This window comes from Platalea leucorodia (genome assembly GCF_965183815.1).
Source record: "Platalea leucorodia genome assembly, chromosome: 2".
NCBI classification, from domain to species: domain Eukaryota; kingdom Metazoa; phylum Chordata; class Aves; order Pelecaniformes; family Threskiornithidae; genus Platalea; species Platalea leucorodia.
The window spans coordinates 133,124,975-133,192,050 of NC_138824.1; positions in this window are offsets into that span (position 1 = coordinate 133,124,975).

The window sequence follows — 67,076 nt, forward strand, 5'->3', positions numbered from 1 at the left end:
TTGCGTGGCTCCTTGAAGAGCAGCAAGAGCTTTTGGTCCTGGCCCCTTTGGTGTGGGAGGAATCCCTGGATGTTTGCAATTGCTGAGCCGGGCTCCGGCTGTACCGAGTGGCGCACGCAGCTAGTATTGGACTTTGGGAGGCTGTCGCAAGAGAGAGCGCCAGCGTTTGTGGGGCTGTGAATGGGGTTGCCTGGCTCCTTGAAGAGCAGCAAGAGCTTTTGGTCCTGGCCCCTTTGGTGTGGGAGGAATCCCCGGACGTTCGCAATTGCTGAGCCGGGCTCCGGCTGTACCGAGCGGCGCAGGCAGCTAGTATTGGACTTTGGGAGGCTCTTGAAAGAGAGAGCGCCATCGTTTGTGGGGCTGTGAATGGGGTTGCCTGGCTCCTTGAAGAGCAGCAAGAGCTTTTGGTCCTGGCCCCTTTGGTGTGGGAGGAATCCCTGGACGTTCGCAATTGCTGAGCCGGTCTCCGGCTGTACTCGGTGGTGCAGGCAGGTAGTATTGGACTTTGGGAGGCTGTCGCAAGAGAGAGCGCCATCGTTTGTGGGGCTGTGAATGGGGTTGCGTGGCTCCTTGAAGAGCAGCAAGAGCTTTTGGTCCTGGCCCCTTTGGTGTGGGAGGAATCCCTGGACGTTCGCAATTGCTGAGCCGGGCTCCGGCTGTACCGAGCGGCGCAGGCAGCTAGTATTGGACTTTGGGAGGCTGTCGCAAGAGAGAGCGCCATCGTTTGTGGGGCTGTGAATGGGGTTGCCTGGCTCCTTGAAGAGCAGCAAGAGCTTTTGGTCCTGGCACCTTTGGTGTGGGAGGAATCCCTGGACGTTCACAATTGCTGAGCCGGGCTCCGGCTGTACCGAGCGGCGCAGGCAGCTAGTATTGGACTTTGGGAGGCTGTCGCAAGAGAGAGCGCCAGCGTTTGTGGGGCTGTGAATGGGGTTGCGTGGCTCCTTGAAGAGCAGCAAGAGCTTTTGGTCCTGGCCCCTTTGGTGTGGGAGGAATCCCTGGACGTTCGCAATTGCTGAGCCGGGCTCCAGCTGTACCGAGGGGTGCAGGCAGGTAGTATTGGACTTTGGGAGGCTGTCGCAAGAGAGAGCGCCATCGTTTGTGGGGCTGTGAATGGGGTTGCGTGGCTCCTTGAAGAGCAGCAAGAGCTTTTGGTCCTGGCCCCTTTGGTGTGGGAGGAATCCCTGGACGTTCGCAATTGCTGAGCCGGGCTCCGGCTGTACCGAGCGGCGCAGGCAGCTAGTATTGGACTTTGGGAGGCTCTTGAAAGAGAGAGCGCCATCGTTTGTGGGGCTGTGAATGGGGTTGCGTGGCTCCTTGAAGAGCAGCAAGAGCTTTTGGTCCTGGCCCCTTTGGTGTGGGAGGAATCCCTGGACGTTCGCAATTGCTGAGCCGGGCTCCGGCTGTACCGAGCGGCGCAGGCAGCTAGTATTGGACTTTGGGAGGCTGTCGAAAGAGAGAGCGCCATCGTTTGTGGGGCTGTGAATGGGGTTGCGTGGCTCCTTGAAGAGCAGCAAGAGCTTTTGGTCCTGGCCCCTTTGGTGTGGGAGGAATCCCTGGACGTTCGCAATTGCTGAGCCGGGCTCCGGCTGTACCGAGCGGCGCAGGCAGGTAGTATTGGACTTTGGGAGGCTGTCGAAAGAGAGAGCGCCAGCGTTTGTGGGGCTGTGAATGGGGTTGCGTGGCTCCTTGAAGAGCAGCAAGAGCTTTTGGTCCTGGCCCCTTTGGTGTGGGAGGAATCCCCGGACGTTTGCAATTGCTGAGCCGGGCTCCAGCTGTACCGAGTGGCGCAGGCAGCTAGTATTGGACTTTGGGAGGCTGTCGCAAGAGAGAGCGCCAGCGTTTGTGGGGCTGTGAATGGGGTTGCGTGGCTCCTTGAAGAGCAGCAAGAGCTTTTGGTCCTGGCCCCTTTGGTGTGGGAGGAATCCCTGGATGTTCGCAATTGCTGAGCCGGGCTCCGGCTGTACCGAGCGGCGCAGGCAGCTAGTATTGGACTTTGGGAGGCTGTCGCAAGAGAGAGTGCCAGCGTTTGTGGGGCTGTGAATGGGGTTGCCTGGCTCCTTGAAGAGCAGCAAGAGCTTTTGGTCCTGGCCCCTTTGGTGTGGGAGGAATCCCCGGACGTTCGCAATTGCTGAGCCGGGCTCCGGCTGTACCGAGCGGCGCAGGCAGCTAGTATTGGACTTTGGGAGGCTCTTGAAAGAGAGAGCGCCATCGTTTGTGGGGCTGTGAATGGGGTTGCGTGGCTCCTTGAAGAGCAGCAAGAGCTTTTGGTCCTGGCCCCTTTGGTGTGGGAGGAATCCCTGGACGTTCGCAATTGCTGAGCCGGGCTCCGGCTGTACTCGGTGGTGCAGGCAGGTAGTATTGGACTTTGGGAGGCTGTCGCAAGAGAGAGCGCCATCGTTTGTGGGGCTGTGAATGGGGTTGCCTGGCTCCTTGAAGAGCAGCAAGAGCTTTTGGTCCTGGCCCCTTTGGTGTGGGAGGAATCCCTGGACGTTCGCAATTGCTGAGCCGGGCTCCGGCTGTACCGAGCGGCGCAGGCAGCTAGTATTGGACTTTGGGAGGCTGTCGAAAGAGAGAGCGCCAGCGTTTGTGGGGCTGTGAATGGGGTTGCGTGGCTCCTTGAAGAGCAGCAAGAGCTTTTGGTCCTGGCCCCTTTGGTGTGGGAGGAATCCCTGGACGTTCGCAATTGCTGAGCCGGGCTCCGGCTGTACCGAGCGGCGCAGGCAGCTAGTATTGGACTTTGGGAGGCTGTCGCAAGAGAGAGCGCCATCGTTTGTGGGGCTGTGAATGGGGTTGCCTGGCTCCTTGAAGAGCAGCAAGAGCTTTTGGTCCTGGCCCCTTTGGTGTGGGAGGAATCCCTGGACGTTCGCAATTGCTGAGCTGGGCTCCGGCTGTACCGAGCGGCGCAGGCAGCTAGTATTGGACTTTGGGAGGCTCTTGAAAGAGAGAGCGCCATCGTTTGTGGGGCTGTGAATGGGGTTGCGTGGCTCCTTGAAGAGCAGCAAGAGCTTTTGGTCCTGGCCCCTTTGGTGTGGGAGGAATCCCTGGATGTTTGCAATTGCTGAGCCGGGCTCCGGCTGTACCGAGTGGCGCAGGCAGGTAGTATTGGACTTTGGGAGGCTCTTGAAAGAGAGAGCGCCAGCGTTTGTGGGGCTGTGAATGGGGTTGCGTGGCTCCTTGAAGAGCAGCAAGAGCTTTTGGTCCTGGCCCCTTTGGTGTGGGAGGAATCCCTGGACGTTTGCAATTGCTGAGCCGGGCTCCGGCTGTAACGAGCGGCGCAGGCAGCTAGTATTGGACTTTGGGAGGCTCTTGAAAGAGAGAGCGCCATCGTTTGTGGGGCTGTGAATGGGCTTGCCTGGCTCCTTGAAGAGCAGCAAGAGCTTTTGGTCCTGGCCCCTTTGGTGTGGGAGGAATCCCCGGACGTTTGCAATTGCTGAGCCGGGCTCCAGCTGTACCGAGTGGCGCAGGCAGCTAGTATTGGACTTTGGGAGGCTGTCGCAAGAGAGAGTGCCATCGTTTGTGGGGCTGTGAATGGGGTTGCCTGGCTCCTTGAAGAGCAGCAAGAGCTTTTGGTCCTGGCCCCTTTGGTGTGGGAGGAATCCCTGGATGTTCGCAATTGCTGAGCCGGGCTCCGGCTGTACCGAGGGGCGCAGGCAGCTAGTATTGGACTTTGGGAGGCTGTCGCAAGAGAGAGCGCCATCGTTTGTGGGGCTGTGAATGGGGTTGCCTGGCTCCTTGAAGAGCAGCAAGAGCTTTTGGTCCTGGCCCTTTTGGTGTGGGAGGAATCCCCGGACGTTCGCAATTGCTGAGCCGGGCTCCGGCTGTACCGAGCGGCGCAGGCAGCTAGTATTGGACTTTGGGAGGCTCTTGAAAGAGAGAGCGCCATCGTTTGTGGGGCTGTGAATGGGCTTGCCTGGCTCCTTGAAGAGCAGCAAGAGCTTTTGGTCCTGGCCCCTTTGGTGTGGGAGGAATCCCTGGACGTTCGCAATTGCTGAGCCGGTCTCCGGCTGTACTCGGTGGTGCAGGCAGGTAGTATTGGACTTTGGGAGGCTGTCGCAAGAGAGAGCGCCAGCGTTTGTGGGGCTGTGAATGGGGTTGCGTGGCTCCTTGAAGAGCAGCAAGAGCTTTTGGTCCTGGCCCCTTTGGTGTGGGAGGAATCCCTGGACGTTCGCAATTGCTGAGCCGGGCTCCGGCTGTACCGAGCGGCGCAGGCAGCTAGTATTGGAGTTTGGGAGGCTGTCGCAAGAGAGAGCGCCAGCGTTTGTGGGGCTGTGAATGGGGTTGCCTGGCTCCTTGAAGAGCAGCAAGAGCTTTTGGTCCTGGCCCCTTTGGTGTGGGAGGAATCCCTGGACGTTCGCAATTGCTGAGCCGGGCTCCAGCTGTACTGAGCGGCGCAGGCAGCTAGTATTGGACTTTGGGAGCCTGTCGCAAGAGAGAGCGCCATCGTTTGTGGGGCTGTGAATGGGGTTGCGTGGCTCCTTGAAGAGCAGCAAGAGCTTTTGGTCCTGGCCCCTTTGGTGTGGGAGGAATCCCTGGACGTTCGCAATTGCTGAGCCGGGCTCCGGCTGTACCGAGCGGCACAGGCAGCTAGTATTGGACTTTGGGAGGCTCTTGAAAGAGAGAGCGCCAGCGTTTGTGGGGCTGTGAATGGGGTTGCGTGGCTCCTTGAAGAGCAGCAAGAGCTTTTGGTCCTGGCCCCTTTGGTGTGGGAGGAATCCCCGGACGTTTGCAATTGCTGAGCCGGGCTCCGGCTGTACCGAGCGGCGCAGGCAGGTAGTATTGGACTTTGGGAGGCTGTCGAAAGAGAGAGCGCCAGCGTTTGTGGGGCTGTGAATGGGCTTGCCTGGCTCCTTGAAGAGCAGCAAGAGCTTTTGGTCCTGGCCCCTTTGGTGTGGGAGGAATCCCCGGACGTTTGCAATTGCTGAGCCGGGCTCCGGCTGTACCGAGTGGCGCAGGCAGCTAGTATTGGACTTTGGGAGGCTGTCGCAAGAGAGAGTGCCAGCGTTTGTGGGGCTGTGAATGGGGTTGCCTGGCTCCTTGAAGAGCAGCAAGAGCTTTTGGTCCTGGCCCCTTTGGTGTGGGAGGAATCCCTGGATGTTCGCAATTGCTGAGCCGGGCTCCGGCTGTACCGAGCGGCGCAGGCAGCTAGTATTGGACTTTGGGAGGCTCTTGAAAGAGAGAGCGCCATCGTTTGTGGGGCTGTGAATGGGGTTGCCTGGCTCCTTGAAGAGCAGCAAGAGCTTTTGGTCCTGGCCCTTTTGGTGTGGGAGGAATCCCCGGACGTTCGCAATTGCTGAGCCGGGCTCCGGCTGTACCGAGCGGCGCAGGCAGCTAGTATTGGACTTTGGGAGGCTCTTGAAAGAGAGAGCGCCATCGTTTGTGGGGCTGTGAATGGGCTTGCCTGGCTCCTTGAAGAGCAGCAAGAGCTTTTGGTCCTGGCCCCTTTGGTGTGGGAGGAATCCCTGGACGTTCGCAATTGCTGAGCCGGTCTCCGGCTGTACTCGGTGGTGCAGGCAGGTAGTATTGGACTTTGGGAGGCTGTCGCAAGAGAGAGCGCCAGCGTTTGTGGGGCTGTGAATGGGGTTGCGTGGCTCCTTGAAGAGCAGCAAGAGCTTTTGGTCCTGGCCCCTTTGGTGTGGGAGGAATCCCTGGACGTTCGCAATTGCTGAGCCGGGCTCCGGCTGTACCGAGCGGCGCAGGCAGCTAGTATTGGAGTTTGGGAGGCTGTCGCAAGAGAGAGCGCCAGCGTTTGTGGGGCTGTGAATGGGGTTGCCTGGCTCCTTGAAGAGCAGCAAGAGCTTTTGGTCCTGGCCCCTTTGGTGTGGGAGGAATCCCTGGACGTTCGCAATTGCTGAGCCGGGCTCCAGCTGTACTGAGCGGCGCAGGCAGCTAGTATTGGACTTTGGGAGGCTGTCGCAAGAGAGAGCGCCAGCGTTTGTGGGGCTGTGAATGGGGTTGCCTGGCTCCTTGAAGAGCAGCAAGAGCTTTTGGTCCTGGCCCCTTTGGTGTGGGAGGAATCCCTGGACGTTCGCAATTGCTGAGCCGGGCTCCGGCTGTACCGAGCGGCACAGGCAGCTAGTATTGGACTTTGGGAGGCTCTTGAAAGAGAGAGCGCCAGCGTTTGTGGGGCTGTGAATGGGGTTGCGTGGCTCCTTGAAGAGCAGCAAGACCTTTTGGTCCTGGCACCTTTGGTGTGGGAGGAATCCCCGGACATTTGCAATTGCTGAGCCGGGCTCCGGCTGTACCGAGCGGCGCAGGCAGGTAGTATTGGACTTTGGGAGGCTGTCGAAAGAGAGAGCGCCAGCGTTTGTGGGGCTGTGAATGGGCTTGCCTGGCTCCTTGAAGAGCAGCAAGAGCTTTTGGTCCTGGCCCCTTTGGTGTGGGAGGAATCCCCGGACGTTTGCAATTGCTGAGCCGGGCTCCAGCTGTACCGAGTGGCGCAGGCAGCTAGTATTGGACTTTGGGAGGCTGTCGCAAGAGAGAGTGCCAGCGTTTGTGGGGCTGTGAATGGGGTTGCCTGGCTCCTTGAAGAGCAGCAAGAGCTTTTGGTCCTGGCCCCTTTGGTGTGGGAGGAATCCCTGGATGTTCGCAATTGCTGAGCCGGGCTCCGGCTGTACCGAGCGGCGCAGGCAGCTAGTATTGGACTTTGGGAGGCTCTTGAAAGAGAGAGCGCCATCGTTTGTGGGGCTGTGAATGGGGTTGCCTGGCTCCTTGAAGAGCAGCAAGAGCTTTTGGTCCTGGCCCTTTTGGTGTGGGAGGAATCCCCGGACGTTCGCAATTGCTGAGCCGGGCTCCGGCTGTACCGAGCGGCGCAGGCAGCTAGTATTGGACTTTGGGAGGCTCTTGAAAGAGAGAGCGCCATCGTTTGTGGGGCTGTGAATGGGGTTGCCTGGCTCCTTGAAGAGCAGCAAGAGCTTTTGGTCCTGGCCCCTTTGGTGTGGGAGGAATCCCTGGACGTTCGCAATTGCTGAGCCGGTCTCCGGCTGTACTCGGTGGTGCAGGCAGGTAGTATTGGACTTTGGGAGGCTGTCGCAAGAGAGAGCGCCAGCGTTTGTGGGGCTGTGAATGGGGTTGCGTGGCTCCTTGAAGAGCAGCAAGAGCTTTTGGTCCTGGCCCCTTTGGTGTGGGAGGAATCCCTGGACGTTCGCAATTGCTGAGCCGGGCTCCGGCTGTACCGAGCGGCGCAGGCAGCTAGTATTGGAGTTTGGGAGTCTGTCGCAAGAGAGAGCGCCAGCGTTTGTGGTGCTGTGAATGGGGTTGCCTGGCTCCTTGAAGAGCAGCAAGAGCTTTTGGTCCTGGCCCCTTTGGTGTGGGAGGAATCCCTGGACGTTCGCAATTGCTGAGCCGGGCTCCAGCTGTACTGAGCGGCGCAGGCAGCTAGTATTGGACTTTGGGAGCCTGTCGCAAGAGAGAGCGCCATCGTTTGTGGGGCTGTGAATGGGGTTGCGTGGCTCCTTGAAGAGCAGCAAGAGCTTTTGGTCCTGGCCCCTTTGGTGTGGGAGGAATCCCTGGACGTTCGCAATTGCTGAGCCGGGCTCCGGCTGTACCGAGCGGCACAGGCAGCTAGTATTGGACTTTGGGAGGCTCTTGAAAGAGAGAGCGCCAGCGTTTGTGGGGCTGTGAATGGGGTTGCGTGGCTCCTTGAAGAGCAGCAAGAGCTTTTGGTCCTGGCCCCTTTGGTGTGGGAGGAATCCCCGGACATTTGCAATTGCTGAGCCGGGCTCCGGCTGTACCGAGCGGCGCAGGCAGGTAGTATTGGACTTTGGGAGGCTGTCGAAAGAGAGAGCGCCAGCGTTTGTGGGGCTGTGAATGGGGTTGCCTGGCTCCTTGAAGAGCAGCAAGAGCTTTTGGTCCTGGCACCTTTGGTGTGGGAGGAATCCCTGGACGTTCACAATTGCTGAGCCGGGCTCCGGCTGTACCGAGCGGCGCAGGCAGCTAGTATTGGACTTTGGGAGGCTGTCGCAAGAGAGAGCGCCAGCGTTTGTGGGGCTGTGAATGGGGTTGCGTGGCTCCTTGAAGAGCAGCAAGAGCTTTTGGTCCTGGCCCCTTTGGTGTGGGAGGAATCCCTGGATGTTCGCAATTGCTGAGCCGGGCTCCGGCTGTACCGAGCGGCGCAGGCAGCTAGTATTGGACTTTGGGAGGCTGTCGCAAGAGAGAGCGCCATCGTTTGTGGGGCTGTGAATGGGGTTGCCTGGCTCCTTGAAGAGCAGCAAGAGCTTTTGGTCCTGGCCCCTTTGGTGTGGGAGGAATCCCCGGACGTTCGCAATTGCTGAGCCGGGCTCCGGCTGTACCGAGCGGCGCAGGCAGGTAGTATTGGACTTTGGGAGGCTCTTGAAAGAGAGAGCGCCATCGTTTGTGGGGCTGTGAATGGGGTTGCGTGGCTCCTTGAAGAGCAGCAAGAGCTTTTGGTCCTGGCCCCTTTGGTGTGGGAGGAATCCCTGGACGTTCGCAATTGCTGAGCCGGGCTCCGGCTGTACCGAGCGGCGCAGGCAGCTAGTATTGGACTTTGGGAGGCTGTCGCAAGAGAGAGCGCCAGCGTTTGTGGGGCTGTGAATGGGGTTGCGTGGCTCCTTGAAGAGCAGCAAGAGCTTTTGGTCCTGGCCCCTTTGGTGTGGGAGGAATCCCTGGACGTTCGCAATTGCTGAGCCGGGCTCCGGCTGTACTCGGTGGTGCAGGCAGGTAGTATTGGACTTTGGGAGGCTGTCGAAAGAGAGAGCGCCATCGTTTGTGGGGCTGTGAATGGGGTTGCGTGGCTCCTTGAAGAGCAGCAAGAGCTTTTGGTCCTGGCCCCTTTGGTGTGGGAGGAATCCCTGGACGTTCGCAATTGCTGAGCCGGGCTCCGGCTGTACCGAGCGGCGCAGGCAGCTAGTATTGGACTTTGGGAGGCTGTCGCAAGAGAGAGCGCCATCGTTTGTGGGGCTGTGAATGGGGTTGCGTGGCTCCTTGAAGAGCAGCAAGAGCTTTTGGTCCTGGCACCTTTGGTGTGGGAGGAATCCCTGGACGTTCGCAATTGCTGAGCCGGGCTCCGGCTGTACCGAGCGGCACAGGCAGCTAGTATTGGACTTTGGGAGGCTGCCGAAAGAGAGAGCGCCAGCGTTTGTGGGGCTGTGAATGGGGTTGCCTGGCTCCTTGAAGAGCAGCAAGAGCTTTTGGTCCTGGCCCCTTTGGTGTGGGAGGAATCCCCGGACGTTTGCAATTGCTGAGCCGGGCTCCGGCTGTACCGAGCGGCGCAGGCAGCTAGTATTGGACTTTGGGAGGCTGTCGAAAGAGAGAGCGCCAGCGTTTGTGGGGCTGTGAATGGGGTTGCGTGGCTCCTTGAAGAGCAGCAAGAGCTTTTGGTCCTGGCCCCTTTGGTGTGGGAGGAATCCCCGGACGTTTGCAATTGCTGAGCCGGGCTCCAGCTGTACCGAGTGGCGCAGGCAGCTAGTATTGGACTTTGGGAGGCTGTCGCAAGAGAGAGCGCCAGCGTTTGTGGGGCTGTGAATGGGGTTGCGTGGCTCCTTGAAGAGCAGCAAGAGCTTTTGGTCCTGGCCCCTTTGGTGTGGGAGGAATCCCCGGACGTTCGCAATTGCTGAGCCGGGCTCCGGCTGTACTGAGCGGCGCAGGCAGCTAGTATTGGACTTTGGGAGCCTGTCGCAAGAGAGAGCGCCATCGTTTGTGGGGCTGTGAATGGGGTTGCGTGGCTCCTTGAAGAGCAGCAAGAGCTTTTGGTCCTGGCCCCTTTGGTGTGGGAGGAATCCCTGGACGTTCGCAATTGCTGAGCCGGGCTCCGGCTGTACTGAGCGGCGCAGGCAGCTAGTATTGGACTTTGGGAGCCTGTCGCAAGAGAGAGCGCCATCGTTTGTGGGGCTGTGAATGGGGTTGCGTGGCTCCTTGAAGAGCAGCAAGAGCTTTTGGTCCTGGCCCCTTTGGTGTGGGAGGAATCCCCGGACATTTGCAATTGCTGAGCCGGGCTCCGGCTGTACCGAGCGGCGCAGGCAGGTAGTATTGGACTTTGGGAGGCTGTCGAAAGAGAGAGCGCCAGCGTTTGTGGGGCTGTGAATGGGGTTGCGTGGCTCCTTGAAGAGCAGCAAGAGCTTTTGGTCCTGGCCCCTTTGGTGTGGGAGGAATCCCTGGACGTTCGCAATTGCTGAGCCGGGCTCCGGCTGTACCGAGCGGCGCAGGCAGCTAGTATTGGAGTTTGGGAGGCTGTCGCAAGAGAGAGCGCCAGCGTTTGTGGGGCTGTGAATGGGGTTGCCTGGCTCCTTGAAGAGCAGCAAGAGCTTTTGGTCCTGGCCCCTTTGGTGTGGGAGGAATCCCTGGACGTTCGCAATTGCTGAGCCGGGCTCCAGCTGTACTGAGCGGCGCAGGCAGCTAGTATTGGACTTTGGGAGCCTGTCGCAAGAGAGAGCGCCATCGTTTGTGGGGCTGTGAATGGGGTTGCGTGGCTCCTTGAAGAGCAGCAAGAGCTTTTGGTCCTGGCCCCTTTGGTGTGGGAGGAATCCCTGGACGTTCGCAATTGCTGAGCCGGGCTCCGGCTGTACCGAGCGGCACAGGCAGCTAGTATTGGACTTTGGGAGGCTCTTGAAAGAGAGAGCGCCAGCGTTTGTGGGGCTGTGAATGGGGTTGCGTGGCTCCTTGAAGAGCAGCAAGAGCTTTTGGTCCTGGCCCCTTTGGTGTGGGAGGAATCCCCGGACATTTGCAATTGCTGAGCCGGGCTCCGGCTGTACCGAGCGGCGCAGGCAGGTAGTATTGGACTTTGGGAGGCTGTCGCAAGAGAGAGCGCCATCGTTTGTGGGGCTGTGAATGGGGTTGCGTGGCTCCTTGAAGAGCAGCAAGAGCTTTTGGTCCTGGCACCTTTGGTGTGGGAGGAATCCCTGGACGTTCACAATTGCTGAGCCGGGCTCCGGCTGTACCGAGCGGCGCAGGCAGCTAGTATTGGACTTTGGGAGGCTGTCGCAAGAGAGAGCGCCAGCGTTTGTGGGGCTGTGAATGGGGTTGCGTGGCTCCTTGAAGAGCAGCAAGAGCTTTTGGTCCTGGCCCCTTTGGTGTGGGAGGAATCCCTGGACGTTCGCAATTGCTGAGCCGGGCTCCGGCTGTACCGAGCGGCGCAGGCAGCTAGTATTGGACTTTGGGAGGCTGTCGCAAGAGAGAGCGCCATCGTTTGTGGGGCTGTGAATGGGGTTGCCTGGCTCCTTGAAGAGCAGCAAGAGCTTTTGGTCCTGGCCCCTTTGGTGTGGGAGGAATCCCCGGACGTTCGCAATTGCTGAGCCGGGCTCCGGCTGTACCGAGCGGCGCAGGCAGGTAGTATTGGACTTTGGGAGGCTGTCGCAAGAGAGAGCGCCAGCGTTTGTGGGGCTGTGAATGGGGTTGCGTGGCTCCTTGAAGAGCAGCAAGAGCTTTTGGTCCTGGCCCCTTTGGTGTGGGAGGAATCCCTGGACGTTCGCAATTGCTGAGCCGGGCTCCGGCTGTACTCGGTGGTGCAGGCAGGTAGTATTGGACTTTGGGAGGCTGTCGAAAGAGAGAGCGCCATCGTTTGTGGGGCTGTGAATGGGGTTGCGTGGCTCCTTGAAGAGCAGCAAGAGCTTTTGGTCCTGGCCCCTTTGGTGTGGGAGGAATCCCTGGACGTTCGCAATTGCTGAGCCGGGCTCCGGCTGTACCGAGCGGCGCAGGCAGCTAGTATTGGACTTTGGGAGGCTGTCGCAAGAGAGAGCGCCATCGTTTGTGGGGCTGTGAATGGGGTTGCGTGGCTCCTTGAAGAGCAGCAAGAGCTTTTGGTCCTGGCCCCTTTGGTGTGGGAGGAATCCCTGGACGTTCGCAATTGCTGAGCCGGGCTCCGGCTGTACCGAGCGGCACAGGCAGCTAGTATTGGACTTTGGGAGGCTGTCGCAAGAGAGAGCGCCAGCGTTTGTGGGGCTGTGAATGGGGTTGCGTGGCTCCTTGAAGAGCAGCAAGAGCTTTTGGTCCTGGCCCCTTTGGTGTGGGAGGAATCCCCGGACGTTTGCAATTGCTGAGCCGGGCTCCGGCTGTACCGAGCGGCGCAGGCAGCTAGTATTGGACTTTGGGAGGCTGTCGAAAGAAAGAGCGCCAGCGTTTGTGGGGCTGTGAATGGGGTTGCGTGGCTCCTTGAAGAGCAGCAAGAGCTTTTGGTCCTGGCCCCTTTGGTGTGGGAGGAATCCCCGGACGTTTGCAATTGCTGAGCCGGGCTCCAGCTGTACCGAGTGGCGCAGGCAGCTAGTATTGGACTTTGGGAGGCTGTCGCAAGAGAGAGCGCCAGCGTTTGTGGGGCTGTGAATGGGGTTGCGTGGCTCCTTGAAGAGCAGCAAGAGCTTTTGGTCCTGGCCCCTTTGGTGTGGGAGGAATCCCCGGACGTTCGCAATTGCTGAGCCGGGCTCCGGCTGTACTGAGCGGCGCAGGCAGCTAGTATTGGACTTTGGGAGCCTGTCGCAAGAGAGAGCGCCATCGTTTGTGGGGCTGTGAATGGGGTTGCGTGGCTCCTTGAAGAGCAGCAAGAGCTTTTGGTCCTGGCCCCTTTGGTGTGGGAGGAATCCCTGGACGTTCGCAATTGCTGAGCCGGGCTCCGGCTGTACTGAGCGGCGCAGGCAGCTAGTATTGGACTTTGGGAGCCTGTCGCAAGAGAGAGCGCCATCGTTTGTGGGGCTGTGAATGGGGTTGCGTGGCTCCTTGAAGAGCAGCAAGAGCTTTTGGTCCTGGCCCCTTTGGTGTGGGAGGAATCCCCGGACATTTGCAATTGCTGAGCCGGGCTCCGGCTGTACCGAGCGGCGCAGGCAGGTAGTATTGGACTTTGGGAGGCTGTCGAAAGAGAGAGCGCCAGCGTTTGTGGGGCTGTGAATGGGGTTGCGTGGCTCCTTGAAGAGCAGCAAGAGCTTTTGGTCCTGGCCCCTTTGGTGTGGGAGGAATCCCTGGACGTTCGCAATTGCTGAGCCGGGCTCCGGCTGTACCGAGCGGCGCAGGCAGCTAGTATTGGAGTTTGGGAGGCTGTCGCAAGAGAGAGCGCCAGCGTTTGTGGGGCTGTGAATGGGGTTGCCTGGCTCCTTGAAGAGCAGCAAGAGCTTTTGGTCCTGGCCCCTTTGGTGTGGGAGGAATCCCTGGACGTTCGCAATTGCTGAGCCGGGCTCCAGCTGTACTGAGCGGCGCAGGCAGCTAGTATTGGACTTTGGGAGCCTGTCGCAAGAGAGAGCGCCATCGTTTGTGGGGCTGTGAATGGGGTTGCGTGGCTCCTTGAAGAGCAGCAAGAGCTTTTGGTCCTGGCCCCTTTGGTGTGGGAGGAATCCCTGGACGTTCGCAATTGCTGAGCCGGGCTCCGGCTGTACCGAGCGGCACAGGCAGCTAGTATTGGACTTTGGGAGGCTCTTGAAAGAGAGAGCGCCAGCGTTTGTGGGGCTGTGAATGGGGTTGCGTGGCTCCTTGAAGAGCAGCAAGAGCTTTTGGTCCTGGCCCCTTTGGTGTGGGAGGAATCCCCGGACATTTGCAATTGCTGAGCCGGGCTCCGGCTGTACCGAGCGGCGCAGGCAGGTAGTATTGGACTTTGGGAGGCTGTCGCAAGAGAGAGCGCCATCGTTTGTGGGGCTGTGAATGGGGTTGCGTGGCTCCTTGAAGAGCAGCAAGAGCTTTTGGTCCTGGCACCTTTGGTGTGGGAGGAATCCCTGGACGTTCACAATTGCTGAGCCGGGCTCCGGCTGTACCGAGCGGCGCAGGCAGCTAGTATTGGACTTTGGGAGGCTCTTGAAAGAGAGAGCGCCATCGTTTGTGGGGCTGTGAATGGGGTTGCGTGGCTCCTTGAAGAGCAGCAAGAGCTTTTGGTCCTGGCCCCTTTGGTGTGGGAGGAATCCCTGGATGTTCGCAATTGCTGAGCCGGGCTCCGGCTGTACCGAGCGGCGCAGGCAGCTAGTATTGGACTTTGGGAGGCTGTCGCAAGAGAGAGCGCCATCGTTTGTGGGGCTGTGAATGGGGTTGCCTGGCTCCTTGAAGAGCAGCAAGAGCTTTTGGTCCTGGCCCCTTTGGTGTGGGAGGAATCCCCGGACGTTCGCAATTGCTGAGCCGGGCTCCGGCTGTACCGAGCGGCGCAGGCAGCTAGTATTGGACTTTGGGAGGCTCTTGAAAGAGAGAGCGCCATCGTTTGTGGGGCTGTGAATGGGGTTGCGTGGCTCCTTGAAGAGCAGCAAGAGCTTTTGGTCCTGGCCCCTTTGGTGTGGGAGGAATCCCTGGACGTTCGCAATTGCTGAGCCGGGCTCCGGCTGTACCGAGCGGCGCAGGCAGCTAGTATTGGACTTTGGGAGGCTGTCGCAAGAGAGAGCGCCATCGTTTGTGGGGCTGTGAATGGGGTTGCGTGGCTCCTTGAAGAGCAGCAAGAGCTTTTGGTCCTGGCCCCTTTGGTGTGGGAGGAATCCCTGGACGTTCGCAATTGCTGAGCCGGGCTCCGGCTGTACTCGGTGGTGCAGGCAGGTAGTATTGGACTTTGGGAGGCTGTCGAAAGAGAGAGCGCCATCGTTTGTGGGGCTGTGAATGGGGTTGCGTGGCTCCTTGAAGAGCAGCAAGAGCTTTTGGTCCTGGCACCTTTGGTGTGGGAGGAATCCCTGGACGTTCGCAATTGCTGAGCCGGGCTCCGGCTGTACCGAGCGGCACAGGCAGGTAGTATTGGACTTTGGGAGGCTGCCGAAAGAGAGAGCGCCAGCGTTTGTGGGGCTGTGAATGGGGTTGCCTGGCTCCTTGAAGAGCAGCAAGAGCTTTTGGTCCTGGCCCCTTTGGTGTGGGAGGAATCCCCGGACGTTTGCAATTGCTGAGCCGGGCTCCGGCTGTACCGAGCGGCGCAGGCAGCTAGTATTGGACTTTGGGAGGCTGTCGAAAGAGAGAGCGCCAGCGTTTGTGGGGCTGTGAATGGGGTTGCCTGGCTCCTTGAAGAGCAGCAAGAGCTTTTGGTCCTGGCCCCTTTGGTGTGGGAGGAATCCCTGGACGTTCGCAATTGCTGAGCCGGGCTCCGGCTGTACCGAGCGGCGCAGGCAGCTAGTATTGGACTTTGGGAGGCTGTCGCAAGAGAGAGCGCCATCGTTTGTGGGGCTGTGAATGGGGTTGCGTGGCTCCTTGAAGAGCAGCAAGAGCTTTTGGTCCTGGCACCTTTGGTGTGGGAGGAATCCCTGGACGTTCGCAATTGCTGAGCCGGGCTCCGGCTGTACCGAGCGGCACAGGCAGGTAGTATTGGACTTTGGGAGGCTCTTGAAAGAGAGAGCGCCAGCGTTTGTGGGGCTGTGAATGGGGTTGCCTGGCTCCTTGAAGAGCAGCAAGAGCTTTTGGTCCTGGCCCCTTTGGTGTGGGAGGAATCCCCGGACGTTTGCAATTGCTGAGCCGGGCTCCGGCTGTACCGAGCGGCGCAGGCAGCTAGTATTGGACTTTGGGAGGCTGTCGAAAGAGAGAGCGCCAGCGTTTGTGGGGCTGTGAATGGGGTTGCGTGGCTCCTTGAAGAGCAGCAAGAGCTTTTGGTCCTGGCCCCTTTGGTGTGGGAGGAATCCCCGGACGTTTGCAATTGCTGAGCCGGGCTCCAGCTGTACCGAGTGGCGCAGGCAGCTAGTATTGGACTTTGGGAGGCTGTCGCAAGAGAGAGCGCCAGCGTTTGTGGGGCTGTGAATGGGGTTGCGTGGCTCCTTGAAGAGCAGCAAGAGCTTTTGGTCCTGGCCCCTTTGGTGTGGGAGGAATCCCCGGACGTTCGCAATTGCTGAGCCGGGCTCCGGCTGTACTGAGCGGCGCAGGCAGCTAGTATTGGACTTTGGGAGCCTGTCGCAAGAGAGAGCGCCATCGTTTGTGGGGCTGTGAATGGGGTTGCGTGGCTCCTTGAAGAGCAGCAAGAGCTTTTGGTCCTGGCCCCTTTGGTGTGGGAGGAATCCCTGGACGTTCGCAATTGCTGAGCCGGGCTCCGGCTGTACTGAGCGGCGCAGGCAGCTAGTATTGGACTTTGGGAGCCTGTCGCAAGAGAGAGCGCCATCGTTTGTGGGGCTGTGAATGGGGTTGCCTGGCTCCTTGAAGAGCAGCAAGAGCTTTTGGTCCTGGCCCCTTTGGTGTGGGAGGAATCCCTGGACGTTCGCAATTGCTGAGCCGGGCTCCGGCTGTACCGAGCGGCACAGGCAGGTAGTATTGGACTTTGGGAGGCTCTTGAAAGAGAGAGCGCCAGCGTTTGTGGGGCTGTGAATGGGGTTGCGTGGCTCCTTGAAGAGCAGCAAGAGCTTTTGGTCCTGGCCCCTTTGGTGTGGGAGGAATCCCCGGACATTTGCAATTGCTGAGCCGGGCTCCGGCTGTACCGAGCGGCGCAGGCAGGTAGTATTGGACTTTGGGAGGCTGTCGAAAGAGAGAGCGCCAGCGTTTGTGGGGCTGTGAATGGGGTTGCGTGGCTCCTTGAAGAGCAGCAAGAGCTTTTGGTCCTGGCCCCTTTGGTGTGGGAGGAATCCCTGGACGTTCGCAATTGCTGAGCCGGGCTCCGGCTGTACCGAGCGGCGCAGGCAGCTAGTATTGGAGTTTGGGAGGCTGTCGCAAGAGAGAGCGCCATCGTTTGTGGGGCTGTGAATGGGGTTGCGTGGCTCCTTGAAGAGCAGCAAGAGCTTTTGGTCCTGGCCCCTTTGGTGTGGGAGGAATCCCTGGACGTTCGCAATTGCTGAGCCGGGCTCCAGCTGTACTGAGCGGCGCAGGCAGCTAGTATTGGACTTTGGGAGCCTGTCGCAAGAGAGAGCGCCATCGTTTGTGGGGCTGTGAATGGGGTTGCGTGGCTCCTTGAAGAGCAGCAAGAGCTTTTGGTCCTGGCCCCTTTGGTGTGGGAGGAATCCCTGGACGTTCGCAATTGCTGAGCCGGGCTCCGGCTGTACCGAGCGGCACAGGCAGCTAGTATTGGACTTTGGGAGGCTCTTGAAAGAGAGAGCGCCAGCGTTTGTGGGGCTGTGAATGGGGTTGCGTGGCTCCTTGAAGAGCAGCAAGAGCTTTTGGTCCTGGCCCCTTTGGTGTGGGAGGAATCCCCGGACATTTGCAATTGCTGAGCCGGGCTCCGGCTGTACCGAGCGGCGCAGGCAGGTAGTATTGGACTTTGGGAGGCTGTCGCAAGAGAGAGCGCCATCGTTTGTGGGGCTGTGAATGGGGTTGCGTGGCTCCTTGAAGAGCAGCAAGAGCTTTTGGTCCTGGCACCTTTGGTGTGGGAGGAATCCCTGGACGTTCACAATTGCTGAGCCGGGCTCCGGCTGTACCGAGCGGCGCAGGCAGCTAGTATTGGACTTTGGGAGGCTGTCGCAAGAGAGAGCGCCAGCGTTTGTGGGGCTGTGAATGGGGTTGCGTGGCTCCTTGAAGAGCAGCAAGAGCTTTTGGTCCTGGCCCCTTTGGTGTGGGAGGAATCCCTGGATGTTCGCAATTGCTGAGCCGGGCTCCGGCTGTACCGAGCGGCGCAGGCAGCTAGTATTGGACTTTGGGAGGCTGTCGCAAGAGAGAGCGCCATCGTTTGTGGGGCTGTGAATGGGGTTGCCTGGCTCCTTGAAGAGCAGCAAGAGCTTTTGGTCCTGGCCCCTTTGGTGTGGGAGGAATCCCCGGACGTTCGCAATTGCTGAGCCGGGCTCCGGCTGTACCGAGCGGCGCAGGCAGCTAGTATTGGACTTTGGGAGGCTCTTGAAAGAGAGAGCGCCATCGTTTGTGGGGCTGTGAATGGGGTTGCGTGGCTCCTTGAAGAGCAGCAAGAGCTTTTGGTCCTGGCCCCTTTGGTGTGGGAGGAATCCCTGGACGTTCGCAATTGCTGAGCCGGGCTCCGGCTGTACCGAGCGGCGCAGGCAGCTGGTATTGGACTTTGGGAGGCTGTCGCAAGAGAGAGCGCCAGCGTTTGTGGGGCTGTGAATGGGGTTGCGTGGCTCCTTGAAGAGCAGCAAGAGCTTTTGGTCCTGGCCCCTTTGGTGTGGGAGGAATCCCTGGACGTTCGCAATTGCTGAGCCGGGCTCCGGCTGTACTCGGTGGTGCAGGCAGGTAGTATTGGACTTTGGGAGGCTGTCGAAAGAGAGAGCGCCATCGTTTGTGGGGCTGTGAATGGGGTTGCGTGGCTCCTTGAAGAGCAGCAAGAGCTTTTGGTCCTGGCACCTTTGGTGTGGGAGGAATCCCTGGACGTTCGCAATTGCTGAGCCGGGCTCCGGCTGTACCGAGCGGCACAGGCAGGTAGTATTGGACTTTGGGAGGCTGCCGAAAGAGAGAGCGCCAGCGTTTGTGGGGCTGTGAATGGGGTTGCCTGGCTCCTTGAAGAGCAGCAAGAGCTTTTGGTCCTGGCCCCTTTGGTGTGGGAGGAATCCCCGGACGTTTGCAATTGCTGAGCCGGGCTCCGGCTGTACCGAGCGGCGCAGGCAGCTAGTATTGGACTTTGGGAGGCTGTCGAAAGAGAGAGCGCCAGCGTTTGTGGGGCTGTGAATGGGGTTGCGTGGCTCCTTGAAGAGCAGCAAGAGCTTTTGGTCCTGGCCCCTTTGGTGTGGGAGGAATCCCCGGACGTTTGCAATTGCTGAGCCGGGCTCCGGCTGTACCGAGCGGCGCAGGCAGGTAGTATTGGACTTTGGGAGGCTGTCGAAAGAGAGAGCGCCAGCGTTTGTGGGGCTGTGAATGGGGTTGCGTGGCTCCTTGAAGAGCAGCAAGAGCTTTTGGTCCTGGCCCCTTTGGTGTGGGAGGAATCCCTGGACGTTCGCAATTGCTGAGCCGGGCTCCGGCTGTACCGAGCGGCGCAGGCAGGTAGTATTGGACTTTGGGAGGCTCTTGAAAGAGAGAGCGCCATCGTTTGTGGGGCTGTGAATGGGGTTGCGTGGCTCCTTGAAGAGCAGCAAGAGCTTTTGGTCCTGGCCCCTTTGGTGTGGGAGGAATCCCTGGACGTTCGCAATTGCTGAGCCGGGCTCCGGCTGTACCGAGCGGCGCAGGCAGCTAGTATTGGACTTTGGGAGGCTGTCGCAAGAGAGAGCGCCAGCGTTTGTGGGGCTGTGAATGGGGTTGCGTGGCTCCTTGAAGAGCAGCAAGAGCTTTTGGTCCTGGCCCCTTTGGTGTGGGAGGAATCCCTGGACGTTCGCAATTGCTGAGCCGGGCTCCGGCTGTACTCGGTGGTGCAGGCAGCTAGTATTGGACTTTGGGAGGCTGTCGAAAGAGAGAGCGCCATCGTTTGTGGGGCTGTGAATGGGGTTGCGTGGCTCCTTGAAGAGCAGCAAGAGCTTTTGGTCCTGGCCCCTTTGGTGTGGGAGGAATCCCTGGACGTTCGCAATTGCTGAGCCGGGCTCCGGCTGTACCGAGCGGCGCAGGCAGCTAGTATTGGACTTTGGGAGGCTGTCGCAAGAGAGAGCGCCATCGTTTGTGGGGCTGTGAATGGGGTTGCGTGGCTCCTTGAAGAGCAGCAAGAGCTTTTGGTCCTGGCACCTTTGGTGTGGGAGGAATCCCTGGACGTTCGCAATTGCTGAGCCGGGCTCCGGCTGTACCGAGCGGCACAGGCAGCTAGTATTGGACTTTGGGAGGCTGCCGAAAGAGAGAGCGCCAGCGTTTGTGGGGCTGTGAATGGGGTTGCCTGGCTCCTTGAAGAGCAGCAAGAGCTTTTGGTCCTGGCCCCTTTGGTGTGGGAGGAATCCCCGGACGTTTGCAATTGCTGAGCCGGGCTCCGGCTGTACCGAGCGGCGCAGGCAGCTAGTATTGGACTTTGGGAGGCTGTCGAAAGAGAGAGCGCCAGTGTTTGTGGGGCTGTGAATGGGGTTGCGTGGCTCCTTGAAGAGCAGCAAGAGCTTTTGGTCCTGGCCCCTTTGGTGTGGGAGGAATCCCCGGACGTTTGCAATTGCTGAGCCGGGCTCCAGCTGTACCGAGTGGCGCAGGCAGCTAGTATTGGACTTTGGGAGGCTGTCGCAAGAGAGAGCGCCAGCGTTTGTGGGGCTGTGAATGGGGTTGCGTGGCTCCTTGAAGAGCAGCAAGAGCTTTTGGTCCTGGCCCCTTTGGTGTGGGAGGAATCCCCGGACGTTCGCAATTGCTGAGCCGGGCTCCGGCTGTACTGAGCGGCGCAGGCAGCTAGTATTGGACTTTGGGAGCCTGTCGCAAGAGAGAGCGCCATCGTTTGTGGGGCTGTGAATGGGGTTGCGTGGCTCCTTGAAGAGCAGCAAGAGCTTTTGGTCCTGGCCCCTTTGGTGTGGGAGGAATCCCTGGACGTTCGCAATTGCTGAGCCGGGCTCCGGCTGTACTGAGCGGCGCAGGCAGCTAGTATTGGACTTTGGGAGCCTGTCGCAAGAGAGAGCGCCATCGTTTGTGGGGCTGTGAATGGGGTTGCGTGGCTCCTTGAAGAGCAGCAAGAGCTTTTGGTCCTGGCCCCTTTGGTGTGGGAGGAATCCCTGGACGTTCGCAATTGCTGAGCCGGGCTCCGGCTGTACCGAGCGGCACAGGCAGCTAGTATTGGACTTTGGGAGGCTCTTGAAAGAGAGAGCGCCAGCGTTTGTGGGGCTGTGAATGGGGTTGCGTGGCTCCTTGAAGAGCAGCAAGAGCTTTTGGTCCTGGCCCCTTTGGTGTGGGAGGAATCCCCGGACATTTGCAATTGCTGAGCCGGGCTCCGGCTGTACCGAGCGGCGCAGGCAGGTAGTATTGGACTTTGGGAGGCTGTCGAAAGAGAGAGCGCCAGCGTTTGTGGGGCTGTGAATGGGGTTGCGTGGCTCCTTGAAGAGCAGCAAGAGCTTTTGGTCCTGGCCCCTTTGGTGTGGGAGGAATCCCTGGACGTTCGCAATTGCTGAGCCGGGCTCCGGCTGTACCGAGCGGCGCAGGCAGCTAGTATTGGAGTTTGGGAGGCTGTCGCAAGAGAGAGCGCCAGCGTTTGTGGGGCTGTGAATGGGGTTGCCTGGCTCCTTGAAGAGCAGCAAGAGCTTTTGGTCCTGGCCCCTTTGGTGTGGGAGGAATCCCTGGACGTTCGCAATTGCTGAGCCGGGCTCCAGCTGTACTGAGCGGCGCAGGCAGCTAGTATTGGACTTTGGGAGCCTGTCGCAAGAGAGAGCGCCATCGTTTGTGGGGCTGTGAATGGGGTTGCGTGGCTCCTTGAAGAGCAGCAAGAGCTTTTGGTCCTGGCCCCTTTGGTGTGGGAGGAATCCCTGGACGTTCGCAATTGCTGAGCCGGGCTCCGGCTGTACCGAGCGGCACAGGCAGCTAGTATTGGACTTTGGGAGGCTCTTGAAAGAGAGAGCGCCAGCGTTTGTGGGGCTGTGAATGGGGTTGCGTGGCTCCTTGAAGAGCAGCAAGAGCTTTTGGTCCTGGCCCCTTTGGTGTGGGAGGAATCCCCGGACATTTGCAATTGCTGAGCCGGGCTCCGGCTGTACCGAGCGGCGCAGGCAGGTAGTATTGGACTTTGGGAGGCTGTCGCAAGAGAGAGCGCCATCGTTTGTGGGGCTGTGAATGGGGTTGCGTGGCTCCTTGAAGAGCAGCAAGAGCTTTTGGTCCTGGCACCTTTGGTGTGGGAGGAATCCCTGGACGTTCACAATTGCTGAGCCGGGCTCCGGCTGTACCGAGCGGCGCAGGCAGCTAGTATTGGACTTTGGGAGGCTGTCGCAAGAGAGAGCGCCAGCGTTTGTGGGGCTGTGAATGGGGTTGCGTGGCTCCTTGAAGAGCAGCAAGAGCTTTTGGTCCTGGCCCCTTTGGTGTGGGAGGAATCCCTGGATGTTCGCAATTGCTGAGCCGGGCTCCGGCTGTACCGAGCGGCGCAGGCAGCTAGTATTGGACTTTGGGAGGCTGTCGCAAGAGAGAGCGCCATCGTTTGTGGGGCTGTGAATGGGGTTGCCTGGCTCCTTGAAGAGCAGCAAGAGCTTTTGGTCCTGGCCCCTTTGGTGTGGGAGGAATCCCCGGACGTTCGCAATTGCTGAGCCGGGCTCCGGCTGTACCGAGCGGCGCAGGCAGCTAGTATTGGACTTTGGGAGGCTCTTGAAAGAGAGAGCGCCATCGTTTGTGGGGCTGTGAATGGGGTTGCGTGGCTCCTTGAAGAGCAGCAAGAGCTTTTGGTCCTGGCCCCTTTGGTGTGGGAGGAATCCCTGGACGTTCGCAATTGCTGAGCCGGGCTCCGGCTGTACCGAGCGGCGCAGGCAGCTAGTATTGGACTTTGGGAGGCTGTCGCAAGAGAGAGCGCCATCGTTTGTGGGGCTGTGAATGGGGTTGCGTGGCTCCTTGAAGAGCAGCAAGAGCTTTTGGTCCTGGCCCCTTTGGTGTGGGAGGAATCCCTGGACGTTCGCAATTGCTGAGCCGGGCTCCGGCTGTACTCGGTGGTGCAGGCAGGTAGTATTGGACTTTGGGAGGCTGTCGAAAGAGAGAGCGCCATCGTTTGTGGGGCTGTGAATGGGGTTGCGTGGCTCCTTGAAGAGCAGCAAGAGCTTTTGGTCCTGGCACCTTTGGTGTGGGAGGAATCCCTGGACGTTCGCAATTGCTGAGCCGGGCTCCGGCTGTACCGAGCGGCACAGGCAGGTAGTATTGGACTTTGGGAGGCTGCCGAAAGAGAGAGCGCCAGCGTTTGTGGGGCTGTGAATGGGGTTGCCTGGCTCCTTGAAGAGCAGCAAGAGCTTTTGGTCCTGGCCCCTTTGGTGTGGGAGGAATCCCCGGACGTTTGCAATTGCTGAGCCGGGCTCCGGCTGTACCGAGCGGCGCAGGCAGCTAGTATTGGACTTTGGGAGGCTGTCGAAAGAGAGAGCGCCAGCGTTTGTGGGGCTGTGAATGGGGTTGCGTGGCTCCTTGAAGAGCAGCAAGAGCTTTTGGTCCTGGCCCCTTTGGTGTGGGAGGAATCCCTGGACGTTCGCAATTGCTGAGCCGGGCTCCGGCTGTACCGAGCGGCGCAGGCAGCTAGTATTGGACTTTGGGAGGCTGTCGCAAGAGAGAGCGCCATCGTTTGTGGGGCTGTGAATGGGGTTGCGTGGCTCCTTGAAGAGCAGCAAGAGCTTTTGGTCCTGGCACCTTTGGTGTGGGAGGAATCCCTGGACGTTCGCAATTGCTGAGCCGGGCTCCGGCTGTACCGAGCGGCACAGGCAGGTAGTATTGGACTTTGGGAGGCTGCCGAAAGAGAGAGCGCCAGCGTTTGTGGGGCTGTGAATGGGGTTGCCTGGCTCCTTGAAGAGCAGCAAGAGCTTTTGGTCCTGGCCCCTTTGGTGTGGGAGGAATCCCCGGACGTTTGCAATTGCTGAGCCGGGCTCCGGCTGTACCGAGCGGCGCAGGCAGCTAGTATTGGACTTTGGGAGGCTGTCGAAAGAGAGAGCGCCAGCGTTTGTGGGGCTGTGAATGGGGTTGCGTGGCTCCTTGAAGAGCAGCAAGAGCTTTTGGTCCTGGCCCCTTTGGTGTGGGAGGAATCCCCGGACGTTTGCAATTGCTGAGCCGGGCTCCAGCTGTACCGAGTGGCGCAGGCAGCTAGTATTGGACTTTGGGAGGCTGTCGCAAGAGAGAGCGCCAGCGTTTGTGGGGCTGTGAATGGGGTTGCGTGGCTCCTTGAAGAGCAGCAAGAGCTTTTGGTCCTGGCCCCTTTGGTGTGGGAGGAATCCCCGGACGTTCGCAATTGCTGAGCCGGGCTCCGGCTGTACTGAGCGGCGCAGGCAGCTAGTATTGGACTTTGGGAGCCTGTCGCAAGAGAGAGCGCCATCGTTTGTGGGGCTGTGAATGGGGTTGCGTGGCTCCTTGAAGAGCAGCAAGAGCTTTTGGTCCTGGCCCCTTTGGTGTGGGAGGAATCCCTGGACGTTCGCAATTGCTGAGCCGGGCTCCGGCTGTACTGAGCGGCGCAGGCAGCTAGTATTGGACTTTGGGAGCCTGTCGCAAGAGAGAGCGCCATCGTTTGTGGGGCTGTGAATGGGGTTGCGTGGCTCCTTGAAGAGCAGCAAGAGCTTTTGGTCCTGGCCCCTTTGGTGTGGGAGGAATCCCTGGACGTTCGCAATTGCTGAGCCGGGCTCCGGCTGTACCGAGCGGCACAGGCAGGTAGTATTGGACTTTGGGAGGCTCTTGAAAGAGAGAGCGCCAGCGTTTGTGGGGCTGTGAATGGGGTTGCGTGGCTCCTTGAAGAGCAGCAAGAGCTTTTGGTCCTGGCCCCTTTGGTGTGGGAGGAATCCCCGGACATTTGCAATTGCTGAGCCGGGCTCCGGCTGTACCGAGCGGCGCAGGCAGGTAGTATTGGACTTTGGGAGGCTGTCGAAAGAGAGAGCGCCAGCGTTTGTGGGGCTGTGAATGGGGTTGCGTGGCTCCTTGAAGAGCAGCAAGAGCTTTTGGTCCTGGCCCCTTTGGTGTGGGAGGAATCCCTGGACGTTCGCAATTGCTGAGCCGGGCTCCGGCTGTACCGAGCGGCGCAGGCAGCTAGTATTGGAGTTTGGGAGGCTGTCGCAAGAGAGAGCGCCATCGTTTGTGGGGCTGTGAATGGGGTTGCGTGGCTCCTTGAAGAGCAGCAAGAGCTTTTGGTCCTGGCCCCTTTGGTGTGGGAGGAATCCCTGGACGTTCGCAATTGCTGAGCCGGGCTCCAGCTGTACTGAGCGGCGCAGGCAGCTAGTATTGGACTTTGGGAGCCTGTCGCAAGAGAGAGCGCCATCGTTTGTGGGGCTGTGAATGGGGTTGCGTGGCTCCTTGAAGAGCAGCAAGAGCTTTTGGTCCTGGCCCCTTTGGTGTGGGAGGAATCCCTGGACGTTCGCAATTGCTGAGCCGGGCTCCGGCTGTACCGAGCGGCACAGGCAGCTAGTATTGGACTTTGGGAGGCTCTTGAAAGAGAGAGCGCCAGCGTTTGTGGGGCTGTGAATGGGGTTGCGTGGCTCCTTGAAGAGCAGCAAGAGCTTTTGGTCCTGGCCCCTTTGGTGTGGGAGGAATCCCCGGACATTTGCAATTGCTGAGCCGGGCTCCGGCTGTACCGAGCGGCGCAGGCAGGTAGTATTGGACTTTGGGAGGCTGTCGCAAGAGAGAGCGCCATCGTTTGTGGGGCTGTGAATGGGGTTGCGTGGCTCCTTGAAGAGCAGCAAGAGCTTTTGGTCCTGGCACCTTTGGTGTGGGAGGAATCCCTGGACGTTCACAATTGCTGAGCCGGGCTCCGGCTGTACCGAGCGGCGCAGGCAGCTAGTATTGGACTTTGGGAGGCTGTCGCAAGAGAGAGCGCCAGCGTTTGTGGGGCTGTGAATGGGGTTGCGTGGCTCCTTGAAGAGCAGCAAGAGCTTTTGGTCCTGGCCCCTTTGGTGTGGGAGGAATCCCTGGATGTTCGCAATTGCTGAGCCGGGCTCCGGCTGTACCGAGCGGCGCAGGCAGCTAGTATTGGACTTTGGGAGGCTGTCGCAAGAGAGAGCGCCATCGTTTGTGGGGCTGTGAATGGGGTTGCCTGGCTCCTTGAAGAGCAGCAAGAGCTTTTGGTCCTGGCCCCTTTGGTGTGGGAGGAATCCCCGGACGTTCGCAATTGCTGAGCCGGGCTCCGGCTGTACCGAGCGGCGCAGGCAGCTAGTATTGGACTTTGGGAGGCTCTTGAAAGAGAGAGCGCCATCGTTTGTGGGGCTGTGAATGGGGTTGCGTGGCTCCTTGAAGAGCAGCAAGAGCTTTTGGTCCTGGCCCCTTTGGTGTGGGAGGAATCCCTGGACGTTCGCAATTGCTGAGCCGGGCTCCGGCTGTACCGAGCGGCGCAGGCAGCTAGTATTGGACTTTGGGAGGCTGTCGCAAGAGAGAGCGCCAGCGTTTGTGGGGCTGTGAATGGGGTTGCGTGGCTCCTTGAAGAGCAGCAAGAGCTTTTGGTCCTGGCCCCTTTGGTGTGGGAGGAATCCCTGGACGTTCGCAATTGCTGAGCCGGGCTCCGGCTGTACTCGGTGGTGCAGGCAGGTAGTATTGGACTTTGGGAGGCTGTCGAAAGAGAGAGCGCCATCGTTTGTGGGGCTGTGAATGGGGTTGCGTGGCTCCTTGAAGAGCAGCAAGAGCTTTTGGTCCTGGCACCTTTGGTGTGGGAGGAATCCCTGGACGTTCGCAATTGCTGAGCCGGGCTCCGGCTGTACCGAGCGGCACAGGCAGGTAGTATTGGACTTTGGGAGGCTGCCGAAAGAGAGAGCGCCAGCGTTTGTGGGGCTGTGAATGGGGTTGCCTGGCTCCTTGAAGAGCAGCAAGAGCTTTTGGTCCTGGCCCCTTTGGTGTGGGAGGAATCCCCGGACGTTTGCAATTGCTGAGCCGGGCTCCGGCTGTACCGAGCGGCGCAGGCAGCTAGTATTGGACTTTGGGAGGCTGTCGAAAGAGAGAGCGCCAGCGTTTGTGGGGCTGTGAATGGGGTTGCGTGGCTCCTTGAAGAGCAGCAAGAGCTTTTGGTCCTGGCCCCTTTGGTGTGGGAGGAATCCCCGGACGTTTGCAATTGCTGAGCCGGGCTCCGGCTGTACCGAGCGGCGCAGGCAGGTAGTATTGGACTTTGGGAGGCTGTCGAAAGAGAGAGCGCCAGCGTTTGTGGGGCTGTGAATGGGGTTGCGTGGCTCCTTGAAGAGCAGCAAGAGCTTTTGGTCCTGGCCCCTTTGGTGTGGGAGGAATCCCTGGACGTTCGCAATTGCTGAGCCGGGCTCCGGCTGTACCGAGCGGCGCAGGCAGCTAGTATTGGAGTTTGGGAGGCTGTCGCAAGAGAGAGCGCCAGCGTTTGTGGGGCTGTGAATGGGGTTGCGTGGCTCCTTGAAGAGCAGCAAGAGCTTTTGGTCCTGGCCCCTTTGGTGTGGGAGGAATCCCTGGACGTTCGCAATTGCTGAGCCGGGCTCCAGCTGTACTGAGCGGCGCAGGCAGCTAGTATTGGACTTTGGGAGCCTGTCGCAAGAGAGAGCGCCATCGTTTGTGGGGCTGTGAATGGGGTTGCGTGGCTCCTTGAAGAGCAGCAAGAGCTTTTGGTCCTGGCCCCTTTGGTGTGGGAGGAATCCCTGGACGTTCGCAATTGCTGAGCCGGGCTCCGGCTGTACCGAGCGGCGCAGGCAGCTAGTATTGGACTTTGGGAGGCTGTCGCAAGAGAGAGCGCCAGCGTTTGTGGGGCTGTGAATGGGGTTGCGTGGCTCCTTGAAGAGCAGCAAGAGCTTTTGGTCCTGGCCCCTTTGGTGTGGGAGGAATCCCTGGACGTTCGCAATTGCTGAGCCGGGCTCCGGCTGTACTCGGTGGTGCAGGCAGGTAGTATTGGACTTTGGGAGGCTGTCGAAAGAGAGAGCGCCATCGTTTGTGGGGCTGTGAATGGGGTTGCGTGGCTCCTTGAAGAGCAGCAAGAGCTTTTGGTCCTGGCCCCTTTGGTGTGGGAGGAATCCCCGGACGTTCGCAATTGCTGAGCCGGGCTCCGGCTGTACCGAGCGGCGCAGGCAGCTAGTATTGGACTTTGGGAGGCTCTTGAAAGAGAGAGCGCCATCGTTTGTGGGGCTGTGAATGGGGTTGCGTGGCTCCTTGAAGAGCAGCAAGAGCTTTTGGTCCTGGCCCCTTTGGTGTGGGAGGAATCCCTGGACGTTTGCAATTGCTGAGCCGGGCTCCGGCTGTACCGAGCGGCGCAGGCAGCTAGTATTGGACTTTGGGAGGCTGTCGCAAGAGAGAGCGCCAGCGTTTGTGGGGCTGTGAATGGGGTTGCGTGGCTCCTTGAAGAGCAGCAAGAGCTTTTGGTCCTGGCCCCTTTGGTGTGGGAGGAATCCCTGGACGTTCGCAATTGCTGAGCCGGGCTCCAGCTGTACCGAGGGGTGCAGGCAGCTAGTATTGGACTTTGGGAGGCTGTCGCAAGAGAGAGCGCCAGCGTTTGTGGGGCTGTGAATGGGGTTGCGTGGCTCCTTGAAGAGCAGCAAGAGCTTTTGGTCCTGGCCCCTTTGGTGTGGGAGGAATCCCTGGACGTTCGCAATTGCTGAGCCGGGCTCCGGCTGTACCGAGCGGCGTAGGCAGCTAGTATTGGACTTTGGGAGGCTCTTGAAAGAGAGAGCGCCAGCGTTTGTGGGGCTGTGAATGGGGTTGCGTGGCTCCTTGAAGAGCAGCAAGAGCTTTTGGTCCTGGCCCCTTTGGTGTGGGAGGAATCCCTGGACGTTCGCAATTGCTGAGCCGGGCTCCGGCTGTACCGAGGGGTGCAGGCAGCTAGTATTGGACTTTGGGAGGCTGTCGCAAGAGAGAGCGCCAGCGTTTGTGGGGCTGTGAATGGGGTGGCCTGGCTCCTTGAAGAGCAGCAAGAGCTTTTGGTCCTGGCCCCTTTGGTGTGGGAGGAATCCCTGGATGTTTGCAATTGCTGAGCCTGGCTCCGGCTGTACTGAGTGGCACAGGCAGCTAGTATTGGACTTTGGGAGGCTGTCGCAAGAGAGAGCGCCATCGTTTGTGGGGCTGTGAATGGGGTTGCGTGGCTCCTTGAAGAGCAGCAAGAGCTTTTGGTCCTGGCACCTTTGGTGTGGGAGGAATCCCTGGACGTTCGCAATTGCTGAGCCGGGCTCCGGCTGTACCGAGTGGCGCAGGCAGCTAGTATTGGACTTTGGGAGGCTGTCGCAAGAGAGAGCGCCAGCGTTTGTGGGGCTGTGAATGGGGTTGCCTGGCTCCTTGAAGAGCAGCAAGAGCTTTTGGTCCTGGCCCCTTTGGTGTGGGAGGAATCCCTGGACGTTCGCAATTGCTGAGCCGGGCTCCGGCTGTACCGAGCGGCGAAGGCAGCTAGTATTGGACTTTGGGAGGCTCTTGAAAGAGAGAGCGCCATCGTTTGTGGGGCTGTGAATGGGGTTGCCTGGCTCCTTGAAGAGCAGCAAGAGCTTTTGGTCCTGGCCCCTTTGGTGTGGGAGGAATCCCCGGACGTTCGCAATTGCTGAGCCGGGCTCCGGCTGTACCGAGCGGCGCAGGCAGCTAGTATTGGACTTTGGGAGGCTGTCGCAAGAGAGAGCACCAGCGTTTGTGGGGCTGTGAATGGGGTTGCGTGGCTCCTTGAAGAGCAGCAAGAGCTTTTGGTCCTGGCCCCTTTGGTGTGGGAGGAATCCCTGGACGTTCGCAATTGCTGAGCCGGGCTCCGGCTGTACTCGGTGGTGCAGGCAGGTAGTATTGGACTTTGGGAGGCTCTTGAAAGAGAGAGCGCCATCGTTTGTGGGGCTGTGAATGGGGTTGCCTGGCTCCTTGAAGAGCAGCAAGAGCTTTTGGTCCTGGCCCCTTTGGTGTGGCAGGAATCCCTGGACGTTCGCAATTGCTGAGCCGGGCTCCAGCTGTACTGAGCGGCACAGGCAGCTAGTAGTGGACTTTGGGAGGCTGTCGCAAGAGAGAGCGCCATCGTTTGTGGGGCTGTGAATGGGGTTGCGTGGCTCCTTGAAGAGCAGCAAGAGCTTTTGGTCCTGGCCCCTTTGGTGTGGGAGGAATCCCTGGACGTTCGCAATTGCTGAGCCGGGCTCCGGCTGTACCGAGTGGCGCAGGCAGGTAGTATTGGACTTTGGGAGGCTGTCGCAAGAGAGAGCGCCAGCGTTTGTGGGGCTGTGAATGGGGTTGCCTGGCTCCTTGAAGAGCAGCAAGAGCTTTTGGTCCTGGCCCCTTTGGTGTGGGAGGAATCCCTGGACGTTCGCAATTGCTGAGCCGGGCTCCGGCTGTACCGAGGGGCGCAGGCAGCTAGTATTGGACTTTGGGAGGCTGTCGCAAGAGAGAGCGCCATCGTTTGTGGGGCTGTGAATGGGGTTGCGTGGCTCCTTGAAGAGCAGCAAGAGCTTTTGGTCCTGGCCCCTTTGGTGTGGGAGGAATCCCTGGACGTTCGCAATTGCTGAGCCGGGCTCCGGCTGTACCGAGCGGCACAGGCAGCTAGTATTGGACTTTGGGAGGCTGCCGAAAGAGAGAGCGCCAGCGTTTGTGGGGCTGTGAATGGGGTTGCCTGGCTCCTTGAAGAGCAGCAAGAGCTTTTGGTCCTGGCCCCTTTGGTGTGGGAGGAATCCCCGGACGTTTGCAATTGCTGAGCCGGGCTCCGGCTGTACCGAGCGGCGCAGGCAGCTAGTATTGGACTTTGGGAGGCTCTTGAAAGAGAGAGCGCCATCGTTTGTGGGGCTGTGAATGGGGTTGCATGGCTCCTTGAAGAGCAGCAAGAGCTTTTGGTCCTGGCCCCTTTGGTGTGGGAGGAATCCCTGGACGTTCACAATTGCTGAGCTGGTCTCCGGCTGTACTCGGTGGTGCAGGCAGGTAGTATTGGACTTTGGGAGGCTGTCGCAAGAGAGAGCGCCATCGTTTGTGGGGCTGTGAATGGGGTTGCGTGGCTCCTTGAAGAGCAGCAAGAGCTTTTGGTCCTGGCCCCTTTGGTGTGGGAGGAATCCCTGGACGTTCGCAATTGCTGAGCCGGGCTCCGGCTGTACCGAGCGGCGCAGGCAGCTAGTATTGGACTTTGGGAGGCTGTCGCAAGAGAGAGCGCCATCGTTTGTGGGGCTGTGAATGGGGTTGCGTGGCTCCTTGAAGAGCAGCAAGAGCTTTTGGTCCTGGCCCCTTTGGTGTGGGAGGAATCCCTGGACGTTCGCAATTGCTGAGCCGGGCTCCAGCTGTACCGAGGGGTGCAGGCAGGTAGTATTGGACTTTGGGAGGCTGTCGCAAGAGAGAGCGCCATCGTTTGTGGGGCTGTGAATGGGGTTGCGTGGCTCCTTGAAGAGCAGCAAGAGCTTTTGGTCCTGGCCCCTTTGGTGTGGGAGGAATCCCTGGACGTTCGCAATTGCTGAGCCGGGCTCCGGCTGTACCGAGCGGCACAGGCAGCTAGTATTGGACTTTGGGAGGCTCTTGAAAGAGAGAGCGCCAGCGTTTGTGGGGCTGTGAATGGGGTTGCCTGGCTCCTTGAAGAGCAGCAAGAGCTTTTGGTCCTGGCACCTTTGGTGTGGGAGGAATCCATGGACGTTCGCAATTGCTTAGCCGGGCTCCGGCTGTACCGAGGGGCGCAGGCAGCTAGTATTGGACTTTGGGAGGCTGTCGCAAGAGAGAGCGCCATCGTTTGTGGGGCTGTGAATGGGGTTGCGTGGCTCCTTGAAGAGCAGCAAGAGCTTTTGGTCCTGGCCCCTTTGGTGTGGGAGGAATCCCCGGACGTTTGCAATTGCTGAGCCGGGCTCCGGCTGTACCGAGCGGCGCAGGCAGCTAGTATTGGACTTTGGGAGGCTCTTGAAAGAGAGAGCGCCATCGTTTGTGGGGCTGTGAATGGGGTTGCCTGGCTCCTTGAAGAGCAGCAAGAGCTTTTGGTCCTGGCCCCTTTGGTGTGGGAGGAATCCCTGGACGTTCGCAATTGCTGAGCCGGGCTCCGGCTGTACCGAGCGGCGCAGGCAGCTAGTATTGGACTTTGGGAGGCTGTTGCAAGAGAGAGCGCCATCGTTTGTGGGGCTGTGAATGGGGTTGCCTGGCTCCTTGAAGAGCAGCAAGAGCTTTTGGTCCTGGCCCCTTTGGTGTGGGAGGAATCCCCGGACGTTCGCAATTGCTGAGCCGGGCTCCGGCTGTACCGAGCGGCGCAGGCAGCTAGTATTGGACTTTGGGAGGCTGTCGAAAGAGAGAGCGCCAGCGCTTGTGGGGCTGTGAATGGGGTTGCCTGGCTCCTTGAAGAGCAGCAAGAGCTTTTGGTCCTGGCCCCTTTGGTGTGGCAGGAATCCCTGGACGTTCGCAATTGCTGAGCCGGGCTCCGGCTGTACTCGGTGGTGCAGTCAGCTAGTATTGGAGTTTGGGAGGCTGTCGCAAGAGAGAGCGCCATCGTTTGTGGGGCTGTGAATGGGGTTGCGTGGCTCCTTGAAGAGCAGCAAGAGCTTTTGGTCCTGGCCCCTTTGGTGTGGGAGGAATCCCTGGACGTTCGCAATTGCTGAGCCAGGCTCCGGCTGTACCGAGGGGTGCAGGCAGCTAGTATTGGACTTTGGGAGGCTCTTGAAAGAGAGAGCGCCATCGTTTGTGGGGCTGTGAATGGGGTTGCGTGGCTCCTTGAAGAGCAGCAAGAGCTTTTGGTCCTGGCCCCTTTGGTGTGGGAGGAATCCCTGGACGTTCGCAATTGCTGAGCCGGGCTCCGGCTGTACCGAGCGGCGAAGGCAGCTAGTATTGGACTTTGGGAGGCTGTCGAAAGAGAGAGCGCCATCGTTTGTGGGGCTGTGAATGGGGTTGCCTGGCTCCTTGAAGAGCAGCAAGAGCTTTTGGTCCTGGCCCCTTTGGTGTGGGAGGAATCCCTGGACGTTTGCAATTGCTGAGCCGGGCTCCGGCTGTACCGAGGGGTGCAGGCAGCTAGTATTGGACTTTGGGAGGCTGTCGCAAGAGAGAGCGCCAGCATTTGTGGGGCTGTGAATGGGGTTGCCTGGCTCCTTGAAGAGCAGCAAGAGCTTTTGGTCCTGGCCCCTTTGGTGTGGGAGGAATCCCTGGACGTTTGCAATTGCTGAGCCGGGCTCCGGCTGTACCGAGCGGCACAGGCAGCTAGTATTGGACTTCGGGAGGCTCTTGAAAGAGAGAGCGCCAGCGTTTGTGGGGCTGTGAATGGGGTTGCGTGGCTCCTTGAAGAGCAGCAAGAGCTTTTGGTCCTGGCACCTTTGGTGTGGGAGGAATCCCTGGACGTTCGCAATTGCTGAGCCGGGCTCCGGCTGTACCGAGGGGTGCAGGCAGGTAGTATTGGACTTTGGGAGGCTGTCGCAAGAGAGAGCGCCAGCGTTTGTGGGGCTGTGAATGGGGTTGCCTGGCTCCTTGAAGAGCAGCAAGAGCTTTTGGTCCTGGCCCCTTTGGTGTGGGAGGAATCCCTGGATGTTTGCAATTGCTGAGCCGGGCTCCGGCTGTACTGAGTTGCACAGGCAGCTAGTATTGGACTTTGGGAGGCTGTCGCAAGAGAGAGCGCCATCGTTTGTGGGGCTGTGAATGGGGTTGCGTGGCTCCTTGAAGAGCAGCAAGAGCTTTTGGTCCTGGCCCCTTTGGTGTGGGAGGAATCCCTGGACGTTCGCAATTGCTGAGCCGGGCTCCGGCTGTACCGAGTGGCGCAGGCAGCTAGTATTGGACTTTGGGAGGCTGTCGCAAGAGAGAGCGCCATCGTTTGTGGGGCTGTGAATGGGGTTGCCTGGCTCCTTGAAGAGCAGCAAGAGCTTTTGGTCCTGGCCCCTTTGGTGTGGGAGGAATCCCTGGACGTTCGCAATTGCTGAGCCGGGCTCCGGCTGTACCGAGCGGCGCAGGCAGCTAGTATTGGACTTTGGGAGGCTCTTGAAAGAGAGAGCGCCATCGTTTGTGGGGCTGTGAATGGGGTTGCGTGGCTCCTTGAAGAGCAGCAAGAGCTTTTGGTCCTGGCCCCTTTGGTGTGGGAGGAATCCCTGGACGTTCGCAATTGCTGAGCCGGGCTCCGGCTGTACCGAGCGGCGAAGGCAGCTAGTATTGGACTTTGGGAGGCTGTCGCAAGAGAGAGCGCCATCGTTTGTGGGGCTGTGAATGGGGTTGCGTGGCTCCTTGAAGAGCAGCAAGAGCTTTTGGTCCTGGCCCCTTTGGTGTGGGAGGAATCCCCGGACGTTCGCAATTGCTGAGCCGGGCTCCGGCTGTACCGAGCGGCGCTGGCAGCTAGTATTGGACTTTGGGAGGCTGTCGCAAGACAGAGCGCCATCGTTTGTGGGGCTGTGAATGGGGTTGCGTGGCTCCTTGAAGAGCAGCAAGAGCTTTTGGTCCTGGCCCCTTTGGTGTGGGAGGAATCCCTGGACGTTCTCAATTGCTGAGCCGGGCTCCGGCTGTACCGAGCGGCGCAGGCAGCTAGTATTGGACTTTGGGAGGCTCTTGAAAGAGAGAGCGCCAGCGTTTGTGGGGCTGTGAATGGGGTTGCCTGGCTCCTTGAAGAGCAGCAAGAGCTTTTGGTCCTGGCCCCTTTGGTGTGGGAGGAATCCCTGGACGTTCGCAATTGCTGAGCCGGGCTCCGGCTGTACCGAGGGGTGCAGTCAGCTAGTATTGGACTTTGGGAGGCTGTCGCAAGAGAGAGCGCCAGCGTTTGTGGGGCTGTGAATGGGGTTGCGTGGCTCCTTGAAGAGCAGCAAGAGCTTTTGGTCCTGGCCCCTTTGGTGTGGGAGGAATCCCTGGACGTTCGAAATTGCTGAGCCGGGCTCCGGCTGTACTCGGTGGTGCAGGCAGGTAGTATTGGACTTTGGGAGGCTGTCGAAAGAGAGAGCGCCATCGTTTGTGGGGCTGTGAATGGGGTTGCGTGGCTCCTTGAAGAGCAGCAAGAGCTTTTGGTCCTGGCCCCTTTGGTGTGGGAGGAATCCCTGGACGTTCGCAATTGCTGAGCCGGGCTCCGGCTGTACCGAGCGGCGCAGGCAGCTAGTATTGGACTTTGGGAGGCTGTCGCAAGAGAGAGCGCCATCGTTTGTGGGGCTGTGAATGGGGTTGCGTGGCTCCTTGAAGAGCAGCAAGAGCTTTTGGTCCTGGCACCTTTGGTGTGGGAGGAATCCCTGGACGTTCGCAATTGCTGAGCCGGGCTCCGGCTGTACCGAGCGGCACAGGCAGGTAGTATTGGACTTTGGGAGGCTGCCGAAAGAGAGAGCGCCAGCGTTTGTGGGGCTGTGAATGGGGTTGCCTGGCTCCTTGAAGAGCAGCAAGAGCTTTTGGTCCTGGCCCCTTTGGTGTGGGAGGAATCCCCGGACGTTTGCAATTGCTGAGCCGGGCTCCAGCTGTACCGAGCGGCGCAGGCAGCTAGTATTGGACTTTGGGAGGCTGTCGCAAGAGAGAGCGCCAGCGTTTGTGGGGCTGTGAATGGGGTTGCGTGGCTCCTTGAAGAGCAGCAAGAGCTTTTGGTCCTGGCCCCTTTGGTGTGGGAGGAATCCCCGGACGTTTGCAATTGCTGAGCCGGGCTCCAGCTGTACCGAGTGGCGCAGGCAGCTAGTATTGGACTTTGGGAGGCTGTCGCAAGAGAGAGCGCCAGCGTTTGTGGGGCTGTGAATGGGGTTGCGTGGCTCCTTGAAGAGCAGCAAGAGCTTTTGGTCCTGGCCCCTTTGGTGTGGGAGGAATCCCCGGACGTTCGCAATTGCTGAGCCGGGCTCCGGCTGTACCGAGCGGCGCAGGCAGCTAGTATTGGACTTTGGGAGGCTCTTGAAAGAGAGAGCGCCATCGTTTGTGGGGCTGTGAATGGGGTTGCGTGGCTCCTTGAAGAGCAGCAAGAGCTTTTGGTCCTGGCCCCTTTGGTGTGGGAGGAATCCCTGGACGTTCGCAATTGCTGAGCCGGGCTCCGTCTGTACCGAGCGGCGCAGGCAGCTAGTATTGGACTTTGGGAGGCTGTCGCAAGAGAGAGCGCCAGCGTTTGTGGGGCTGTGAATGGGGTTGCGTGGCTCCTTGAAGAGCAGCAAGAGCTTTTGGTCCTGGCCCCTTTGGTGTGGGAGGAATCCCTGGACGTTCGCAATTGCTGAGCCGGGCTCCAGCTGTACCGAGGGGTGCAGGCAGCTAGTATTGGACTTTGGGAGGCTGTCGCAAGAGAGAGCGCCATCGTTTGTGGGGCTGTGAATGGGGTTGCGTGGCTCCTTGAAGAGCAGCAAGAGCTTTTGGTCCTGGCCCCTTTGGTGTGGGAGGAATCCCTGGACGTTCGCAATTGCTGAGCCGGGCTCCGGCTGTACCGAGCGGCGTAGGCAGCTAGTATTGGACTTTGGGAGGCTCTTGAAAGAGAGAGCGCCAGCGTTTGTGGGGCTGTGAATGGGGTTGCGTGGCTCCTTGAAGAGCAGCAAGAGCTTTTGGTCCTGGCCCCTTTGGTGTGGGAGGAATCCCTGGACGTTCGCAATTGCTGAGCCGGGCTCCGGCTGTACCGAGGGGCGCAGGCAGCTAGTATTGGACTTTGGGAGGCTGTCGCAAGAGAGAGCGCCAGCGTTTGTGGGGCTGTGAATGGGGTTGCCTGGCTCCTTGAAGAGCAGCAAGAGCTTTTGGTCCTGGCCCCTTTGGTGTGGGAGGAATCCCTGGATGTTTGCAATTGCTGAGCCTGGCTCCGGCTGTACTGAGTGGCACAGGCAGCTAGTATTGGACTTTGGGAGGCTGTCGCAAGAGAGAGCGCCATCGTTTGTGGGGCTGTGAATGGGGTTGCGTGGCTCCTTGAAGAGCAGCAAGAGCTTTTGGTCCTGGCCCCTTTGGTGTGGGAGGAATCCCTGGACGTTCGCAATTGCTGAGCCGGGCTCCGGCTGTACCGAGTGGCGCAGGCAGCTAGTATTGGACTTTGGGAGGCTGTCGCAAGAGAGAGCGCCATCGTTTGTGGGGCTGTGAATGGGGTTGCCTGGCTCCTTGAAGAGCAGCAAGAGCTTTTGGTCCTGGCCCCTTTGGTGTGGGAGGAATCCCTGGACGTTCGCAATTGCTGAGCCGGGCTCCGGCTGTACTCGGTGGTGCAGGCAGGTAGTATTGGACTTTGGGAGGCTCTTGAAAGAGAGAGCGCCATCGTTTGTGGGGCTGTGAATGGGGTTGCCTGGCTCCTTGAAGAGCAGCAAGAGCTTTTGGTCCTGGCCCCTTTGGTGTGGCAGGAATCCCTGGACGTTCGCAATTGCTGAGCCGGGCTCCAGCTGTACTGAGCGGCACAGGCAGCTAGTAGTGGACTTTGGGAGGCTGTCGCAAGAGAGAGCGCCATCGTTTGTGGGGCTGTGAATGGGGTTGCGTGGCTCCTTGAAGAGCAGCAAGAGCTTTTGGTCCTGGCCCCTTTGGTGTGGGAGGAATCCCTGGACGTTCGCAATTGCTGAGCCGGGCTCCGGCTGTACCGAGTGGCGCAGGCAGGTAGTATTGGACTTTGGGAGGCTGTCGCAAGAGAGAGCGCCAGCGTTTGTGGGGCTGTGAATGGGGTTGCCTGGCTCCTTGAAGAGCAGCAAGAGCTTTTGGTCCTGGCCCCTTTGGTGTGGGAGGAATCCCTGGACGTTCGCAATTGCTGAGCCGGGCTCCGGCTGTACCGAGGGGCGCAGGCAGCTAGTATTGGACTTTGGGAGGCTGTCGCAAGAGAGAGCGCCATCGTTTGTGGGGCTGTGAATGGGGTTGCGTGGCTCCTTGAAGAGCAGCAAGAGCTTTTGGTCCTGGCCCCTTTGGTGTGGGAGGAATCCCTGGACGTTCGCAATTGCTGAGCCGGGCTCCGGCTGTACCGAGCGGCACAGGCAGCTAGTATTGGACTTTGGGAGGCTGCCGAAAGAGAGAGCGCCAGCGTTTGTGGGGCTGTGAATGGGGTTGCCTGGCTCCTTGAAGAGCAGCAAGAGCTTTTGGTCCTGGCCCCTTTGGTGTGGGAGGAATCCCCGGACGTTTGCAATTGCTGAGCCGGGCTCCGGCTGTACCGAGCAGCGCAGGCAGCTAGTATTGGACTTTGGGAGGCTCTTGAAAGAGAGAGCGCCATCGTTTGTGGGGCTGTGAATGGGGTTGCGTGGCTCCTTGAAGAGCAGCAAGAGCTTTTGGTCCTGGCCCCTTTGGTGTGGGAGGAATCCCCGGACGTTTGCAATTGCTGAGCTGGTCTCCGGCTGTACTCGGTGGTGCAGGCAGGTAGTATTGGACTTTGGGAGGCTGTCGCAAGAGAGAGCGCCATCGTTTGTGGGGCTGTGAATGGGGTTGCGTGGCTCCTTGAAGAGCAGCAAGAGCTTTTGGTCCTGGCCCCTTTGGTGTGGGAGGAATCCCTGGACGTTCGCAATTGCTGAGCCGGGCTCCGGCTGTACCGAGCGGCGCAGGCAGCTAGTATTGGAGTTTGGGAGGCTGTCGCAAGAGAGAGCGCCATCGTTTGTGGGGCTGTGAATGGGGTTGCGTGGCTCCTTGAAGAGCAGCAAGAGCTTTTGGTCCTGGCCCCTTTGGTGTGGGAGGAATCCCTGGACGTTCGCAATTGCTGAGCCGGGCTCCAGCTGTACCGAGGGGTGCAGGCAGCTAGTATTGGACTTTGGGAGGCTGTCGCAAGAGAGAGCGCCAGCGTTTGTGGGGCTGTGAATGGGGTTGCGTGGCTCCTTGAAGAGCAGCAAGAGCTTTTGGTCCTGGCCCCTTTGGTGTGGGAGGAATCCCTGGACGTTCGCAATTGCTGAGCCGGGCTCCGGCTGTACCGAGCGGCGAAGGCAGCTAGTATTGGACTTTGGGAGGCTCTTGAAAGAGAGAGCGCCAGCGTTTGTGGGGCTGTGAATGGGGTTGCCTGGCTCCTTGAAGAGCAGCAAGAGCTTTTGGTCCTGGCACCTTTGGTGTGGGAGGAATCCATGGACGTTCGCAATTGCTTAGCCGGGCTCCGGCTGTACCGAGGGGCGCAGGCAGCTAGTATTGGACTTTGGGAGGCTGTCGCAAGAGAGAGCGCCATCGTTTGTGGGGCTGTGAATGGGGTTGCGTGGCTCCTTGAAGAGCAGCAAGAGCTTTTGGTCCTGGCCCCTTTGGTGTGGGAGGAATCCCCGGACGTTTGCAATTGCTGAGCCGGGCTCCGGCTGTACCGAGCGGCGCAGGCAGCTAGTATTGGACTTTGGGAGGCTCTTGAAAGAGAGAGCGCCATCGTTTGTGGGGCTGTGAATGGGGTTGCCTGGCTCCTTGAAGAGCAGCAAGAGCTTTTGGTCCTGGCCCCTTTGGTGTGGGAGGAATCCCTGGACGTTCGCAATTGCTGAGCCGGGCTCCGGCTGTACCGAGCGGCGAAGGCAGCTAGTATTGGACTTTGGGAGGCTGTCGCAAGAGAGAGCGCCAGCGTTTGTGGGGCTGTGAATGGGGTTGCCTGGCTCCTTGAAGAGCAGCAAGAGCTTTTGGTCCTGGCCCCTTTGGTGTGGGAGGAATCCCCGGACGTTCGCAATTGCTGAGCCGGGCTCCGGCTGTACCGAGCGGCGCAGGCAGCTAGTATTGGACTTTGGGAGGCTGTCGAAAGAGAGAGCGCCAGCGCTTGTGGGGCTGTGAATGGGGTTGCCTGGCTCCTTGAAGAGAAGCAAGAGCTTTTGGTCCTGGCCCCTTTGGTGTGGCAGGAATCCCTGGACGTTCGCAATTGCTGAGCCGGGCTCCGGCTGTACTCGGTGGTGCAGTCAGCTAGTATTGGAGTTTGGGAGGCTGTCGCAAGAGAGAGCGCCATCGTTTGTGGGGCTGTGAATGGGGTTGCGTGGCTCCTTGAAGAGCAGCAAGAGCTTTTGGTCCTGGCCCCTTTGGTGTGGGAGGAATCCCTGGACGTTCGCAATTGCTGAGCCAGGCTCCGGCTGTACCGAGGGGTGCAGGCAGCTAGTATTGGACTTTGGGAGGCTCTTGAAAGAGAGAGCGCCATCGTTTGTGGGGCTGTGAATGGGGTTGCGTGGCTCCTTGAAGAGCAGCAAGAGCTTTTGGTCCTGGCCCCTTTGGTGTGGGAGGAATCCCTGGACGTTCGCAATTGCTGAGCCGGGCTCCGGCTGTACCGAGCGGCGAAGGCAGCTAGTATTGGACTTTGGGAGGCTGTCGAAAGAGAGAGCGCCATCGTTTGTGGGGCTGTGAATGGGGTTGCGTGGCTCCTTGAAGAGCAGCAAGAGCTTTTGGTCCTGGCCCCTTTGGTGTGGGAGGAATCCCTGGACGTTCGCAATTGCTGAGCCGGGCTCCGGCTGTACCGAGCGGCGCAGGCAGCTAGTATTGGACTTTGGGAGGCTGTCGAAAGAGAGAGCGCCAGCATTTGTGGGGCTGTGAATGGGGTTGCCTGGCTCCTTGAAGAGCAGCAAGAGCTTTTGGTCCTGGCCCCTTTGGTGTGGGAGGAATCCCTGGACGTTTGCAATTGCTGAGCCGGGCTCCGGCTGTACCGAGCGGCACAGGCAGCTAGTATTGGACTTCGGGAGGCTCTTGAAAGAGAGAGCGCCAGCGTTTGTGGGGCTGTGAATGGGGTTGCGTGGCTCCTTGAAGAGCAGCAAGAGCTTTTGGTCCTGGCACCTTTGGTGTGGGAGGAATCCCTGGACGTTCGCAATTGCTGAGCCGGGCTCCGGCTGTACCGAGGGGTGCAGGCAGGTAGTATTGGACTTTGGGAGGCTGTCGCAAGAGAGAGCGCCAGCGTTTGTGGGGCTGTGAATGGGGTTGCGTGGCTCCTTGAAGAGCAGCAAGAGCTTTTGGTCCTGGCCCCTTTGGTGTGGGAGGAATCCCTGGATGTTTGCAATTGCTGAGCCGGGCTCCGGCTGTACTGAGTTGCACAGGCAGCTAGTATTGGACTTTGGGAGGCTGTCGCAAGAGAGAGCGCCATCGTTTGTGGGGCTGTGAATGGGGTTGCGTGGCTCCTTGAAGAGCAGCAAGAGCTTTTGGTCCTGGCCCCTTTGGTGTGGGAGGAATCCCTGGACGTTCGCAATTGCTGAGCCGGGCTCCGGCTGTACCGAGTGGCGCAGGCAGCTAGTATTGGACTTTGGGAGGCTGTCGCAAGAGAGAGCGCCAGCGTTTGTGGGGCTGTGAATGGGGTTGCCTGGCTCCTTGAAGAGCAGCAAGAGCTTTTGGTCCTGGCCCCTTTGGTGTGGGAGGAATCCCTGGACGTTCGCAATTGCTGAGCCGGGCTCCGGCTGTACCGAGCGGCGCAGGCAGCTAGTATTGGACTTTGGGAGGCTCTTGAAAGAGAGAGCGCCATCGTTTGTGGGGCTGTGAATGGGGTTGCGTGGCTCCTTGAAGAGCAGCAAGAGCTTTTGGTCCTGGCCCCTTTGGTGTGGGAGGAATCCCTGGACGTTCGCAATTGCTGAGCCGGGCTCCGGCTGTACCGAGCGGCGAAGGCAGCTAGTATTGGACTTTGGGAGGCTGTCGCAAGAGAGAGCACCATCGTTTGTGGGGCTGTGAATGGGGTTGCGTGGCTCCTTGAAGAGCAGCAAGAGCTTTTGGTCCTGGCCCCTTTGGTGTGGGAGGAATCCCCGGACGTTCGCAATTGCTGAGCCGGGCTCCGGCTGTACCGAGCGGCGCTGGCAGCTAGTATTGGACTTTGGGAGGCTGTCGCAAGACAGAGCGCCATCGTTTGTGGGGCTGTGAATGGGGTTGCGTGGCTCCTTGAAGAGCAGCAAGAGCTTTTGGTCCTGGCCCCTTTGGTGTGGGAGGAATCCCTGGACGTTCTCAATTGCTGAGCCGGGCTCCGGCTGTACCGAGCGGCGCAGGCAGCTAGTATTGGACTTTGGGAGGCTCTTGAAAGAGAGAGCGCCAGCGTTTGTGGGGCTGTGAATGGGGTTGCCTGGCTCCTTGAAGAGCAGCAAGAGCTTTTGGTCCTGGCCCCTTTGGTGTGGGAGGAATCCCTGGACGTTCGCAATTGCTGAGCCGGGCTCCGGCTGTACCGAGGGGTGCAGTCAGCTAGTATTGGACTTTGGGAGGCTGTCGCAAGAGAGAGCGCCAGCGTTTGTGGGGCTGTGAATGGGGTTGCGTGGCTCCTTGAAGAGCAGCAAGAGCTTTTGGTCCTGGCCCCTTTGGTGTGGCAGGAATCCCTGGACGTTCGCAATTGCTGAGCCGGACTCCAGCTGTACTGAGCGGCACAGGCAGCTAGTAGTGGACTTTGGGAGGCTGTCGCAAGAGAGAGCGCCAGCGTTTGTGGGGCTGTGAATGGGGTTGCCTGGCTCCTTGAAGAGCAGCAAGAGCTTTTGGTCCTGGCCCCTTTGGTGTGGGAGGAATCCCTGGACGTTCGCAATTGCTGAGCCGGGCTCCGGCTGTACCGAGTGGCGCAGGCAGCTAGTATTGGAGTTTGGGAGGCTGTCGCAAGAGAGAGCGCCAGCGTTTGTGGGGCTGTGAATGGGGTTGCCTGGCTCCTTGAAGAGCAGCAAGAGCTTTTGGTCCTGGCACCTTTGGTGTGGGAGGAATCCCTGGACGTTCGCAATTGCTTAGCCGGGCTCCGGCTGTACCGAGGGGCGCAGGCAGCTAGTATTGGACTTTGGGAGGCTGTCGCAAGAGAGAGCGCCATCGTTTGTGGGGCTGTGAATGGGGTTGCGTGGCTCCTTGAAGAGCAGCAAGAGCTTTTGGTCCTGGCATCTTTGGTGTGGGAGGAATCCCTGGATGTTTGCAATTGCTGAGCCGGGCTCCGGCTGTAGCGAGTGGCGCAGGCAGCTAGTATTGGACTTTGGCAGGCTGTCGCAAGAGAGAGCGCCATCGTTTGTGGGGCTGTGAATGGGGTTGCCTGGCTCCTTGAAGAGCAGCAAGAGCTTTTGGTCCTGGCCCCTTGGTGTGGCAGGAATCCCTGGATGTTCGCGATTGCTGAGCCGGGCTCCAGCTGTACCGAGCAGCGCAGGCAGCTAGTATTGGACTTTGGGAGGCTCTTGAAAGAGAGAGCGCCAGCGTTTGTGGGGCTGTGAATGGGGTTGCGTGGCTCCTTGAAGAGCAGCAAGAGCTTTTGGTCCTGGCCCCTTTGGTGTGGGAGGAATCCCTGGACGTTCGCAATTGCTGAGCCGGGCTCCGGCTGTACCGAGCGGCGCAGGCAGCTAGTATTGGACTTTGGGAGGCTCTTGAAAGAGAGAGCGCCATCGTTTGTGGGGCTGTGAATGGGGTTGCGTGGCTCCTTGAAGAGCAGCAAGAGCTTTTGGTCCTGGCCCCTTTGGTGTGGGAGGAATCCCTGGACGTTCGCAATTGCTGAGCCGGGCTCCGGCTGTACCGAGGGGCGCAGGCAGCTAGTATTGGACTTTGGGAGGCTGTCGCAAGAGAGAGCGCCATCGTTTGTGGGGCTGTGAATGGGGTTGCCTGGCTCCTTGAAGAGCAGCAAGAGCTTTTGGTCCTGGCCCCTTTGGTGTGGGAGGAATCCCCGGACGTTCGCAATTGCTGATCCGGGCTCCGGCTGTACCGAGCGGCGCAGGCAGCTAGTATTGGACTTTGGGAGGCTGTCGAAAGAGAGAGCGCCAGCGCTTGTGGGGCTGTGAATGGGGTTGCCTGGCTCCTTGAAGAGCAGCAAGAGCTTTTGGTCCTGGCCCCTTTGGTGTGGCAGGAATCCCTGGACGTTCGCAATTGCTGAGCCGGGCTCCGGCTGTACTCGGTGGTGCAGTCAGCTAGTATTGGACTTTGGGAGGCTGTCGCAAGAGAGAGCGCCATCGTTTGTGGGGCTGTGAATGGGGTTGCGTGGCTCCTTGAAGAGCAGCAAGAGCTTTTGGTCCTGGCCCCTTTGGTGTGGGAGGAATCCCTGGACGTTCGCAATTGCTGAGCCAGGCTCCGGCTGTACCGAGGGGTGCAGGCAGCTAGTATTGGACTTTGGGAGGCTCTTGAAAGAGAGAGCGCCATCGTTTGTGGGGCTGTGAATGGGGTTGCGTGGCTCCTTGAAGAGCAGCAAGAGCTTTTGGTCCTGGCCCCTTTGGTGTGGGAGGAATCCCTGGACGTTCGCAATTGCTGAGCCGGGCTCCGGCTGTACCGAGCGGCGAAGGCAGCTAGTATTGGACTTTGGGAGGCTCTCGAAAGAGAGAGCGCCAGCGTTTGTGGGGCTGTGAATGGGGTTGCCTGGCTCCTTGAAGAGCAGCAAGAGCTTTTGGTGCTGGCCCCTTTGGTGTGGGAGGAATCCCTGGACGTTTGCAATTGCTGAGCCGGGCTCCGGCTGTACCGAGGGGTGCAGGCAGCTAGTATTGGACTTTGGGAGGCTGTCGCAAGAGAGAGCGCCAGCGTTTGTGGGGCTGTGAATGGGGTTGCCTGGCTCCTTGAAGAGCAGCAAGAGCTTTTGGTCCTGGCCCCTTTGGTGTGGGAGGAATCCCTGGACGTTCGCAATTGCTGAGCCGGGCTCCGGCTGTACCGAGCGGCGCAGGCAGCTAGTATTGGACTTTGGGAGGCTCTTGAAAGAGAGAGCGCCATCGTTTGTGAGGCTGTGAATGGGGTTGCCTGGCTCCTTGAAGAGCAGCAAGAGCTTTTGGTCCTGGCCCCTTTGGTGTGGGAGGAATCCCTGGACGTTCGCAATTGCTGAGCCGGGCTCCGGCTGTACCGAGCGGCGAAGGCAGCTAGTATTGGACTTTGGGAGGCTGTCGCAAGAGAGAGCGCCAGCGTTTGTGGGGCTGTGAATGGGGTTGCCTGGCTCCTTGAAGAGCAGCAAGAGCTTTTGGTCCTGGCCCCTTTGGTGTGGGAGGAATCCCCGGACGTTCGCAATTGCTGAGCCGGGCTCCGGCTGTACCGAGCGGCGCAGGCAGCTAGTATTGGACTTTGGGAGGCTGTCGAAAGAGAGAGCGCCAGCGCTTGTGGGGCTGTGAATGGGGTTGCCTGGCTCCTTGAAGAGCAGCAAGAGCTTTTGGTCCTGGCCCCTTTGGTGTGGGAGGAATCCCTGGACGTTCGCAATTGCTGAGCCGGGCTCCGGCTGTACCGAGTGGTGAAGGCAGCTAGTATTGGACTTTGGGAGGCTGTCGCAAGAGAGAGCGCCATCGTTTGTGGGGCTGTGAATGGGGTTGCGTGGCTCCTTGAAGAGCAGCAAGAGCTTTTGGTCCTGGCCCCTTTGGTGTGGGAGGAATCCCTGGACGTTCGCAATTGCTGAGCCAGGCTCCGGCTGTACCGAGGGGTGCAGGCAGCTAGTATTGGACTTTGGGAGGCTCTTGAAAGAGAGAGCGCCATCGTTTGTGGGGCTGTGAATGGGGTTGCCTGGCTCCTTGAAGAGCAGCAAGAGCTTTTGGTCCTGGCCCCTTTGGTGTGGGAGGAATCCCTGGACGTTCGCAATTGCTGAGCCGGGCTCCGGCTGTACCGAGCGGCGCAGGCAGCTAGTATTGGACTTTGGGAGGCTGTCGCAAGAGAGAGCGCCAGCGTTTGTGGGGCTGTGAATGGGGTTGCGTGGCTCCTTGAAGAGCAGCAAGAGCTTTTGGTCCTGGCCCCTTTGGTGTGGCAGGAATCCCTGGACGTTTGCAATTGCTGAGCCGGGCTCCGGCTGTACCGAGGGGTGCAGGCAGCTAGTATTGGACTTTGGGAGGCTGTCGCAAGAGAGAGCGCCAGCATTTGTGGGGCTGTGAATGGGGTTGCCTGGCTCCTTGAAGAGCAGCAAGAGCTTTTGGTCCTGGCCCCTTTGGTGTGGGAGGAATCCCTGGACGTTTGCAATTGCTGAGCCGGGCTCCGGCTGTACCGAGCGACACAGGCAGCTAGTATTGGACTTCGGGAGGCTCTTGAAAGAGAGAGCGCCATCGTTTGTGGGGCTGTGAATGGGGTTGCGTGGCTCCTTGAAGAGCAGCAAGAGCTTTTGGTCCTGGCCCCTTTGGTGTGGGAGGAATCCCTGGACGTTCGCAATTGCTGAGCCGGGCTCCGGCTGTACCGAGGGGTGCAGGCAGCTAGTATTGGACTTTGGGAGGCTGTCGCAAGAGAGAGCGCCAGCGTTTGTGGGGCTGTGAATGGGGTTGCCTGGCTCCTTGAAGAGCAGCAAGAGCTTTTGGTCCTGGCCCCTTTGGTGTGGGAGGAATCCCTGGACGTTCGCAGTTGCTGAGCCGGGCTCCGGCTGTACTGAGTGGCACAGGCAGCTAGTATTGGACTTTGGGAGGCTGTCGCAAGAGAGAGCGCCATCGTTTGTGGGGCTGTGAATGGGGTTGCGTGGCTCCTTGAAGAGCAGCAAGAGCTTTTGGTCCTGGCCCCTTTGGTGTGGGAGGAATCCCTGGATGTTCGCAATTGCTGAGCCGGGCTCCGGCTGTACCGAGTGGCGCAGGCAGCTAGTATTGGAGTTTGGGAGGCTGTCGCAAGAGAGAGCGCCAGCGTTTGTGGGGCTGTGAATGGGGTTGCCTGGCTCCTTGAATAGCAGCAAGAGCTTTTGGTCCTGGCCCCTTTGGTGTGGGACGAATCCCTGGATGTTTGCAATTGCTGAGCCGGGCTCCGGCTGTACCGAGTGGCGCAGGCAGGTAGTATTGGACTTTGGGAGGCCTTCGCAAGAGAGAGCGCCATCGTTTGTGGGGCTGTGAATGGGGTTGCGTGGCTCCTTGAAGAGCAGCAAGAGCTTTTGGTCCTGGCCCCTTTGGTGTGGCAGGAATCCCTGGACGTTCGCAATTGCTGAGCCGGGCTCCGGCTGTACCGAGCGGCACAGGCAGGTAGTATTGGACTTTGGGAGGCTGTCGAAAGAGAGAGCGCCATCGTTTGTGGGGCTGTGAATGGGGTTGCGTGGCTCCTTGAAGAGCAGCAAGAGCTTTTGGTCCTGGCACCTTTGGTGTGGGAGGAATCCCTGGACGTTTGCAGTTCCTGAGCCGGGCTCCGGCTGTACCGAGGGGTGCAGGCAGGTAGTATTGGAGTTTGGGAGGCTGTCGCAAGAGAGAGCGCCATCGTTTGTGGGGCTGTGAATGGGGTTGCCTGGCTCCTTGAAGAGCAGCAAGAGCTTTTGGTCCTGGCCCCTTTGGTGTGGGAGGAATCCCTGGACGTTCGCAATTGCTGAGCCGGGCTCCGGCCGTACCGAGCGGCGCAGGCAGCTAGTATTGGACTTTGGGAGGCTGTCGCAAGAGAGAGCGCCAGCGTTTGTGAGGCTGTGAATGGGGTTGCCTGGCTCCTTGAAGAGCAGCAAGAGCTTTTGGTCCTGGCCCCTTTGGTGTGGCAGGAATCCCTGGACGTTTGCAATTGCTGAGCCGGGCTCCGGCTGTACCGAGGGGTGCAGGCAGCTAGTATTGGACTTTGGGAGGCTGTTGCAAGAGAGAGCGCCATCGTTTGTGGGGCTGTGAATGGGGTTGCCTGGCTCCTTGAAGAGCAGCAAGAGCTTTTGGTCCTGGCACATTTGGTGTGGCAGGAATCCCTGGACGTTCGCAGTTCCTGATCCGGGCTCCGGCTGTACCGAGCGGCGAAGGCAGCTAGTATTGGACTTTGGGAGGCTGTCGCAAGAGAGAGCGCCATCGTTTGTGGGGCTGTGAATGGGGTTGCGTGGCTCCTTGAAGAGCAGCAAGAGCTTTTGGTCCTGGCCCCTTTGGTGTGGGAGGAATCCCTGGACGTTTGCAATTGCTGAGCCGGGCTCCGGCTGTACCGAGGGGTGCAGGCAGCTAGTATTGGACTTTGGGAGGCTGTCGCAAGAGAGAGCGCCAGCGTTTGTGGGGCTGTGAATGGGGTTGCCTGGCTCCTTGAAGAGCAGCAAGAGCTTTTGGTCCTGGCCCCTTTGGTGTGGGAGGAATCCCTGGACGTTCGCAATTGCTGAGCCGGGCTCCGGCTGTACCGAGTGGCGCAGGCAGGTAATATTGGACTTTGGGAGGCTGTCGCAAGAGAGAGCGCCAGCGTTTGTGGGGCTGTGAATGGGGTTGCCTGGCTCCTTGAAGAGCAGCAAGAGCTTTTGGTCCTGGCCCCTTTGGTGTGGGAGGAATCCCTGGACGTTCGCAATTGCTGAGCCGGGCTCCGGCTGTACCGAGCGGCGCAGGCAGCTAGTATTGGACTTTGGGAGGCTGTCGCAAGAGAGAGCGCCATCGTTTGTGGGGCTGTGAATGCGGTTGCCTGGCTCCTTGAAGAGCAGCAAGAGCTTTTGGTCCTGGCCCCTTTGGTGTGGGAGGAATCCCTGGACGTTCGCAATTGCTGAGCCAGGCTCCGGCTGTACCGAGCGGCGAAGGCAGCTAGTATTGGACTTTGGGAGGCTGTTGCAAGAGAGAGCGCCATCGTTTGTGGGGCTGTGAATGGGGTTGCCTGGCTCCTTGAAGAGCAGCAAGAGCTTTTGGTCCTGGCCCCTTTGGTGTGGGAGGAATCCCTGGACGTTCGCAATTGCTGAGCCGGGCTCCGGCTGTACCGAGCGGCGCAGGCAGCTAGTATTGGACTTTGGGAGGCTCTTGAAAGAGAGAGCGCCATCGTTTGTGGGGCTGTGAATCGGGCTGCCTGGCTCCTTGAAGAGCAGCAAGAGCTTTTGGTCCTGGCCCCTTTGGTGTGGGAGGAATCCCTGGACGTTCGTAATTGCTGAGCCGGGCTCCGGCTGTACCGAGTGGCGCAGGCAGCTAGTATTGGACTTTGGGAGGCTGTCGCAAGAGGGAGCGCCAGCGTTTGTGGGGCTGTTAATGGGGTTGCCTGGCTCCTTGAAGAGCAGCAAGAGCTTTTGGTCCTGGCCCCTTTGGTGTGGGAGGAATCCCTGGACGTTCGCAATTGCTGAGCCGGGCTCCGGCTGTACCGAGCGGCGCAGGCAGCTAGTATTGGACTTTGGGAGGCTGTCGCAAGAGAGAGCGCCAGCGCTTGTGGGGCTGTGAATGGGGTTGCGTGGCTCCTTGAAGAGCAGCAAGAGCTTTTGGTCCTGGCCCCTTTGGTGTGGGAGGAATCCCTGGACGTTTGCAATTGCTGAGCCGGGCTCCAGCTGTAGTCAGAGGCGCAGGCAGCTAGTATTGGACTTTGGGAGGCTCTTGAAAGAGAGAGCGCCATCGTTTGTGGGGCTGTGAATGGGGTTGCGTGGCTCCTTGAAGAGCAGCAAGAGCTTTTGGTCCTGGCCCCTTTGGTGTGGGAGGAATCCCTGGACGTTCGCAATTGCTGAGCCAGGCTCCGGCTGTACCGAGCGGCGAAGGCAGCTAGTATTGGACTTTGGGAGGCTGTCGCAAGAGAGAGCGCCATCGTTTGTGGGGCTGTGAATGGGGTTGCCTGGCTCCTTGAAGAGCAGCAAGAGCTTTTGGTCCTGGCCCCTTTGGTGTGGGAGGAATCCCTGGACGTTCGCAATTGCTGAGCCGGGCTCCGGCTGTACCGAGCGGCGCAGGCAGCTAGTATTGGACTTTGGGAGGCTGTCGCAAGAGAGAGCGCCAGCGTTTGTGGGGCTGTGAATGGGGTTGCGTGGCTCCTTGAAGAGCAGCAAGAGCTTTTGGTCCTGGCCCCTTTGGTGTGGGAGGAATCTCTGGACGTTCGCAATTGCTGAGCCGGGCTCCAGCTGTACCGAGGGGCGCAGGCAGGTAGTATTGGACTTTGGGAGGCTGTCGAAAGAGAGAGCGCCATCGTTTGTGGGGCTGTGAATGGGGTTGCGTGGCTCCTTGAAGAGCAGCAAGAGCTTTTGGTCCTGGCCCCTTTGGTGTGGGAGGAATCCCTGGACGTTCGCAATTGCTGAGCCGGGCTCCGGCTGTACCGAGGGGTGCAGGCAGCTAGTATTGGACTTTGGGAGGCTCTCGAAAGAGAGAGCGCCATCGTTTGTGGGGCTGTGAATGGGGTTGCCTGGCTCCTTGAAGAGCAGCAAGAGCTTTTGGTCCTGGCCCCTTTGGTGTGGGAGGAATCCCTGGACGTTCGCAATTGCTGAGCCGGGCTCCGGCTGTACCGAGCGGCGCAGGCAGCTAGTATTGGACTTTGGGAGGCTCTTGAAAGAGAGAGCGCCATCGTTTGTGGGGCTGTGAATGGGGTTGCCTGGCTCCTTGAAGAGCAGCAAGAGCTTTTGGTCCTGGCCCCTTTGGTGTGGGAGGAATCCCTGGACGTTCGCAATTGCTGAGCCGGGCTCCGGCTGTACCGAGTGGCGCAGGCAGGTAGTATTGGACTTTGGGAGGCTGTCGCAAGAGAGAGCGCCATCGTTTGTGGGGCTGTGAATGGGGTTGCGTGGCTCCTTGAAGAGCAGCAAGAGCTTTTGGTGCTGGCCCCTTTGGTGTGGCAGGAATCCCTGGACGTTTGCAATTGCTGAGCCGGGCTCCGGCTGTACCGAGGGGTGCAGGCAGGTAGTATTGGACTTTGGGAGGCTGTCGCAAGAGAGAGCGCCATCGTTTGTGGGGCTGTGAATGGGGTTGCCTGGCTCCTTGAAGAGCAGCAAGAGCTTTTGGTCCTGGCCCCTTTGGTGTGGGAGGAATCCCTGGACGTTCGCAATTGCTGAGCCAGGCTCCGGCTGTACCGATTGGCGAAGGCAGATAGTATTGGAGTTTGGGAGGCTGTCGCAAGAGAGAGCGCCAGCGTTTGTGGGGCTGTGAATGGGGTTGCCTGGCTCCTTGAAGAGCAGCAAGAGCTTTTGGTCCTGGCCCCTTTGGTGTGGGAGGAATCCCTGGACGTTCGCAATTGCTGAGCCGGGCTCCGGCTGTACCGAGCAGCGCAGGCAGCTAGTATTGGACTTTGGGAGGCTGTCGAAAGAGAGAGCGCCAGCGTTTGTGGGGCTGTGAATGGGGTTGCCTGGCTCCTTGAAGAGCAGCAAGAGCTTTTGGTCCTGGCCCCTTTGGTGTGGGAGGAATCCCTGGACGTTCGCAATTGCTGAGCCGGGCTCCGGCTGTACCGAGTGGCGCAGGCAGGTAGTATTGGACTTTGGGAGGCTGTCGAAAGAGAGAGCGCCATCGTTTGTGGGGCTGTGAATGGGGTTGCCTGGCTCCTTGAAGAGCAGCAAGAGCTTTTGGTCCTGGCCCCTTTGGTGTGGGAGGAATCCCTGGATGTTCGCAATTGCTGAGCCGGGCTCCGGCTGTACCGAGTGGCGCAGGCAGCTAGTATTGGAGTTTGGGAGGCTGTCGCAAGAGAGAGCGCCAGCGTTTGTGGGGCTGTGAATGGGGTTGCCTGGCTCCTTGAATAGCAGCAAGAGCTTTTGGTCCTGGCCCCTTTGGTGTGGGACGAATCCCTGGATGTTTGCAATTGCTGAGCCGGGCTCCGGCTGTACCGAGTGGCGCAGGCAGGTAGTATTGGACTTTGGGAGGCCTTCGCAAGAGAGAGCGCCATCGTTTGTGGGGCTGTGAATGGGGTTGCGTGGCTCCTTGAAGAGCAGCAAGAGCTTTTGGTCCTGGCCCCTTTGGTGTGGCAGGAATCCCTGGACGTTCGCAATTGCTGAGCCGGGCTCCGGCTGTACCGAGCGGCACAGGCAGGTAGTATTGGACTTTGGGAGGCTGTCGAAAGAGAGAGCGCCATCGTTTGTGGGGCTGTGAATGGGGTTGCGTGGCTCCTTGAAGAGCAGCAAGAGCTTTTGGTCCTGGCACCTTTGGTGTGGGAGGAATCCCTGGACGTTTGCAGTTCCTGAGCCGGGCTCCGGCTGTACCGAGGGGTGCAGGCAGGTAGTATTGGAGTTTGGGAGGCTGTCGCAAGAGAGAGCGCCATCGTTTGTGGGGCTGTGAATGGGGTTGCCTGGCTCCTTGAAGAGCAGCAAGAGCTTTTGGTCCTGGCCCCTTTGGTGTGGGAGGAATCCCTGGACGTTCGCAATTGCTGAGCCGGGCTCCGGCCGTACCGAGCGGCGCAGGCAGCTAGTATTGGACTTTGGGAGGCTGTCGCAAGAGAGAGCGCCAGCGTTTGTGAGGCTGTGAATGGGGTTGCCTGGCTCCTTGAAGAGCAGCAAGAGCTTTTGGTCCTGGCCCCTTTGGTGTGGCAGGAATCCCTGGACGTTTGCAATTGCTGAGCCGGGCTCCGGCTGTACCGAGGGGTGCAGGCAGCTAGTATTGGACTTTGGGAGGCTGTTGCAAGAGAGAGCGCCATCGTTTGTGGGGCTGTGAATGGGGTTGCCTGGCTCCTTGAAGAGCAGCAAGAGCTTTTGGTCCTGGCACATTTGGTGTGGCAGGAATCCCTGGACGTTCGCAGTTCCTGATCCGGGCTCCGGCTGTACCGAGCGGCGAAGGCAGCTAGTATTGGACTTTGGGAGGCTGTCGCAAGAGAGAGCGCCATCGTTTGTGGGGCTGTGAATGGGGTTGCGTGGCTCCTTGAAGAGCAGCAAGAGCTTTTGGTCCTGGCCCCTTTGGTGTGGGAGGAATCCCTGGACGTTTGCAATTGCTGAGCCGGGCTCCGGCTGTACCGAGGGGTGCAGGCAGCTAGTATTGGACTTTGGGAGGCTGTCGCAAGAGAGAGCGCCAGCGTTTGTGGGGCTGTGAATGGGGTTGCCTGGCTCCTTGAAGAGCAGCAAGAGCTTTTGGTCCTGGCCCCTTTGGTGTGGGAGGAATCCCTGGACGTTCGCAATTGCTGAGCCGGGCTCCGGCTGTACCGAGTGGCGCAGGCAGGTAATATTGGACTTTGGGAGGCTGTCGCAAGAGAGAGCGCCAGCGTTTGTGGGGCTGTGAATGGGGTTGCCTGGCTCCTTGAAGAGCAGCAAGAGCTTTTGGTCCTGGCCCCTTTGGTGTGGCAGGAATCCCTGGACGTTCGCAATTGCTGAGCCGGGCTCCAGCTGTACCGAGCGGCGTAGGCAGGTAGTATTGGACTTTGGGAGGCTCTCGAAAGAGAGAGCGCCATCGTTTGTGGGGCTGTGAATGGGGTTGCCTGGCTCCTTGAAGAGCAGCAAGAGCTTTTGGTCCTGGCACCTTTGGTGTGGGAGGAATCCCTGGACGTTTGCAATTGCTGAGCCGGGCTCCGGCTGTACCGAGGGGTGCAGGCAGGTAGTATTGGACTTTGGGAGGCTGTCGCAAGAGAGAGCGCCATCGTTTGTGGGGCTGTGAATGGGGTTGCCTGGCTCCTTGAAGAGCAGCAAGAGCTTTTGGTCCTGGCCCCTTTGGTGTGGGAGGAATCCCTGGACGTTCGCAATTGCTGAGCCGGGCTCCGGCTGTACCGAGCGGCGCAGGCAGCTAGTATTGGACTTTGGGAGGCTGTCGCAAGAGAGAGCGCCATCGTTTGTGGGGCTGTGAATGCGGTTGCGTGGCTCCTTGAAGAGCAGCAAGAGCTTTTGGTCCTGGCCCCTTTGGTGTGGGAGGAATCCCTGGACGTTCGCAATTGCTGAGCCAGGCTCCGGCTGTACCGAGCGGCGAAGGCAGCTAGTATTGGACTTTGGGAGGCTGTTGCAAGAGAGAGCGCCATCGTTTGTGGGGCTGTGAATGGGGTTGCCTGGCTCCTTGAAGAGCAGCAAGAGCTTTTGGTCCTGGCCCCTTTGGTGTGGGAGGAATCCCTGGACGTTCGCAATTGCTGAGCCGGGCTCCGGCTGTACCGAGCGGCGCAGGCAGCTAGTATTGGACTTTGGGAGGCTCTTGAAAGAGAGAGCGCCATCGTTTGTGGGGCTGTGAATCGGGCTGCCTGGCTCCTTGAAGAGCAGCAAGAGCTTTTGGTCCTGGCCCCTTTGGTGTGGGAGGAATCCCTGGACGTTCGTAATTGCTGAGCCGGGCTCCGGCTGTACCGAGTGGCGCAGGCAGCTAGTATTGGACTTTGGGAGGCTGTCGCAAGAGGGAGCGCCAGCGTTTGTGGGGCTGTTAATGGGGTTGCCTGGCTCCTTGAAGAGCAGCAAGAGCTTTTGGTCCTGGCCCCTTTGGTGTGGGAGGAATCCCTGGACGTTCGCAATTGCTGAGCCGGGCTCCGGCTGTACCGAGCGGCGCAGGCAGCTAGTATTGGACTTTGGGAGGCTGTCGCAAGAGAGAGCGCCAGCGCTTGTGGGGCTGTGAATGGGGTTGCGTGGCTCCTTGAAGAGCAGCAAGAGCTTTTGGTCCTGGCCCCTTTGGTGTGGGAGGAATCCCTGGACGTTTGCAATTGCTGAGCCGGGCTCCAGCTGTAGTCAGAGGCGCAGGCAGCTAGTATTGGACTTTGGGAGGCTCTTGAAAGAGAGAGCGCCATCGTTTGTGGGGCTGTGAATGGGGTTGCGTGGCTCCTTGAAGAGCAGCAAGAGCTTTTGGTCCTGGCCCCTTTGGTGTGGGAGGAATCCCTGGACGTTCGCAATTGCTGAGCCAGGCTCCGGCTGTACCGAGCGGCGAAGGCAGCTAGTATTGGACTTTGGGAGGCTGTCGCAAGAGAGAGCGCCATCGTTTGTGGGGCTGTGAATGGGGTTGCCTGGCTCCTTGAAGAGCAGCAAGAGCTTTTGGTCCTGGCCCCTTTGGTGTGGGAGGAATCCCTGGACGTTCGCAATTGCTGAGCCGGGCTCCGGCTGTACCGAGCGGCGCAGGCAGCTAGTATTGGACTTTGGGAGGCTGTCGCAAGAGAGAGCGCCAGCGTTTGTGGGGCTGTGAATGGGGTTGCGTGGCTCCTTGAAGAGCAGCAAGAGCTTTTGGTCCTGGCCCCTTTGGTGTGGGAGGAATCTCTGGACGTTCGCAATTGCTGAGCCGGGCTCCAGCTGTACCGAGGGGCGCAGGCAGGTAGTATTGGACTTTGGGAGGCTGTCGAAAGAGAGAGCGCCATCGTTTGTGGGGCTGTGAATGGGGTTGCGTGGCTCCTTGAAGAGCAGCAAGAGCTTTTGGTCCTGGCCCCTTTGGTGTGGGAGGAATCCCTGGACGTTCGCAATTGCTGAGCCGGGCTCCGGCTGTACCGAGGGGTGCAGGCAGCTAGTATTGGACTTTGGGAGGCTCTCGAAAGAGAGAGCGCCATCGTTTGTGGGGCTGTGAATGGGGTTGCCTGGCTCCTTGAAGAGCAGCAAGAGCTTTTGGTCCTGGCCCCTTTGGTGTGGGAGGAATCCCTGGACGTTCGCAATTGCTGAGCCGGGCTCCGGCTGTACCGAGCGGCGCAGGCAGCTAGTATTGGACTTTGGGAGGCTCTTGAAAGAGAGAGCGCCATCGTTTGTGGGGCTGTGAATGGGGTTGCCTGGCTCCTTGAAGAGCAGCAAGAGCTTTTGGTCCTGGCCCCTTTGGTGTGGGAGGAATCCCTGGACGTTCGCAATTGCTGAGCCGGGCTCCGGCTGTACCGAGTGGCGCAGGCAGGTAGTATTGGACTTTGGGAGGCTGTCGCAAGAGAGAGCGCCATCGTTTGTGGGGCTGTGAATGGGGTTGCGTGGCTCCTTGAAGAGCAGCAAGAGCTTTTGGTGCTGGCCCCTTTGGTGTGGCAGGAATCCCTGGACGTTTGCAATTGCTGAGCCGGGCTCCGGCTGTACCGAGGGGTGCAGGCAGGTAGTATTGGACTTTGGGAGGCTGTCGCAAGAGAGAGCGCCATCGTTTGTGGGGCTGTGAATGGGGTTGCCTGGCTCCTTGAAGAGCAGCAAGAGCTTTTGGTCCTGGCCCCTTTGGTGTGGGAGGAATCCCTGGACGTTCGCAATTGCTGAGCCAGGCTCCGGCTGTACCGATTGGCGAAGGCAGATAGTATTGGAGTTTGGGAGGCTGTCGCAAGAGAGAGCGCCAGCGTTTGTGGGGCTGTGAATGGGGTTGCGTGGCTCCTTGAAGAGCAGCAAGAGCTTTTGGTCCTGGCCCCTTTGGTGTGGGAGGAATCCCTGGACGTTCGCAATTGCTGAGCCGGGCTCCGGCTGTACCGAGCAGCGCAGGCAGCTAGTATTGGACTTTGGGAGGCTGTCGAAAGAGAGAGCGCCAGCGTTTGTGGGGCTGTGAATGGGGTTGCCTGGCTCCTTGAAGAGCAGCAAGAGCTTTTGGTCCTGGCCCCTTTGGTGTGGGAGGAATCCCTGGACGTTCGCAATTGCTGAGCCGGGCTCCGGCTGTACCGAGTGGCGCAGGCAGGTAGTATTGGACTTTGGGAGGCTGTCGAAAGAGAGAGCGCCATCGTTTGTGGGGCTGTGAATGGGGTTGCCTGGCTCCTTGAAGAGCAGCAAGAGCTTTTGGTCCTGGCCCCTTTGGTGTGGGAGGAATCCCTGGACGTTCGCAATTGCTGAGCCGGGCTCCGGCTGTACCGAGTGGTGAAGGCAGGTAGTATTGGACTTTGGGAGGCTGTCGCAAGAGAGAGCGCCATCGTTTGTGGGGCTGTGAATGGGGTTGCGTGGCTCCTTGAAGAGCAGCAAGAGCTTTTGGTCCTGGCCCCTTTGGTGTGGGAGGAATCCCTGGACGTTTGCAATTGCTGAGCCGGGCTCCGGCTGTACCGAGGGGTGCAGGCAGCTAGTATTGGACTTTGGGAGGCTGTCGCAAGAGAGAGCGCCAGCGTTTGTGGGGCTGTGAATGGGGTTGCCTGGCTCCTTGAAGAGCAGCAAGAGCTTTTGGTCCTGGCCCCTTTGGTGTGGGAGGAATCCCTGGACGTTCGCAATTGCTGAGCCAGGCTCCGGCTGTACCGATTGGCGAAGGCAGATAGTATTGGAGTTTGGGAGGCTGTCGCAAGAGAGAGCGCCAGCGTTTGTGGGGCTGTGAATGGGGTTGCCTGGCTCCTTGAAGAGCAGCAAGAGCTTTTGCTCCTGGCCCCTTTGGTGTGGGAGGAATCCCTGGACGTTCGCAATTGCTGAGCCGGGCTCCGGCTGTACCGAGTGGCGCAGGCAGCTAGTATTGGACTTTGGGAGGCTGTCGAAAGAGAGAGCGCCATCGTTTGTGGGGCTGTGAATGGGGTTGCCTGGCTCCTTGAAGAGCAGCAAGAGCTTTTGGTCCTGGCCCCTTTGGTGTGGGAGGAATCCCTGGACGTTCGCAATTGCTGAGCCGGGCTCCGGCTGTACCGAGCGGCGCAGGCAGGTAGTATTGGACTTTGGGAGGCTGTCGAAAGAGAGAGCGCCATCGTTTGTGGGGCTGTGAATGGGGTTGCCTGGCTCCTTGAAGAGCAGCAAGAGCTTTTGGTCCTGGCCCCTTTGGTGTGGGAGGAATCCCTGGACGTTCGCAATTGCTGAGCCGGGCTCCGGCTGTACCGAGTGGTGAAGGCAGCTAGTATTGGACTTTGGGAGGCTGTCGCAAGAGAGAGCGCCATCGTTTGTGGGGCTGTGAATGGGGTTGCGTGGCTCCTTGAAGAGCAGCAAGAGCTTTTGGTCCTGGCCCCTTTGGTGTGGGAGGAATCCCTGGACGTTCGCAATTGCTGAGCCGGGCTCCGGCTGTACCGAGCGGCGCAGGCAGCTAGTATTGGACTTTGGGAGGCTGTCGCAAGAGAGAGCGCCAGCGCTTGTGGGGCTGTGAATGGGGTTGCGTGGCTCCTTGAAGAGCAGCAAGAGCTTTTGGTCCTGGCCCCTTTGGTGTGGCAGGAATCCCTGGACGTTTGCAATTGCTGAGCCGGGCTCCGGCTGTACCGAGGGGTGCAGGCAGCTAGTATTGGACTTTGGGAGGCTGTCGCAAGAGAGAGCGCCAGCGTTTGTGGGGCTGTGAATGGGGTTGCCTGGCTCCTTGAAGAGCAGCAAGAGCTTTTGGTCCTGGCCCCTTTGGTGTGGCAGGAATCCCTGGACGTTCGCAATTGCTGAGCCAGGCTCCAGCTGTACCGAGTGGCGCAGGCAGCTAGTATTGGACTTTGGGAGGCTGTCGCAAGAGAGAGCGCCAGCGTTTGTGGGGCTGTGAATGGGGTTGCCTGGCTCCTTCAAGAGCAGCAAGAGCTTTTGGTCCTGGCCCCTTTGGTGTGGGAGGAATCCCTGGACGTTCGCAATTGCTGAGCCGGGCTCCGGTTGTACCGAGCGGCACAGGCAGCTAGTATTGGACTTTGGGAGGCTGTCGCAAGAGAGAGCGCCATCGTTTGTGGGGCTGTGAATGGGGTTGCGTGGCTCCTTGAAGAGCAGCAAGAGCTTTTGGTCCTGGCCCCTTTGGTGTGGGAGGAATCCCTGGACGTTCGCAATTGCTGAGCCGGGCTCCGGCTGTACCGAGTGGCGCAGGCAGCTAGTATTGGACTTTGGGAGGCTGTCGAAAGAGAGAGCGCCAGCGTTTGTGGGGCTGTGAATGGGGTTGCCTGGCTCCTTGAAGAGCAGCAAGAGCTTTTGGTCCTGGCCCCTTTGGTGTGGGAGGAATCCCTGGACGTTCGCAATTGCTGAGCCGGGCTCCGGCTGTACCGAACGGCGCAGGCAGGTAGTATTGGACTTTGGGAGGCTGTCGAAAGAGAGAGCGCCATCGTTTGTGGGGCTGTGAATGGGGTTGCCTGGCTCCTTGAAGAGCAGCAAGAGCTTTTGGTCCTGGCCCCTTTGGTGTGGGAGGAATCCCTGGACGTTCGCAATTGCTGAGCCGGGCTCCGGCTGTACCGAGTGGTGAAGGCAGCAAGTGTTGGACTTTGGGAGGCTGTCGCAAGAGAGAGCGCCATCGTTTGTGGGGCTGTGAATGGGGTTGCCTGGCTCCTTGAAGAGCAGCAAGAGCTTTTGGTCCTGGCCCCTTTGGTGTGGCAGGAATCCCTGGACGTTTGCAATTGCTGAGCCGGGCTCCAGCTGTACCGAGGGGTGCAGGCAGCTAGTATTGGACTTTGGGAGGCTGTCGCAAGAGAGAGCGCCAGCGTTTGTGGGGCTGTGAATGGGGTTGCCTGGCTCCTTGAAGAGCAGCAAGAGCTTTTGGTCCTGGCCCCTTTGGTGTGGGAGGAATCCCTGGACGTTCGCAATTGCTGAGCCGGGCTCCGGCTGTACCGAGCGGCGCAGGCAGCTAGTATTGGACTTTGGGAGGCTGTCGCAAGAGAGAGCGCCAGCGTTTGTGGGGCTGTGAATGGGGTTGCGTGGCTCCTTGAAGAGCAGCAAGAGCTTTTGGTCCTGGCCCCTTTGGTGTGGGAGGAATCCCTGGACGTTCGCAATTGCTGAGCCGGGCTCCGGCTGTACTCGGTGGTGCAGGCAGGTAGTATTGGACTTTGGGAGGCTGTCGCAAGAGAGAGCGCCAGCGTTTGTGGGGCTGTGAATGGGGTTGCCTGGCTCCTTGAAGAGCAGCAAGAGCTTTTGGTCCTGGCCCCTTTGGTGTGGGAGGAATCCCTGGACGTTCGCAATTGCTGAGCCGGGCTCCGGCTGTACCGAGCGGCGCAGGCAGGTAGTATTGGACTTTGGGAGGCTGTCGCAAGAGAGAGCGCCATCGTTTGTGGGGCTGTGAATGGGGTTGCCTGGCTCCTTGAAGAGCAGCAAGAGCTTTTGGTCCTGGCCCCTTTGGTGTGGCAGGAATCCCTGGACGTTCGCAATTGCTGAGCCGTGCTCCGGCTGTACCGAGGGGCGCAGGCAGGTAGTATTGGACTTTGGGAGGCTGTCGCAAGAGAGAGCGCCATCGTTTGTGGGGCTGTGAATGGGGTTGCGTGGCTCCTTGAAGAGCAGCAAGAGCTTTTGGTGCTGGCCCCTTTGGTGTGGCAGGAATCCCTGGACGTTTGCAATTGCTGAGCCGGGCTCCGGCTGTACCGAGGGGTGCAGGCAGGTAGTATTGGACTTTGGGAGGCTGTCGCAAGAGAGAGCGCCATCGTTTGTGGGGCTGTGAATGGGGTTGCGTGGCTCCTTGAAGAGCAGCAAGAGCTTTTGGTCCTGGCCCCTTTGGTGTGGGAGGAATCCCTGGACGTTCGCAATTGCTGAGCCAGGCTCCGGCTGTACCGATTGGCGAAGGCAGATAGTATTGGAGTTTGGGAGGCTGTCGCAAGAGAGAGCGCCATCGTTTGTGGGGCTGTGAATGGGGTTGCCTGGCTCCTTGAAGAGCAGCAAGAGCTTTTGGTCCTGGCCCCTTTGGTGTGGGAGGAATCCCTGGACGTTCGCAATTGCTGAGCCGGGCTCCGGCTGTACCGAGTGGCGCAGGCAGCTAGTATTGGACTTTGGGAGTCTGTCGCAAGAGAGAGCGCCAGCGTTTGTGGGGCTGTGAATGGGGTTGCCTGGCTCCTTGAAGAGCAGCAAGAGCTTTTGGTCCTGGCCCCTTTGGTGTGGGAGGAATCCCTGGACGTTCGCAATTGCTGAGCCGGGCTCCGGCTGTACCGAGTGGCGCAGGCAGGTAGTATTGGACTTTGGGAGGCTGTCGCAAGAGAGAGCGCCATCGTTTGTGGGGCTGTGAATGGGGTTGCGTGGCTCCTTGAAGAGCAGCAAGAGCTTTTGGTCCTGGCCCCTTTGGTGTGGCAGGAATCCCTGGACGTTCGCAATTGCTGAGCCGGGCTCCGGCTGTACCGAGCGGCGCTGGCAGCTAGTATTGGACTTTGGGAGGCTCTTGAAAGAGAGAGCGCCATCGTTTGTGGGGCTGTGAATGGGGTTGCGTGGCTCCTTGAAGAGCAGCAAGAGCTTTTGGTCCTGGCCCCTTTGGTGTGGGAGGAATCCCTGGACGTTTGCAATTGCTGAGCCGGGCTCCGGCTGTACCGAGGGGTGCAGGCAGGTAGTATTGGACTTTGGGAGGCTGTCGCAAGAGAGAGCGCCATCGTTTGTGGGGCTGTGAATGGGGTTGCGTGGCTCCTTGAAGAGCAGCAAGAGCTTTTGGTCCTGGCCCCTTTGGTGTGGGAGGAATCCCTGGACGTTCGCAATTGCTGAGCCAGGCTCCGGCTGTACCGATTGGCGAAGGCAGATAGTATTGGAGTTTGGGAGGCTGTCGCAAGAGAGAGCGCCAGCGTTTGTGGGGCTGTGAATGGGGTTGCCTGGCTCCTTGAAGAGCAGCAAGAGCTTTTGGTCCTGGCCCCTTTGGTGTGGGAGGAATCCCTGGACGTTCGCAATTGCTGAGCCGGGCTCCGGCTGTACCGAGTGGCGCAGGCAGCTAGTATTGGACTTTGGGAGGCTGTCGCAAGAGAGAGCGCCATCGTTTGTGGGGCTGTGAATGGGGTTGCCTGGCTCCTTGAAGAGCAGCAAGAGCTTTTGGTCCTGGCCCCTTTGGTGTGGGAGGAATCCCTGGACGTTCGCAATTGCTGAGCCGGGCTCCGGCTGTACCGAGCGGCGCAGGCAGCTAGTATTGGACTTTGGGAGGCTGTCGAAAGAGAGAGCGCCATCGTTTGTGGGGCTGTGAATGGGGTTGCGTGGCTCCTTGAAGAGCAGCAAGAGCTTTTGGTCCTGGCCCCTTTGGTGTGGGAGGAATCCCTGGACGTTCGCAATTGCTGAGCCGGGCTCCGGCTGTACCGAGTGGTGAAGGCAGCTAGTATTGGACTTTGGGAGGCTGTCGCAAGAGAGAGCGCCAGCGCTTGTGGGGCTGTGAATGGGGTTGCGTGGCTCCTTGAAGAGCAGCAAGAGCTTTTGGTCCTGGGCCCTTTGGTGTGGCAGGAATCCCTGGACGTTTGCAATTGCTGAGCCGGGCTCCGGCTGTACCGAGGGGTGCAGGCAGCTAGTATTGGACTTTGGGAGGCTGTCGCAAGAGAGAGCGCCAGCGTTTGTGGGGCTGTGAATGGGGTTGCCTGGCTCCTTGAAGAGCAGCAAGAGCTTTTGGTCCTGGCCCCTTTGGTGTGGCAGGAATCCCTGGACGTTCGCAATTGCTGAGCCGGGCTCCAGCTGTACCGAGTGGCGCAGGCAGCTAGTATTGGACTTTGGGAGGCTGTCGCAAGAGAGAGCGCCAGCGTTTGTGGGGCTGTGAATGGGGTTGCCTGGCTCCTTGAAGAGCAGCAAGAGCTTTTGGTCCTGGCCCCTTTGGTGTGGGAGGAATCCCTGGACGTTCGCAATTGCTGAGCCGGGCTCCGGTTGTACCGAGCGGCACAGGCAGCTAGTATTGGACTTTGGGAGGCTGTCGCAAGAGAGAGTGCCATCGTTTGTGGGGCTGTGAATGGGGTTGCGTGGCTCCTTGAAGAGCAGCAAGAGCTTTTGGTCCTGGCACCTTTGGTGTGGGAGGAATCCCTGGACGTTCGCAATTGCTGAGCCGGGCTCCGGCTGTACCGAGTGGCGCAGGCAGCTAGTATTGGACTTTGGGAGGCTGTCGAAAGAGAGAGCGCCAGCGTTTGTGGGGCTGTGAATGGGGTTGCTTGGCTCCTTGAAGAGCAGCAAGAGCTTTTGGTCCTGGCCCCTTTGGTGTGGGAGGAATCCCTGGACGTTCGCAATTGCTGAGCCGGGCTCCGGCTGTACCGAGCGGCGCAGGCAGCTAGTATTGGACTTTGGGAGGCTGTCGAAAGAGAGAGCGCCATCGTTTGTGGGGCTGTGAATGGGGTTGCCTGGCTCCTTGAAGAGCAGCAAGAGCTTTTGGTCCTGGCCCCTTTGGTGTGGCAGGAATCCCTGGACGTTTGCAATTGCTGAGCCGGGCTCCGGCTGTACCGAGGGGTGCAGGCAGCTAGTATTGGAGTTTGGGAGGCTGTCGCAAGAGAGAGCGCCAGCGTTTGTGGGGCTGTGAATGGGGTTGCCTGGCTCCTTGAAGAGCAGCAAGAGCTTTTGGTCCTGGCCCCTTTGGTGTGGCAGGAATCCCTGGACGTTCGCAATTGCTGAGCCGGGCTCCGGCTGTACCGAGCGGCGCAGGCAGGTAGTATTGGACTTTGGGAGGCTGTCGCAAGAGAGAGCGCCATCGTTTGTGGGGCTGTGAATGGGGTTGCGTGGCTCCTTGAAGAGCAGCAAGAGCTTTTGGTCCTGGCCCCTTTGGTGTGGGAGGAATCCCTGGACGTTCGCAATTGCTGAGCCGGGCTCCGGCTGTACTCGGTGGTGCAGGCAGGTAGTATTGGACTTTGGGAGGCTGTCGCAAGAGAGAGCGCCATCGTTTGTGGGGCTGTGAATGGGGTTGCCTGGCTCCTTGAAGAGCAGCAAGAGCTTTTGGTCCTGGCCCCTTTGGTGTGGGAGGAATCCCTGGACGTTTGCAATTGCTGAGCCGGGCTCCGGCTGTACCGAGCGGCGCAGGCAGGTAGTATTGGACTTTGGGAGGCTGTCGAAAGAGAGAGCGCCAGCGTTTGTGGGGCTGTGAATGGGGTTGCCTGGCTCCTTGAAGAGCAGCAAGAGCTTTTGGTCCTGGCCCCTTTGGTGTGGGAGGAATCCCTGGACGTTCGCAATTGCTGAGCCGGGCTCCGGCTGTACCGAGCGGCGCAGGCAGCTAGTATTGGACTTTGGGAGGCTGTCGCAAGAGAGAGCGCCAGCGCTTGTGGGGCTGTGAATGGGGTTGCGTGGCTCCTTGAAGAGCAGCAAGAGCTTTTGGTCCTGGCCCCTTTGGTGTGGCAGGAATCCCTGGACGTTTGCAATTGCTGAGCCGGGCTCCGGCTGTACCGAGGGGTGCAGGCAGCTAGTATTGGACTTTGGGAGGCTGTCGCAAGAGAGAGCGCCAGCGTTTGTGGGGCTGTGAATGGGGTTGCCTGGCTCCTTGAAGAGCAGCAAGAGCTTTTGGTCCTGGCCCCTTTGGTGTGGCAGGAATCCCTGGACGTTCGCAATTGCTGAGCCGGGCTCCAGCTGTACCGAGTGGCGCAGGCAGCTAGTATTGGACTTTGGGAGGCTGTCGCAAGAGAGAGCGCCAGCGTTTGTGGGGCTGTGAATGGGGTTGCCTGGCTCCTTCAAGAGCAGCAAGAGCTTTTGGTCCTGGCCCCTTTGGTGTGGGAGGAATCCCTGGACGTTCGCAATTGCTGAGCCGGGCTCCGGTTGTACCGAGCGGTGCAGGCAGCTAGTATTGGACTTTGGGAGGCTGTCGCAAGAGAGAGCGCCATCGTTTGTGGGGCTGTGAATGGGGTTGCGTGGCTCCTTGAAGAGCAGCAAGAGCTTTTGGTCCTGGCCCCTTTGGTGTGGGAGGAATCCCTGGACGTTCGCAATTGCTGAGCCGGGCTCCGGCTGTACCGAGTGGCGCAGGCAGCTAGTATTGGACTTTGGGAGGCTGTCGAAAGAGAGAGCGCCAGCGTTTGTGGGGCTGTGAATGGGGTTGCCTGGCTCCTTGAAGAGCAGCAAGAGCTTTTGGTCCTGGCCCCTTTGGTGTGGGAGGAATCCCTGGACGTTCGCAATTGCTGAGCCGGGCTCCGGCTGTACCGAGCGGCGCAGGCAGGTAGTATTGGACTTTGGGAGGCTGTCGAAAGAGAGAGCGCCATCGTTTGTGGGGCTGTGAATGGGGTTGCGTGGCTCCTTGAAGAGCAGCAAGAGCTTTTGGTCCTGGCCCCTTTGGTGTGGGAGGAATCCCTGGACGTTCGCAATTGCTGAGCCGGGCTCCGGCTGTACCGAGTGGTGAAGGCAGCAAGTGTTGGACTTTGGGAGGCTGTCGCAAGAGAGAGCGCCATCGTTTGTGGGGCTGTGAATGGGGTTGCCTGGCTCCTTGAAGAGCAGCAAGAGCTTTTGGTCCTGGCCCCTTTGGTGTGGCAGGAATCCCTGGACGTTTGCAATTGCTGAGCCGGGCTCCGGCTGTACCGAGGGGTGCAGGCAGCTAGTATTGGACTTTGGGAGGCTGTCGCAAGAGAGAGCGCCAGCGTTTGTGGGGCTGTGAATGGGGTTGCCTGGCTCCTTGAAGAGCAGCAAGAGCTTTTGGTCCTGGCCCCTTTGGTGTGGGAGGAATCCCTGGACGTTCGCAATTGCTGAGCCGGGCTCCGGCTGTACCGAGCGGCGCAGGCAGCTAGTATTGGACTTTGGGAGGCTGTCGCAAGAGAGAGCGCCAGCGTTTGTGGGGCTGTGAATGGGGTTGCCTGGCTCCTTGAAGAGCAGCAAGAGCTTTTGGTCCTGGCCCCTTTGGTGTGGGAGGAATCCCTGGACGTTCGCAATTGCTGAGCCGGGCTCCGGCTGTACTCGGTGGTGCAGGCAGGTAGTATTGGACTTTGGGAGGCTGTCGCAAGAGAGAGCGCCAGCGTTTGTGGGGCTGTGAATGGGGTTGCCTGGCTCCTTGAAGAGCAGCAAGAGCTTTTGGTCCTGGCCCCTTTGGTGTGGGAGGAATCCCTGGACGTTTGCAATTGCTGAGCCGGGCTCCGGCTGTACCGAGCGGCGCAGGCAGGTAGTATTGGACTTTGGGAGGCTGTCGAAAGAGAGAGCGCCAGCGTTTGTGGGGCTGTGAATGGGGTTGCCTGGCTCCTTGAAGAGCAGCAAGAGCTTTTGGTCCTGGCCCCTTTGGTGTGGGAGGAATCCCTGGACGTTCGCAATTGCTGAGCCGGGCTCCGGCTGTACCGAGCGGCGCAGGCAGGTAGTATTGGACTTTGGGAGGCTGTCGCAAGAGAGAGCGCCATCGTTTGTGGGGCTGTGAATGGGGTTGCCTGGCTCCTTGAAGAGCAGCAAGAGCTTTTGGTCCTGGCCCCTTTGGTGTGGGAGGAATCCCTGGACGTTCGCAATTGCTGAGCCGTGCTCCGCCTGTACTTAGGGGTGCAGGCAGCTAGTATTGGAGTTTGGGAGGCTGTCGCAAGAGACAGCGCCATCGTTTGTGGGGCTGTGAATGGGGTTGCGTGGCTCCTTGAAGAGCAGCAAGAGCTTTTGGTCCTGGCCCCTTTGGTGTGGGAGGAATCCCTGGACGTTCGCAATTGCTGAGCCGGGCTCCGGCTGTACCCAGTGGCGCAGGCAGGTAGTATTGGACTTTGGGAGGCTGTCGCAAGAGAGAGCGCCAGCGTTTGTGGGGCTGTGAATGGGGTCGCGTGGCTCCTTGAAGAGCAGCAAGAGCTTTTGGTCCTGGCCCCTTTGGTGTGGCAGGAATCCCTGGACGTTCGCAGTTCCTGAGCCGGGCTCCGGCTGTACCGAGGGCTGCAGGCAGCTAGTATTGGAGTTTGGGAGGCTCTTGAAAGAGAGAGCGCCAGCGTTTGTGGGGCTGTGAATGGGGTTGCGTGGCTCCTTGAAGAGCAGCAAGAGCTTTTGGTCCTGGCCCCTTTGGTGTGGGAGGAATCCCTGGACGTTTGCAATTGCTGAGCCGGGCTCCGGCTGTACCGAGCGGCGCAGGCAGCTAGTATTGGACTTTGGGAGGCTCTTGAAAGAGAGAGCGCCATCGTTTGTGGGGCTGTGAATGGGGTTGCGTGGCTCCTTGAAGAGCAGCAAGAGCTTTTGGTCCTGGCCCCTTTGGTGTGGGAGGAATCCCTGGATGTTCGCAATTGCTGAGCCGGGCTCCGGCTGTACCGAGTGGCGCAGGCAGCTAGTATTGGACTTTGGGAGGCTGTCGCAAGAGAGAGCGCCATCGTTTGTGGGGCTGTGAATGGGGTTGCCTGGCTCCTTGAAGAGCAGCAAGAGCTTTTGGTCCTGGCCCCTTTGGTGTGGGAGGAATCCCTGGACGTTTGCAATTGCTGAGCCGGGCTCCGGCTGTACCGAGGGGTGCAGGCAGCTAGTATTGGACTTTGGGAGGCTCTCGAAAGAGAGAGCGCCAGCGTTTGTGGGGCTGTGAATGGGGTTGCGTGGCTCCTTGAAGAGCAGCAAGAGCTTTTGGTCCTGGCCCCTTTGGTGTGGGAGGAATCCCTGGACGTTCGCAATTGCTGAGCCGGGCTCCGGCTGTACCGAGTGGCGCAGGCAGGTAGTATTGGACTTTGGGAGGCTGTCGCAAGAGAGAGCGCCATCGTTTGTGGGGCTGTGAATGGGGTTGCGTGGCTCCTTGAAGAGCAGCAAGAGCTTTTGGTCCTGGCCTCTTTGGTGTGGCAGGAATCCCTGGACGTTCGCAATTGCTGAGCCGGGCTCCGGCTGTACCGAGTGGCGCAGGCAGCTAGTATTGGACTTTGGGAGGCTCTTGAAAGAGAGAGCGCCATCGTTTGTGGGGCTGTGAATGGGGTTGCCTGGCTCCTTGAAGAGCAGCAAGAGCTTTTGGTCCTGGCCCCTTTGGTGTGGGAGGAATCCCTGGACGTTCGCAATTGCTGAGCCGGGCTCCAGCTGTACCGAGTGGCGCAGGCAGCTAGTATTGGACTTTGGGAGGCTGTCGCAAGAGAGAGCGCCAGCGTTTGTGGGGCTGTGAATGGGGTTGCGTGGCTCCTTGAAGAGCAGCAAGAGCTTTTGGTCCTGGCCCCTTTGGTGTGGGAGGAATCCCTGGACGTTCGCAATTGCTGAGCCGGGCTCCGGCTGTACCGAGCGGCGCTGGCAGCTAGTATTGGACTTTGGGAGGCTCTTGAAAGAGAGAGCGCCATCGTTTGTGGGGCTGTGAATGGGGTTGCCTGGCTCCTTGAAGAGCAGCAAGAGCTTTTGGTCCTGGCACCTTTGGTGTGGCAGGAATCCCTGGACGTTCGCAATTGCTGAGCCGGGCTCCGGCTGTACCGAGCGGCGAAGGCAGCTAGTATTGGACTTTGGGAGGCTCTTGAAAGAGAGAGCGCCATCGTTTGTGGGGCTGTGAATGGGGTTGCCTGGCTCCTTGAAGAGCAGCAAGAGCTTTTGGTCCTGGCCCCTTTGGTGTGGCAGGAATCCCTGGATGTTCGCAATTGCTGAGCCGGGCTCCGGCTGTACCGAGTGGCGCAGGCAGCTAGTATTGGACTTTGGGAGGCTGTCGCAAGAGAGAGCGCCATCGTTTGTGGGGCTGTGAATGGGGTTGCGTGGCTCCTTGAAGAGCAGCAAGAGCTTTTGGTCCTGGCCCCTTTGGTGTGGGAGGAATCCCTGGACGTTCGCAATTGCTGAGCCGGGCTCCGGCTGTACTGAGGGGTGCAGGCAGCTAGTATTGGACTTTGGGAGGCTGTCGCAAGAGAGAGCGCCAGCGTTTGTGGGGCTGTGAATGGGGTTGCGTGGCTCCTTGAAGAGCAGCAAGAGCTTTTGGTCCTGGCCCCTTTGGTGTGGGAGGAATCCCTGGATGTTCGCAATTGCTGAGCCGGGCTCCGGCTGTACCGAGCGGCGCAGGCAGCTAGTATTGGACTTTGGGAGGCTCTTGAAAGAGAGAGCGCCAGCGTTTGTGGGGCTGTGAATGGGGTTGCGTGGCTCCTTGAAGAGCAGCAAGAGCTTTTGGTCCTGGCCCCTTTGGTGTGGGAGGAATCCCTGGACGTTCGCAATTGCTGAGCCAGGCTCCGGCTGTACCGAGCGGCGAAGGCAGCTAGTATTGGACTTTGGGAGGCTGTCGAAAGAGAGAGCGCCATCGTTTGTGGGGCTGTGAATGGGGTTGCCTGGCTCCTTGAAGAGCAGCAAGAGCTTTTGGTCCTGGCCCCTTTGGTGTGGGAGGAATCCCTGGACGTTCGCAATTGCTGAGCTGGGCTCCGGCTGTACCGAGCGGCGCAGGCAGCTAGTATTGGACTTTGGGAGGCTGTCGAAAGAGAGAGCGCCATCGTTTGTGGGGCTGTGAATGGGGTTGCGTGGCTCCTTGAAGAGCAGCAAGAGCTTTTGGTCCTGGCACCTTTGGTGTGGGAGGAATCTCTGGACGTTCGCAATTGCTGAGCCGGGCTCCGGCTGTACCGAGCGGCGAAGG